At 47.9% G+C, this 69831-nt stretch overlaps 4 protein-coding genes across 4 annotated transcripts in view; 1 reads left to right on the plus strand and 3 right to left on the minus strand.

Moving 5' to 3' along the window:
• Positions 1 to 1028: 1028 nt before the first annotated feature.
• Positions 1029 to 15112, minus strand: SOST (sclerostin). The gene is made up of 3 exons (XM_005907664.2): positions 14959 to 15112; positions 5647 to 6710; positions 1029 to 3019 (listed from the first exon to the last, which is right to left on the minus strand). The coding sequence occupies exons 2-3, from the start codon at positions 5861 to 5863 to the stop codon at positions 2598 to 2600; spliced, it is 639 nt and encodes a 212-aa protein (XP_005907726.2). The 5' UTR covers positions 5864 to 6710; positions 14959 to 15112; the 3' UTR covers positions 1029 to 2597.
• A 3263-nt stretch (positions 15113 to 18375) lies between these two features.
• DUSP3 (dual specificity phosphatase 3) lies at positions 18376 to 28697 on the minus strand. Its single transcript, XM_070389891.1, has 3 exons — positions 28507 to 28697; positions 25117 to 25343; positions 18376 to 18956 (listed from the first exon to the last, which is right to left on the minus strand). Exons 1-3 carry the CDS (start codon positions 28629 to 28631, stop codon positions 18751 to 18753), a joined length of 558 nt encoding a protein of 185 aa, XP_070245992.1. The 5' UTR covers positions 28632 to 28697; the 3' UTR covers positions 18376 to 18750.
• A 1496-nt stretch (positions 28698 to 30193) lies between these two features.
• Positions 30194 to 32935, plus strand: CFAP97D1 (CFAP97 domain containing 1). The gene is made up of 5 exons (XM_005907667.3): positions 30194 to 30317; positions 30869 to 30939; positions 31198 to 31316; positions 32250 to 32373; positions 32879 to 32935. The coding sequence occupies exons 1-5, from the start codon at positions 30194 to 30196 to the stop codon at positions 32933 to 32935; spliced, it is 495 nt and encodes a 164-aa protein (XP_005907729.1).
• A 9285-nt stretch (positions 32936 to 42220) lies between these two features.
• Positions 42221 to 69831, minus strand: part of MPP3 (MAGUK p55 scaffold protein 3) — a 29353-nt gene continuing 1742 nt past the window's right edge. The window contains exons 5-20 of the mRNA XM_070389892.1: positions 69618 to 69695; positions 68334 to 68414; positions 67951 to 68088; positions 64064 to 64145; positions 62471 to 62556; positions 60622 to 60696; positions 57154 to 57350; positions 54850 to 54914; positions 53216 to 53236; positions 52607 to 52648; positions 51015 to 51179; positions 50839 to 50919; positions 49397 to 49490; positions 48875 to 48983; positions 47139 to 47261; positions 42221 to 45025 (exon numbers count right to left, since the gene is read on the minus strand). Of these exons, the coding sequence (XP_070245993.1) occupies positions 44849 to 45025; positions 47139 to 47261; positions 48875 to 48983; positions 49397 to 49490; positions 50839 to 50919; positions 51015 to 51179; positions 52607 to 52648; positions 53216 to 53236; positions 54850 to 54914; positions 57154 to 57350; positions 60622 to 60696; positions 62471 to 62556; positions 64064 to 64145; positions 67951 to 68088; positions 68334 to 68414; positions 69618 to 69695 (1614 nt within the window). The 3' untranslated portion in view covers positions 42221 to 44848. The remainder of the gene's footprint in view (positions 45026 to 47138; positions 47262 to 48874; positions 48984 to 49396; positions 49491 to 50838; positions 50920 to 51014; positions 51180 to 52606; positions 52649 to 53215; positions 53237 to 54849; positions 54915 to 57153; positions 57351 to 60621; positions 60697 to 62470; positions 62557 to 64063; positions 64146 to 67950; positions 68089 to 68333; positions 68415 to 69617; positions 69696 to 69831) is intronic.

The following is a 69831-nucleotide window of genomic DNA, read 5'->3' on the forward strand; positions in this document are numbered from 1 at the left end:
TTTTGAAAAAAGCCCAAGTCATGGTCCTTGCTTGTGAAGAGTTTACATTTTCATCACAGAGGCATTAGATTTACATTTGGGAAAAAGCTTGACTGAGCTCCTGTGAGCTGGTCCTGACACTTGACTTTGTGTCTATTCTGGTACTAAACATGGCTTGGCTGGGTGGGGCAGGTGACCCATGAAGGAATGCTAAATGGAAGACATAGATTCAGAAGTCAAAGGAGTAACAGGGACAAAGGGGCCGGACATCTGGGGAGAGGGGATCAGCGGGAGTTGGAATATTTCTGGAAGGTTCAGGGAAGAGGTGACAAGGAACATGAACCCCAAAGAAAGAGCAGGAGTTGTTGGGGGTGGTAAACGAGGGCAGTAAACTACAGGTTGGGACAGTCTGGGGCCACTTGGGAGTCATTAAGGGAGTTTGGGAGAGTGGGGGATGGGGATCAAGCAGTCTTCCATGTCAGACTGAGAAGCCTGAACTTGATCCTGGATAGGAGGAGCTATTGGAGGATTTAAAATATTTGTATTTATTTGGCTGCACTAGGTCTTAGTTGCGGCACGTGGGATCTTTGATCTTCATTGTGTCACTCGGGATCTTCCGTTATGGAATGCGAACTCTAAGTTGTAGCATGTGGGATCTAGTTCCCTGACCAGGCATTGAACCCAGTCACCTTGCACTGGGAGCCGAAGTCTTAACCACTGGACCACCGGGAAGTCCCGAGGAGTTTTTGAACAGAGGTATGACATGAGGAGAACAGTGTTTTTGGAAGACAGTGTGGGGGCCAGGCTGTGCAGAAGGGAGACTAGGCTGAGGTTAATACAATGGTCGAGGTGAAGAGATGAAGTCTAGGTTTGGAAAGGAAGGGATGAACATGACCTTTCAAAGGAAGGATGTAATTGCCACAAGGGCCACCATAACACTGTCAAAGGTGCCTCCCAGGTTTGAGCTCTAGTGACCAAGAGAAGAATGTTAACGTTGACAGAAATGACCACATGTGGTTGACAAAACAAGACCACATCCTCTCCGCAACAATTGGTTGTCTTTATTAACAATGCTTCTGGATTCTGAAAGAACAGACTGGTATTTCATAAAGCAATATTAACGTTGTCATTCTCTACAAGAAAAATTTTTGCATAAATAACTTAAGTGAGAAAATAAATATGTAACTTAACTCTTTAGAAAAAAAACAAAAACTGCTACTTTCATTCTTGTGGACAAATTCCACTTGAAAAGATTGCAAAAACAACCAGCTGGGCAGGCTTTCACATGGCATGTGCTTCCGTTTAAAAAAAAAAAAATTTTTTAAGCAATTAAAAACTGCATAGAAAGTAAGTGGCGCCTGGAAATGATTTTCCAAAAGATTTTTGGATGGCAGCTATTAAGCTTTGCGGTTTCTCAGCATATATACAGCACTTGTAAGTTTTTCCCCAATAATATTATTTTAATGTAAGCTATGCCATCACACGTAACAGCAGTAAGAAGCTCTTTTCCAAACAGAAATGTGTCCTTGAGTGGTAGGCAGGACGAGGGTCTTGAAAGGGACCCTCTGGTCTTTGAACCGGTGGTGGCTGCTCCCTTGGGCCCACAAGCCCAGTGTGCTGTGACCTTGGGCTTCTCTACAGAAGGTGACCTTAAAATTTGGCCATGATGGGTGCGGGTTGGGGGCGGGGGTGCGTGGTGCTCTTTGAGTACAGAGAGTAATCTCTGTGCCTCCTGCCACCCTTGGGACCTTCCTCTCTATTGCAAAGGATGGTGCTGTTTCTGTGTCCTTTTTTGATGGAAAGTGGAGGTAGCGAAACATCTGGGATCCCAGGCTGGGACACACCACAGCTTCTCCCACGAGTCTGTCAGCCATAAATAGACTCTTTTCCTTTTTTCATCTTTGGCTGTCAGATCAGAGGATTACAACTCCGAATTCTGGAAGCGACCCCATCAATGATTCAATCCAAACTCTCTCTCCTCTGCCCATTCAAAGGGCACCCGAGTCCATGGAATCATGTGACAGCAGATCGCTCCAGATGCTTATCCCACCCCCACTTCCATTTTACAAAGAGGAATTCGAAGTCCAGGAAGACAAGAGCGTAATATCCGAGATCACCTGGCACCCTGGGGGCAGGGGCAGGACTAGAAACCCCATCTAGGGACCCAGTCTTGTGTTCTGGGCACAACAAGGCACCAAGGCTTTTTTGCCTGGCAGAGAGGTGGGGGAGGGGGAATCCTATCGAACTCTCTTAAGCAGTTCCTGGGCTTCCCTCCACTGCTCCCTTAAAACTCCAGGGCAATGAAATGCTTCCTTTTCTGCCTCCTCTCAAGTGGGACCATCAAAAGTAGGCGGCCCCGGCGGGGCGGGGCTGCGTGGCTCAGTGTCTGTGACTCTCAGCGCCCTCCCCTGCCCCCGGGACCCCCTCGGCGCAGGCAGGAGGTGGGATGGTTGCTGACCCCGGGATCCACAAGGCCTGCAGCCAGGAAGGTCTCAGCACCCCGCCCCGGCCCCGGGTTGCAGTTATTAAAAATGAAACCCAACCGATCAAACCGCGTGCAGGGGGCGGAAACCTGGGGCGCCTGGGTTGGGGGCCGCCTGCGAGGCGGCGGGCCAGCTCTAATAGGCGTTCTCCAGCTCGGCCCGGCTGGCTTTGGTGCCCCGGGCGCGGGGCCGCAGCTTCCGGCCCGTTTGCGGCCGCGCGGCCTCGGGCCCGAAGTCCTTGAGCTCGGACTGGTTGTGGAAGCGAGTGAGGCGCTTGCACTTGCACGAGGCCACCAGGCGCACCTTGCGCGCGCGCGGCGCCGCGCCGCCAGGACACAACAGCTGCACCCGCTGCGCGCGGTAGCGGTCGGGGATGCAGCGGAAGTCGGGCCCGCTTGGGCGCCACCACTTGCCGCGGCCGATGGCGTTGGGCAGCAGGCGCGCCGGGCCGCACTGGCCCGAGCACACCAGTTCGGTGACCGGCTTGGCGCTGCGGCACGGCCCATCGGTCACGTAGCGGGTGAAGTGCAGCTCCCGGCAGCTGTACTCGGAGGCGTCTGCGGAGAGAAGCGCGCGTGAGGGCGGCCACCCGGCCCGGCTCCCCCCAAACCACCCCTGCCCGCCATTTCCAAACCTGCCTCTCCCCAGACGCTTTTGCCCCTGGAGGTCTATTATGGGAAGGGCCCAGATATTCTGGAGCTGGTGGAAAAATCACTGGTCCACCCTCTCGCCCTAAAACTTTGGAGCCAAGTGACTGCTTCAGTTCGAATATCAGTTCCATGACTGTGTGACCTTGGACAAGTTGCTTAACCTCTGTGTGCTTCCTATCTGTAAAATGGGTTGTCTTGAAGATTCAGTGAGCCAATCCTTTACATATATAATTCAGGGGACGCTGCCTGGAACATAGTAAGAGCTGGAAGTGTTGGTGCTATTACAGTTATTATTCCTGTCCAAGGAGGCCCTCTTCACCAGACTTAAGTCACATCTGTCCCACAGGGCCCCTGGCCTCAGCAGGGTAGTTATTAGCCACACCTTCTGAATGGCTCTGACTTCTCCCAAATTCCTTTTCTAGCAGGTTGGGAGGGGTGACAGGGTGCAGAGGGGATGGAGAAAGGAGTAGGGGTTAATTGATGGTAATAAATCAGAGCAGCTACTGAGGAGGAGAGGGATGGAAGGAAAGGTGGAGAGGAGACTGAAGCCCTTAGACTTGAAAGGAGCCGATGGCAGCACCTCCAACCCCCTCATTATCACTGAGGCCCAGAGAAGGAAAAGCTCTTTCCGGAAAGGCAGAGCTGGTCTCCTGACTGCGCCTCTGAGGCCCCTGCACCTCCAGGCTCTCGCAAAGTGGAAGTTGTGTGCCTGGGCACCGTGGGATGTTGGGCAGAGGGGTGAGGGGGGCCAAAGGGCTGCCTTTTACTACTTTTACTACTGTTTCTTCCCTGTCAGGGGGCTGAGATCTGACTGAAAACCTAAAGCTTCAGTTGCCACAAACATTTATTAAGTACCTGGTGTGTACCAGGCACTGCGCTGGGCACATCTCTTCTTCTGTGCTGTTCTGTGGACACCCAGTAGCGGCATAGACCTGCTCCCTGGGTGGGGGAAGACTGGGCTCTAAGGTCTGCCTTGATGCCTGAAGACACCTTGATCATGTCTCCTACTATGGACTTAGACTGGTAGGAGCTTTTTTAAACAGCTGGTCCTCATGTGAGCACCTGTCCATCTCCAAGGGTCTCATAGGGACAGTTTCAGTGTGACACAAAGGGATGAAAAATAGTCCTATGACCAAAACCAGAGAGGAGACAGAGAAGGCCAGCCCCCCACGCCCCTACCTTGGAGAACAAGCGCGGCAGCGGGGGATGTGGGGTTGCCTTCCTCCCCTGGCTGGCCTTTTGGTTTCTGGTCTGCTTTGGCACCCTTGCCCCTGCTCCTAGGCCCGCAGGGGTGGTGTGTGGGGGCGGCCTGTTTGCCCAGGGAGGGAGGCTTGGGGCTTTCCCAGAATAGTACCCCTAGGTCAGGTGCTTCCTCTGCACAGGGTGACTCTGGAGCACGTGGCTTCCTCTGCGCCTGTGGCTTTCATGGGAACCCAGAGAGGTGGACATCTTAGGTTCCTTAAAGCCCATCTCTTGAGTTTCCTTGATCTTCCCTGGGCAGGAGCAGGGGAGAGGCATGGCTCCTCTGGGATACCCTCTGCAGAGCCCCCATTCCCGGCTGGTTGGGAGGTGGGGAAGGATGGGATCCCAGGGCCGGGCCATGGACTCCTCTCCCACCTGGACTGTGGCCAGAGGGCCTTCCTCTGAAGCACCATTCCGGCCCCCGCCCCCAGCCATTCCTGCCAGCTGCAGAGCCAGCTGCACACGCTGCCCTGCAGGCTTCTCTGTGCAGACCCAGCAAGGGACCCAGGTGGGATCTCTGGCCTTCCACTAGGGTCAGGCTCCCTCCCAGGAAGGAGGCAAGGCTGGGTCTAGGGTGGGGACTCAGGACAGAGCGTGCCACCTGTGTCCACGCCCGGCCTCAAGGATGCTGCTTCCCCTCCAGGGCCCCCACCCAGGTAGCTGCATCGCCCATTCCTTCAAGGGGTAGATCATGGGTGGTAGGGCTGAAGGGGTGCCTCTCTGGCGTCCCTTTCTCACTGCTTTGCCAGGATGTGCTGTGACTTTTGGCCTCTGACATCCCCCACGCAGTCCCCTGCCAGGGCTGTCTTGTAATTGGATCAAACTGGCTTCAAATCTCAGCTGGCTTAACAAGCCACTTCATCTCTGAAGCCTCCTTGGGAGGAGGACCTTGGGAGTTCCCCGGGGTACGCTCCGGGCATAGTCCATGTAGAGTCTGCATCTAGCGGGTGCTCACAGACACGAAGCTCCATTGCCTTATCCCCTCCCCAGTGGTGTCAGCAGTTGGACCCTACTCCTCTCTTCGCAGGAGGGGATTCTTTGAAATCTCCTTTCTGAGCCCCTGAGCCTGTCCCAGTGCTGCACTCACCACCGCGGCCTCCTTCCTGCTCTGGGCTTTCACTCCCAGGACCCTGTCAGCCCCACGCCCTCGCACTTGAGTTCCAAGGATACAGCTGACATGCCATCTTTCCCTGGCCTCCTGGCAAAGTTGTCCGTCCACTGGTGCTGGTAACAGTCCCAAAGAGAACCTTCCCAGGACCCTTATGCTAAAAATACTCTCCTGCGTCACATACCTTTGGTCTCAAAGGGGTGGTGGGGAGGTCTCCCTCCGTTCTCCGCGCGGTTCATGGTCTTGTTGTTCAGCTCTGGCAGAGGCTCGGGGTACTCGCCCAGCTCAGGGATGATTTCTGTGGCATCATTCTTGAAGGCCTGCCACCCCTGGCCCTCCACCACGCGGAAGGCTGCATGCACCAGCAGGCAGATGAGACACAGGGCAAGAGAGAGCTGCATAGTGCCAGCTGGAGGAGGGCACTCGGCCTTCCTAGTAGCACAGGCTCCGGTCCCCAGCCTGGACACGTTTGCCTTTTTAAAGCCCCCTCTGCCTCATGCCAGCCAATGAGGACAGGCTGGGGCAGGGCTGGTCCCATGCTTCCCTCAGCCCAGGAGGAGGGAACGGGGTGTGCTCCAGGCAAGCCCTCCCCAAAGACTCCTCCTTGAGCTCAGAAATCTCCCAAATTGCTGCTGGTGCTCCCAGGTGACCAGCGGTGAGGGGGGCGTGTGAGGCAAGCCTGCTTTCAGCGCCTCCCACATGCAGGCGGCTGCAGTTTTCGGATATCAAAATGAGCTCCAGCTCCTCATCTCTACCTCCCTGGGCCCCTTGGGCTTTCTCAAAACAAACTCGGCACTAGCTTAACGAAGCAAACTACAGCTCTGAGTCCTCTGCAGGTCTTAGCCCTGCTGATCCCATCTCTCAGGCCAAGTTCATTTGTCACCCCGCCAAAATGAAATAGCCCCTAGCAGTGTCTATTTGGCCCCCACGGACCCAGGCAGAGGCAGAAGGCAGCTTTTTAAGAACTCTCATTGGTCTACATATGGCTCAGCATCAATTATCCTGACCAAGAAGGCCCCTCTTGTCATCCCTCTGGAAGGCAAGAGGGAAATCTGGAGGGTCACAGCAGGGGCTTCTACTTCCGAGGGGGCAGGGATTCTGGTTTCCAGGCCAGGGTGAGAGGTCAACAGGCTCTGGTGATGGAGACAAGGAGGAAACCTCGGCTCAGGCTCCTTGGGGATCTTGTGCTTGGTGACAGGCACTTCTTGGCAGGCTGATGTGCCAAAGGCAGTTATTTCCCGGGCCAGGCTGTGGGTAGAAGCGGAGAGCACAAAATCCCTTTTCTTAGCAAAAGTGGAAGCCAGCATTTTTAGTGCTGACATTTTTTTTCTTGTTTCCCAGACCATTACATTTTTCAAAACCAGCTTTGAGTCCTGTGTGGAAAACCTTATTGGTGCAGAGCATGGGATGGATGCATTCGGTGAAGCAGTGTCAAGTCCAGCTAGCCACAGAGAACTCAGAAGGAATTGCTACCTTTCCCTGGTGGCTCAGATAATAAAGAATCTGCCCGCAATGTGGGAGACCTGGGTTTGATCCCTGGGTTGGGAAGATCCCTTGGAGGAAGGTATGGCAACCCATTTCAGTATTCTTGGTCTCCCCTGGTGGCTCAGACAATAAAGAATCTGCCTGCAATGCTGGAGACCTGGGTTCGATCCCTGGGTTGGGAAGATCCCCTGGAAGAAGGTATGGCAACCCACTCCAGTATTCTTGCCTGGAGAGTCCCATGGACAGAGGAGCCTGGCAGGCTACAGTCCATAAGGTTGCAAAGAGTTGGACATGACTGAGCGACTGAGCGCACACACACACCCTGGAAAAGAAAGAGGGCCTGGGGAGGGGGAGGAAGATTCACACCTGAGGTGCAGGAAAAGAAAGGAGCACCCGCGGAAGCATTCGTGGCAGACGGATTGTTTGAGGAGGCACACTCGCTCCAGGCTTCGAAGGAGGCTGGGAAGTGGACTGTGGTATTTGGTATTTTCACTGGGCAATGAATCAGCACACCCCACCTGCAGAGCCTCTGCCACCTGCCTCGACTTGTAAGTCACTGTCCATCTGCGGCCGTCTGTCCCTCCTTTCCATCGTCCATCACTCGACACATAAATGCAGCTGCTCTGACAGTTTTACAAGCCAGACAGAAGCCCCTGCAGGAAGGGCCCCCTCTGATACCTGCTTCCTAAGTCAGTTTCCTTCAGGGCAGACGAAAACAGCTGTGGCCATTGTTGCGGGTGATCTATCTCTCCCAACAGAGCTGGCCGTGTTGTGAGAAGGGGGCCCTCCGAACCCTCTCCCCTTGTCTGTGACCTTCCAGCCTCCTTTTCCCTGACTCTGGAATGTGGACCGTTAACCCTATTGTGGCCAGACTTCTTGCTCTGGAGTTCTGAGAGGGCAGTTCTGATGTCTGGATTCCTTGAACTGGAGGGACTTGATGCTGGAGCCCCACCTGCTGTTGGGATCTGAAGCTCATTCCTAGGAAATGGAGACCGAGGGGACCATCCTTGTAACACTTCTGCCATCTGCTGGAGACGGAAGGAGGAGCCAGCGATCAGAGAATGGCTAGGCTCAGGATTTCATCATTTGAAACAGAAGTAATGTTTTAGAGAGAGTGAGAGGGAGAGAAAAGGAGAAGGAAGAGAAGAAGGATCCAGTGGACTTGAACCTGTAAATTAGCTCCATTCTTTTGAATTACTCTCTGCCAAGGTACAGCCATGCTTTTCACAGAATGGCTCAGCGAGAACCTGCTGTGATGCCATCTGCTTTTTCACTGAACACTGATTCAGTTTTATATTTATTCAGTCCACAGACCTGTCATCATTCAGAGCTAGACAGTACTCCCCAGAGTTAAACCCTCAGGGTTTTAGCTGACTTCTGTCATTGGTAATTTAGGTTATTTCTGATGTTCCTCTATCCTCAGCAGGGATGCTATAACACCCTTGGACAAAGTCATTTTTTGAGTTAAACTTTTTATTTTGGAGTCATGGTAAATTCACATGCACTTGTAAGAATATAGAGAAAATTTCCTGTTCCCTCTGCCCATTTTCTCTTGATGATAACATCTTGCAAAAGCCAGGATACTGACATTGATACAGTTTACCAGTCTTATTCAGATTTCCCCAGTTTTACTTGTATGTGTGTGTGTGTGTGTGTGTTAGTTCTATGCAACTTTATCATGTATTGGTTCAAGTAACAACCATCATGGTCAAGACAAAGAACAACTCTGACTGCAAAGATGCCTCTCATTGCTCTTTTATAATCATGCCCTTCTCCTTCACTTCTAACCCTATGGCACCACGAATCTATTCCCCATTTCTACAATTTTGTCATTTCAGGTATATAAATAGAATCAGTCAGGATGTAACCTTTTAGGACTGGATTTTTTCACTGAGCCTCATTCCCTGGAGATTCATCTGAGCTGTTGCATGTATCAACAATCTGGTCCTCTTTATTGCTGAGTAGTCCATCCTAAAGGAAATCAGTCCTGAATATTCATTGGAAGGACTGATGCTGATGCTGAAACTCCAATACTTTGGACACCTAATGAGAAGAACTGACTCACTGGAAAAGACCCTGATGCTGGGAAAGACTGAAGGCAGGAGGAGAAGGGGACAACAGAGGATAAGATGGTTGGATGGCATCACTGATTTGATGGACATGAGTTTGAGCAAGCTCTGGGAGTCAGTGATGGACAGGGAAGCCTGGTGTGCTGTAGTCCATGGGGTTGCAGAGTCAGACATGACTGAGCAACTGAACTGACTGATTCCATCAAGTATTTTTTTACCTGTAGGGTTATTTCTGAAGTGAATGCTGGGTCTGAGAGAGTAAACAGTCCCCAGTCTCAATGCTATGCTATGCTAAGTCACTTCAGTCGTGTCCGACTCTGTGCGACCCCATAGACGGCAGCCCACCAGGCTTCCCCATCCCTGGGATTCTCCAGGCAAGAACACTATAGTGACATACAAATGGGCATGTGTCTAGTTTGCTAGCGCTGCTGAAACAAATTACCAGAGACTGAGTGGCTTAAACAACAGAAATTTATTGTCTCATAGTTTCTGGAGGCCAAAGTCTGAGATCAAAGCATTAGCAAGGTTGGTTCCTTCCAAGGGCTTCAAAGAAGAGTCTGTTCTGTGCCTACCCCCTCATTGGCAGTCTTCGACATTTCTTGGTTTTGCAGAAGCTTTGCCCCAATCTCTGTCTTCATCTTCACATGCTATTCTCCCCGTGTGTGTGCGTATGTCTTAATTCCCCCTTTTTACAAGGGCATCAGTCATGTTGGATTATCACCCACCCTGATGACCTCATCTCAACTAATTATATCTGCAACAACCCTACTTCCAAATAAGGTCACATTCTGAGGTCTTTGGATTCAACATATGAATTTTGGATTCATAGTCAATCAACAATTCAATACATAACAGCATGTTTTTCCACAAGGCTGCCAACCCTGAGTGTGGGCTGTTAAATTTTTTTTAATTGAATTTATTTATTTGGCCACATCACGCAGCATGTGGGATCTTAGTTCCCCCTCCAGGGATTGAACCTGTGCCCCTTCAGTGGAAGGGCAGAGTCTTAACCATCAGACCATCAGGGAAGTCCCTTAAATTGAATTTAATAATTTAAATTCAATTATTAGTAGTTGAATTTCTAGCAAGGCTGTTTTTCTACATGATGATTTAGTGGTTTTTGTTTCTATCAAGCTGCCTATTCTTAAGTTCACTTGTCAAACATTTAATGAAGCAAGACCTCAGGCACAATGAACTGATACATACTCCCCACCCAGGAGCTCCAGTATCAGGGAAGGAATAAATTCTTCATCCACATAACCCCAATACCAAGTAGAAAGTGATTGGTGACACTAAGGAAAGGGCCAGATACATTCTTTTAAAAGGAAAAAGTGTTTGGGACCTTTAGAGAAAAGAACAACCTCTTCTTGCTGGGGTGGATCTGGGAAGATGTGGCATTTGGACCAGACTTTGCAGGACAGGCCACATTTGGAAAGTAAGTTATGCTCCTCTGACTCCTCAGGCTTGTAGAATGCTTAATCCGAAAGTGTTGGCAAACACAGTAGTTTCAGTCTCTACTTGGTTCCCAAGCCCCCTGTCTCTAATTCATGGAAACTGAGGACTCCTAGTGACTGCGTTTTTATTTATATTTTTAAAAATCTTTTTTCCTTATCTGTGTTTCTCTAGTCTTTTAAAAAATATTTATTTTGATATATTTGGTTGATCTGGGTCTTAGTTGTGGCACGTGGGACCTTTGATCTCTGTTCCTGGTCGTGGGCTCTTTAATTGCGGCACTCAAACTCTAAGTTGCGGCATGTGGGATCTAGTTCCTCGACCAGGGATCAAACCTGGGCCTGCTGCATTGGGAGCGTGGAGTCTTAGACATTGAGAAGTCTCTTGGCTGCATTTTTAAACAGATTTGCTGCCACAGATCAGTGGTAAAAATGGAGGATCTGGATTTGGAGGGCAATCTCTGTTTATAGACAGTGTCTGCCCTGAGGGAAGTCCAAATCACCCTGTCTTTATTCACAGTTGAGAAATCATTCTCTGCAGAGGGCAGGGTCTCAGGACAGGTGGAAATCTACTTGGTTCAGCAGCTCCTGAGGGATGGCACTAAAGAGCCTGGTTATTCACCCTCCTGCTTAGAACAGGCCAGTGGCTCCCCAGCCCCAACACGACTAAACCTCCACTTCCTTCTGCCTAGCAGACCAGGCTGTTTAAGGTGGGGCCCTGAGTCATCCCAGAACCTAACTGCCACCCTTTGCCTGCAGGAAGGCCCTTCTCTGTAAATCCTTGTTTCAAATGATAAATAAGGGACTTCCCTAATGGTCCAGAGGTTAAGAATCTGAGTGCCAGTGCAGGGGACTCAGTCCAATCCTTGGTCTGGGAAAATCCCATGGAATTAAGCCCGTGTGCCACAACTACTGAACCCATGTGCCACAGCTACTGAAGCCTGTGTGCCTAGAGCCCGTACACAAGAGAAGCCACTGCAATGAGAAACCCGCACACTGCAACTACAGAGTAGCTCCCACTCGCTGCAACTAGAGAAAGACCATGCGCAGCAATGAAGACCCAGCGCAGCCAAACAAAAGAAAGAAAGGTAAAGACGGAGCGGGGGACCATCATAATAGGTATAGGGACCACTGCAATGGAGTTGGGTAGTGGGGAAGACAGATTGGACTCAACTCTGAATATAACAAGGAAAGTGGGAATTTATAGCCAAACAGCAGGGTAGGGGGGTCAGTGAATGGAAAATTACCAAGAGGACACATCGGGGGTGAGGGAGGATTCTGGCGAAAGGAACCTAATGAGATTCTTGCTGAAGGCAGGCCGGGGTGGTCAGACATCACCTGGGGATGCTGGGGGGTGAGACACCTGATCAGGTATTGAAGGTGACCAGATATGGAGGATGGGGAATTCAGGCTAAACTGAGTTGGCAGGATTCTTGCTAAAATGAAATAATACAGAGATGACCGTAAAAGTCTAAAAGACAAGGAAGGCCTAGCTGAAGAAGAGTTCAGCGGGGCCTAATAAAGTTGACCAAAGAAGACTGTCACCCTTTGCGTTCAGAAACGTCTATCCCCTCAGAAGCGATTCCTTCCTGCCGGGGTCCAGCCCCGGTGGATCCAGGGAATTCGAAGCGGGGACGGCGTCCGCGAGGATCAGGAAACAACTGCTTAATTAAACGTTAATTAAGGATATAAAGAGTAATGGAATAAAGATAGCTCAGTGAGGAAATTCAGTGGAGAAAAGAGGCTGAAATAAGGATAGCTCAGTGAGGAAATTCAGTGGAGAAAAGAGGCTGAATAATTCAGCCAGAAGGTAAGAGAAAGAACGACATGGTGAGACCAAGTTTCAGTGAACAAGGCCCGCACTTTATTTTCCAAAGTAGTTTTTATACCTTAAGTTATGCATAGAGGATAATGGGGGAAGGGGTAGAGTCATGCAGCAAGCCAGGCTCTCTTCCTGCAAACTTATCATATGCAAAAGCTTAGGTGATTTGCATCATCTTCTGGCCCGGAGGCCTGTTAACATTTTAAGACCCTTTCTTCAGAAAACTTATTTTTCTCTAAAGGTGATTGGTCAGGAGCCACCCTCCAAAAGCATTAGATAAAGTTGCATTCCTACAGAGCAAAGGTGTGGTGGGCTATAACAAGAAAAAGAATTAACTCAAGGGTCCCAGGTTACAAACATTAAAGCTACTACTTACACCAATTATATTAATCAATACACTGCCAGGGACACAGCAGGTAAGGGATATGGAAACTTAGCAGCAAACATTGGCCCAACAAGTGAAAATCCCTTCACCAATACAATTTCTAATCAATCTTTTAACTACTCAAAAGAATCTGTGTTTAGACAGTTTAGAACATCTCCTGCCTCTCACAGTTGGGAGGCTCTGAACAATCACATGTGGCCGGGAAAACCTATTCAGGCAGGCTAGAGGATTTCCAAAGGAAATGTAGGTTGAAACACTGTCACACCCAGGAATTATTAACTGGAGCTGTAAGCTAACTCTTTTTTCAGAGAGGTAGTGGGGGACAGCCCCCAGTAAAGTCAGAGGTGTAGGTGAAGGCACAAAGCAGAAAGTAGGCAGACTCTGGTTTTGGGTGTAAATGCTCGAGAATTTCCACGGGGACTCGAGGCTCGATCCCGCCTTTGCGTATGCCAAGCCTCCTTCCTCATGACCTTTGTCATGGGTGGAGCTCCTCACGCTGGATCCCGGCAGTGATAGAATTCCAGTTGAGCTATTCCAGATCCTGAAAGATGATGCTGTGGAAAGTGCTGCACTCAATATGCAATATGCACTCAGTATGCAATATGCCGGCTCCCGGCACCTTCCCTTCTTTCTGCCCTCCTCCTCCTCCTCAGGGTGGCCCCCAGGCGCGATATGCAGTCCTCTGGTTCATGGGCCTTCAAACTAGATCCCCCAGAACCCCAGCTTCCACAGAGATGGTTCACGGCTTAAAAACCATGTACATTTTAATTAGTTAAAAATATAATAGGGAATTCTCTGGTGGTCCAGTGGTTAGGAATTGGTGCTTTCACTGCCAAGGGCTCAGGCTCAATCCCCGATTTGGGAACTAAGATCCCACAAGCCCCATGGCCAGCCTAAGTAAATAAATAAAAACATAATAAATACACACATTATAACAGTGTGGTATGCATCTGCTTTGAATGAATTGGAGATGACCCACTCATGGTATTGCCTGCAAATTAACTCATTTTGATGTAGACTTAAAAAATGCAGTCTTCGTGCATTTGGACCTCTTATAAATGGGATCATCAATTCAGGAAGCCATAGCTCAGAGACTGTCTTTTTTTAAAAGTTAGCCTGGACATTTCCACACTCATGAAATTACACAAGGGAGCACAGAACATCCTTCCTTAGTTCTGAGTAGCAGGCTGTGCCTGACACTGTTCCACCCCAATGGACAACAGAAATTAACCGGATACAAAGCAGATAAAACACTGTGATTATCACTCATGAGTCTCATTTTATATTTGGTGCTCATTACAGCAGACTGGACCTTTAAAACAACAGTATACAGAAATCGCAGTTTGTCCATACACAATGGCTGCTAGGTAGCTGATAAAATGAATGGGAATATAAGAAACAGAGGGTACAATATATTGTTTAGCAAAAAAAATCAAAGTGTAGAACATTTTCCATTTATGGATATCTACATACACACATGTACTTCCCTGGTGACTTAGTGGTGAAGAATCCACCTGCCAATGGAGGAGACTCGGGTTCAATCCCTGGGTTGGGAAGATTCCGTGGAGAAGGAAATGGCAACCCACTCCAGTATTCTTGCCTGGGAAATCCCATGGGCAGAAGAGCCTGGCAGGCTACAGACTATGGGGTTGCAAGAGTCAGACACAACTTAGTTGACTAAACAGTAACAACAAACACACACGTATCCAAACGTGTGCTTACACATGCACGTCACTTTTCTAAAAGGATATACTTAGAACTGGCTTCCTCTGAGGGAGAGGTATTGAAGGTTTGGGGTAAGGTTTACTAAACCTTTTTGCATTGTTTGAATTTATTACTGTTCCTATACAGTATTTCCTTTTTAATTAAAATGTTTAAGTTCCACTTTAAAAACATTACCCATTTTATATAGCAGTGCTTTTGTATCAAAATATGAAGATTAGGTTGCCAAAGAGGTTTGATAATACTGAGCTAGTCTAATTGCCTCCTGCTGTAGAAGGTGAGCTGGAGACCAGGAGGCTCTTTTTCCGCCCAGGATCTTTCTGTCTGGAGGAAAGTCACTCGGTTTTCTCTCAGTTTTTTATTCAGAGGGGGAAAAAAGCAATGCTTCTTATAAAAGAGTTAGTGCTAATAGAGGAACTTATAAAACATCTAGGGGCAGGGGATGGTTAGGGACTGCCCATTTGCAGGATCACTCAACTCCTAAAATGCCACGCAGTCATCTTCATGGGAGGCGACCCTGAGACTCACCCCATCCCCCCTTTCTTAGGAACATAAATCTTACCTGCCTCATTGACAGTGGTGGGCCATTCCAATCAAGAATATTCCAATCAGTTATACAATCATAAAGCTGGAATTTTAAAAAATTAAATAAAAAGATTATTCCTAAGCCAGGAATTTTCTGGTACTGGAGAGATGTTCAATAAATATTTACTACATGAATATAATTATCACAGAACCTATAACTAGATCAGGAGGGTGAATTTTTAAATGATGATCATTAGAAAAAGCAAACATAAAAGCTAAGCATGAAAGTATAAAAGAAAATCAACTATGATAAGAAGGACAAAAAAGACCATTTCTTCATAATATAAGACATTTATTTTGGTTACAGTTTTAGTGTTTTAACACTAATTTGTGATATGACAGACATTAAACTTATTTTTTTTAAAACCAGTTTAATACCTTTCCCTTTTCTGTCCAGAAAATTGATGCTTTCACAGTCAAATTACCCTAAAAGCTGACAGCAGGTAAGTTAAGCTTCCAACCAATCTATTCTCTCAACCGGAGATGGCCTCCCTTTCCAATCAGGATAAAATCTTGACTTGGAAGGACCATCGTTGTCAGCTCTTCAGTGATTCTTGATGCCGGTTTTATGACAGAAAATTTCCTACGAGAAAAGCTAACATCTTCATATTTTAAGATCAGTGCTTATTTCGATTAAAACATTAGCATCTTAACATTGTGACACAAAAGGCACCAACATTTGCCCAAGCATCCATCACCATGAGTGGAACACAGCGCCACCTGCTGGTCATCATATTGTTACACACCCTATAATTTCCAGGTGGCGGTCCAAGTCAATGGGGATTCTCCTAACAACGCAATGGTGTCAGAGCCAAAAGGGACCTTAGAGGTCTTCAAGTTTAGTCCCCTTGCTTGAAAGATGGTGATTTCTGCTCTCCAGCTAACCTGGAGTGGCAGGGAAACAGACAAGCCAGTGGAAGATGTACTGCTTCAGAACTGAGAAGAAAACCATTTGGTGCTCTCATTTGGTCTAGATGGGGCTCTCCCAGTCAAAGAAAGAGACCAGGTCAGAGGAGGGGATAGAGGCACCCTGAGTTCCTATTCCATCACTTTCCGGTGGCAGAGGGGGAAGCTGTCCAGATGAGCATGTGTTGGCTCTTACACAACAGAAGTTGATTTTGTTTTTACTCAAAGTAGGAGCCACATTTCGTGAAGGAAATATAGGGTTTCTGGGACTAAAGACTGAAGAAATCCCAAGTTATTAGCAGAAAAGTAGCCCCAAAGTGATGGCAGTAATTCTCCCCATGGCCTTTTCTCCAACATGTCCCCACACAAAGAGGCTTTTCAAGAGGTCCTGTCAGCAGACCTAAGTAGCTGAGGCTGTCTCGTGTGAGGACCACCGCCTGGGCATGCGAGAGGGACCCCAGCCCCAGCTCTCGAGCCTCTTCCGGAAGTGGAGCAGAAAGCTCTGACTTAGGGATGCTATGTGTTTCCGAGAAGAGCCACACATCCTAACCCAAACTGGGGACCCACACTTCTAATTTTTCCTGTAGCAGGCCCCCCTCCCCTCCCCCGGCACTATGGCTTGACCTGTTGTCCTCTGGCTACAAAGCTAATTGGCCTCGTGCACAGGAGCTGGGTCAACAGCATGCACAGAGCACTGAGACCTTCCCGAGGGCTCATTTCTTGAGGAGGAGTGTAGTAGGAGAGGAAGAATTCAGCTTCAGAGAGCAGTCAACCTGAAGTTTCACCTCAGCTCTGCCTTTGAGCTGGGAAGCCCTGAGCACCCCACCCCTAATCACTCTGAACCCCAGTTCCTTTTCTTAAAGGTACCAATACATGAATGAGCCCAACACCAAGTTAATAAGGTTATTGTGAGGATCAAGTTAGATGAAGTGGAAGAGTTATCTGGCCTCTGTGAGGGACACAGTGGGGGAAAAGGCCGTTTCACTTGGGTGGGTCTATGGGGGCAGCCTGGTATCTGAAAAAGACAGATTCTAGTCTGTTCAGGGCTGCTACGGTCACAGAGCAAAGGGGACATCCAGGCTGGGCGGTGCTGCTTCTGTCAAGATAGAGATCATTACCCTGGGTGTTAAGCCCCAAGGCATACCTGCCTCTCCTCCACCTAGCTGGAAGCTTCTGGTCAATTCTCGAAAAGGCACATTTCCCACCTCCACATGGTCAGAACCACTGCCTGAATTGAAACTTAAAACTGAATTTTAAATATTCAACAAAAGTCCCTGATATTTCATTTCAGGTAAGACTCCTTTGCAAATCCTTGCAAGGGATCCTACCACCAAGTCAGGCTTCTGGGAGCTTGATAGACCCACCAGAACAATGCCTTGCATATATTTGGTGCTCAAGAAAAGAAAAAAAAAAAGTTTAATTCCACAAACTTTTATCAAACATCTATGTGCTAAGTGCCAGGGGGCAGAGCTGAGGACCACCTCTCTGCCATTAGGGAACCTGAAGACGACGGCACTGCGTTGCTTGCCCTGATGACAATTATGCCGAGTGCTAACAAGACTGTGTTCAAAACAAAACTCCTCTATTCTGACAAATGTGTACACACGTGTGAGTGTGAGTGTTCATGGCTTCCAACATCATCCTAAAAAGTCCTTGCAAAGGCTGTTTCTTTTTGTTTCTTTGCTCTACCATCAATAAAGGCGCCATTTGAACCTTCCGTCATGTTTCCTTTCTGCCTGGCTGAATCATTTTTGCTCCCAAGGCTCCAGAACCTTTTCTGGCAGCAGAGAGCTGTAAGAACTACCTGTGAGTGGGCAGGGTGTGAGCCTGGGCCGTTCAACCCCCCGTTTGTCCAGCCACTGGCTATGTTGCTCTCTCACGCACACGCGGCACACGTGCTATAATTGGCCAATTTCCTCCTCCTGTTCTTGGAATAGCAACTGAGACAAAAAGCAGTGAGCACGAGTGGCTTGGGCCCGCCAACACTATAATTCAGGACAAAACCCTTGTAATTCTCCAAATGGTGGGGTTTTTAAATAGGCTGGACTTCAACACCCTGTTTTCTAAAAAAGAAAAATAAAACCCTGCCTAAGGAACTACTCTTCTAACGGACCAAGGGACTGAGAGCCGAGTATCCCTAAAAGGCGGATTCTGAACTCAAGCCTTCTAAGGAGTCACATTTTTCAAACTATTGATCTAGGAGAGTCCTTCAAGAAGGGGGATGTGTCTGCCCACACAAGGGCCTCTTTGTTTCAGTATCGTTAATCCTAAGGAAATCGTCAAATGCAGTTACTTGATGAGCATTTCCACCCACGGATAACTGACCCCAGCCAGCTTCAGACCTCATGACGTGTCTCTGTGAGCAGGGCGTGGACGGCTGTGAGGATTCAGGGGAGACAGACACAGTGGGGGGAGAGGGGCCCACATTTGCATAGTTCCTTTACAGAGCCCCATTCAGGAAAGGGCTCAGGGGTGGGGGCTCGGAATAGGGGGCGGGGGAGGTCAGGAGGGCCCCCGTGAGCATCTCAGGCCTTGCACTTACACAGACCTCTTGCCCTGGGTCGTCCAGGAGAAGCACACCTGTCACAGGCCTTCCCCCTCTGGGCCCCCACCTCAGGGTGAGGGCGTCATAAACTGCAGGTGCAGGACACGCCAGGGAGCAGGACGCCCTCCTCAGCAAACTTCTTTATATGCTCCCCAGGGTAAAAGCGGCCCAGGGCCGTGCTGGGACAGACGTGTGGGCAAGTGCCTGGTGATGCTGGGAGCAGGGTACACTGTGTTTCCTAAACATGGCAGCCTGTGACATCACAACCAGGGACCCCCACCCCCGTCTGACCTCTAGAGAAGAGGCAGTGGGGGCGCCCTAGAGTTTCAATTTTCCCTCCTTGACGAGTCTGTCATTGAGCTGGCAGAGCTGGGCCAGGAAACCGTCGTTGGGGCCGATCTCACGGTTCTGCCTGACGATGCTCAGGGCGGACTTGACATCCATTTTCTGACGCATCATGAGGTACGCGATGACGAGGGTCGGGGAGCGGCTGTAACCCTCACGGCAGTGGACCAGCACTCGGCCTGTGAGAGACGGGGACGTGATGAGCTGGGGCTGGCCCGCCACGCCTCAACTCCAGTCAAAACTCTTCCCAGGACATGCACATGCAACTTACACTGCCAGGCCATCCTGGGCCCACCAGAATGGCTAAGATGGCAAAGATAAATATAAAACACACAAAGCACTGTCAGGGATGGGGAGCATAGATAGGACTTTGATCTGTGGCTGGGGCAAGTGAAAAAGAAAAGTCATAGTTGCTCAGTCATATCTGACGCTTTGCTAGGACTTTGATCTGTGGCTGGGGCAAGTGAAAAAGAGTGACAGTTGCTCAGTCATGTCCAACTCTTTGTGACCCCATGGACTATTCAGTTCACGGAATTCTCCAGGCCAGAATACTGGAGTGGGTAGCCATTCCCTTCTCCAGGGGATCTTCCCAACCCAGGGATCGAACCCAGGTCTCCCACATTGCAGGCAGATTCTTTACCAGCTGAGCCACCAAGGAGGACCAAGAATACTGCAGCCTATCCCTTCTCCAACAGATCTTCTCGACCCAGGAATTGAACCAGGGTCTCCTGCATTGCAGGTGGATTCTTTACCAGCTGAGCTACTGTGGTTAGGGGAGGGGATGTACCAGCCCAAGAATATTGCAGTGGGTAGTCTATCCCTTCTCCAACAGATCTTCTCGACCCAGGAATTGAACCAGGGTCTCCTGCATTGCAGGTGGATTCTTTACCAGCTGAGCTACCATGTTTGGGGAGGGGATCATGGCTTCAGGAAACCATGTGGTGGGATCTACTCAAGCTGACCATGTGCATCCCCCAGGGCCTGGCAATTCCATCCCAGACCCACACCAGATAGGACTGCATACACATGTCTGCTAAAAGAATCCCACCAGGACATCATAGGCAGCACTAGTCACAACAGCCCCAAACTGGAAACTCCCAAAGGCTGGTCAACAGAAGAGTAGATAAATACTAAGTCTGAACAGTCTACAACTTCCCAGATACAAACTGGATGAAACACACAAACAGGATGTGTACGATCCCACAGAGTAGAAGTGTCAGGGGAATTTACTGGTGGTCCAATGGTTAGGACACAGGGCTTCTACTACAGGGGGCACAGGTTCAATCCCTGGTTAGGGGACTAGATCACATATGGTGCGAGGTGTGGCCAAGACAAAACTGAAAAAAAAAAAAAGGCCAGCAAAACTGAGCTATGCGTTTAGAAGTTTGGATAGTGGTGTGGAGGTGGGAGATGAGACACTGGGAGGAACATGTGGGGCTTCTGGGGTGCTGGTCAGGTTTAGTTTCTTGATCTGGGGGCTGATAGTGAAGGACAGGGAAGTTTGGCATGCTGTCCATGGGGTCGCAAAGGGTCAGACACAACTTAGCAACCGAACAACAAAACATGGGTGGTGTGCAGTGCATTGATCTACACACTGCGATCTGGTACTAACCTACATGAATTTTCTATTTCAAGCAAAAGCAAAATATGAAAACCACCCAAATGTCCATCAACAGGTAAATGGATAAACAAACTATGGGACGTCCATCCAACAGAACACTACTCAGCATTACAAAGGCATTCCTGCCACGTGCAACAGGATGGAAGAAACAAAAGAATTATGCTGAGTGAAAGAGGCCAGACCGAAAAAGCATACATACTGTGCAACTCCATTTACACGAAACTCTACAAAATGTACACTAATGTCTAGTGATAGAAAGCAGATCAGTGGTTACTTGGGAGTGGAGGACAGAGAGGAGTGGAAGGGAGAGGTCACAAAGGGAGGTGAAGGAAATCCGTGGGGTGATGGATAAACTCACCATCTTGGGTGTAGTTATGGCTTCACAGATGTATACATATGTCAAAACTTACCAAACTCTGTGTAGTTTAGGGAACGTCAATTAATGCCTCAACAAAACCATTTCAAAATAAAAGGACCATGAATGTCAAACACAAACACAGAGAATCAAACAATGTATGCACGTGTTGTTCAGCTGTGTTCCACTCTTTGCGACCCCAAGGACTGCAGCCTGCCAGGCTCCTCTGTCCATGGAATTCCCCAGGCAAGAATAGTAGAGTGAGTTGCCATGCCCTCCTCCAGGGGATCTTCCTGAACCAGGGATCAAATGTAGGAGACCCAATGTACACTGCAGACAGCTTCTTTACGGTATGAGCCACCAGGGAAATTACTAGATCTGCCCCCTCCCCCTGACTTTGACATCATCTCCTCGTTCCCCTTCTCCCTGCAGTCCAGCCAGCCAGCCCCTTGGCCTGCGAAAAGTGAGAGTATTAGTTGCTCAGGCCTGTCTGACTCTTTGTGACCCCACGGACTGGAGCCTGCCTGCAACACCTCTTTTCACAGGTATTTGCTCCAGTGTCCTAGGAAGGTCTTTCCTGCCCACCTTCTAAAGAGCCACAGTCCCACTCTCTATACCCCGTTATCCCCTTGCTCCCTGCTTTAGTCATCCCCATTTCCTGGGGGCCACACATCTTTTTCACTTATGTCTACTGTCATCTTCCCCCAAATGTAAGCTCCTCGAGGGCAGGGATGCCTGTCTGTTTTGCTCCCTGTTGTATCCCCAGCATTGGATGAAGGAAGGAAGGGATGGTCAGGAGAGGCCAGAGCATCATCAACAAGGTTCCCCCAATCTTTTATTAAAGTGGGAAGGCCTCTTGAGCAAGAAGCCTTGGCTTCTCTTATCCCTACTCTCTCCTCACACAGAGTGCTCAGTTCAGGTCTTCATCATCTCTCACCTCTGCCCCTTCACCTCCAAACTGAGCTTTCCCTCCACCCTCACCCTCCACCAACCTACACAACAGCTGGAGGGATCTTTTTCCAATATAAATGGGACCTGTCACCATTAGTTGGGTAGGCTACCACCAAAGCGTTACTTACCAGGCTAACCGCCCGCGGCCCCGACACCTTCCCAGGCTATTTCTCACCTCTGTGCCTTCACTCATACTGTTCCTCCTACCTGGAACACCCTCTCCCTCCTCAACCTGGCAAACTCCTATTCATCCTTAAGACCCCAGCTCAACTATTTCCTTTGTCAGCATAAGGATGGAGAATCCCAATCCTTGAAGTCATGGGAATCTGGGTTTAAATTTTAACTTGCTGGTTGTGATGGTTAAATGTGTCAACTTGGCTTGTCTATGACACCCAATTGCTTGGTCAAACACTAGTCTACAAGAGATTTTGTAGATGTAATGAACACCTCCCATCAGTTGACTTTAAGTAAAAGAGATCACCCTTGATAAGGTGGGTGGACCTCATCCAATCGGCTAAAGATCTTAAGAGCAAAAAACTGAGGTTTCCTGGAGAAGAAAGAATTCTGTCTGCAAAGCCCTGCCTCAGTTTCCAGTCTGCCCGACAGATTTCAGATTTGCCAGCCCCATGATCACATGAGCCAATCCCCTAAAATAAATAATATATGTGTATTTTATTGGTTCTGTTTTCCTGGAGAACCTGGACCAATACCCTGGTTATCACCCTATGACCCACCTAAGAATACTGTGCCTCACTTTCCTCATCTGAGCTAATAATACCCATGGCCCAAGATGGCTGAAGATTCAGGGAAGAGATATATAAAAGCCTCAGACTAGCACCTGGCAGACATGAACATTCAATAAATAAATATAAGCCAACACTACGAGTCTTCTGCTGGCACGTGGTGCATCCTCTTCTGTAGCAGTCCAGCTCTGTGTTTCTGTTGGTCACACACAGACCAACCCTCCTCTGCCAGAGTGTGAGTTCCTTAAGGGCAAGGACTATAGGGTATTGATTCTGGATACCCTACAATTCCCAGCATACATTAAGTGTTCAATAAATATTTGCTGATCAGCTGAGTGAATGATTCCCCACCAACACCTCTGCATGGGCATTACTGTGAAGGAAACTTGCTGACCCAGAGTCAAACAGTCTGTTCTATTCCCATGACCCTAGCCCCAAAACATAACCTTATTTTTCCCAATGCTCTCAGGGTAGAAGTGGGGAGTTCTCCACTTCCCTGCCCAGTCACTCTCTGGCCAATGGACCCAAAGTATTCAGAGTAGGGCTTTCCCTGTTCCCATCCTGGCAATGGGACCCTCTGCAGAGCAGCTGCCTCATTATCTAGAACCTGGAACATACTCAGCATGCACAGAACTCATAGAGCCAATAAGCAAGGGGAGAGGTCAAAGTCCATCCTTACAGGCCTCGCCCATACACTACCTCCTCCAGGAAGTCTCCCTTGATCTTCCCAGCTGGAAATGACTGCTTCCTTCTCTGAGGGTCCCTGGCCAATTCCCCCACCCCAAAGTGATGGGCCCCCAGCTCCCTTGAGCCCTGCACAGTGTTGGAGGCCAGTGTATTTCTGTTGGCTCACTTGACCAATCAATCCTATAAGTATTTCCACTGGGCATTAGAACCCATGGAATTTTTTCCTGTCACTGGTTCAGTATTCCAGTGTACCTGCTACATGCCCAATCTATGTCAGGTGCTAGGGAGACAGGCAATGGACACAGTGGATTCAGACCGCGGGCAGGCTTCATGGATGAATGGACACTACGTCTAGGGCTCAAGCATGAGGCAGGGTCTGCCAGAGGATGGGTCAGGAAGATGCAGAGAGATCCCTCCAGACAAATGACCCAACCCACATGGGCTAAGGCAGGAGGTCACCCAGTTGCATGGAAAGAGGAAACTGTCAGGGAGCTCTAAGTTCCCTGAATGAATGACCAATGGATATACAGGAAGAGCAAAATCCATCCCCTTCACTGGGTCCCTCATTCTTGTCTACAGCGGAGCTCAGTATAGCTGGAGAGGAGGCATGTGATGTGTACGAGGCTGGGGAGGACCACAGAGGGCCTGATGATAAAGACTGCAGATATCCCAGGCAATCAAACCTCCCTCCTGGGCCCCAACTGTGTGATAACCAGCGGCTAGTAAATTGTCCGCTGGAAATCATTGCTGTGGGGAGGCTGCTGGGACAAGCAGCATCAGGGCAGCAGAGACAGGCTAGAATCAGGGGGACAGGGCTGATCATGCCTCAGTGGGAGTCGCTCCCCCTCGCCAGGTTTGGGTGAGGAAGAAGAAAGGGGCTGGAGGAAGCGGCAGGAAGGTAAAGGCAGTTGCTGACAGAATCAAGCTAAAAGCAGAAAGGGCAAGCGGCCCAGCCTGCTCAGCTGCTGTCTGCCCTCTGGCCTTCTAGGATTTCTCTCTGGCATGCCTCACCTGACAGCCAGCATTCCAGCAGTTCTGCTTCGGTCCTGCCTTATATTTTGGACCTGCAGGAAGCATTTAAAAACTGGGCCAAAGTTTCCTGACTCCCAGCCTAAGCCAATCGGGGCTGCCCCCCTCCCCTAGCCAGGTAATGCATGTGACCCAGCTCTCACCAGTGAGGTGAGGGGGACTCCACTGGGTGGTTTCTATGGGCTGTTTTATTGGTTCTTAAGAAAAGAGAAGGGGCATCCCTGGTGGCCCAGTGGCTAGGACTCTGTGCTCCCAAAGCACAGGGTTCAGGTTCCATCCCTGGTCAGGGAACAAGATCCCACATGTTGCAACTAAAGACCCCACATAGAAGACTGAAGATCCTACATGCTGCAACTATGACCCGGCGAAGACAAATAAGGTAGTAAATATTTTTAAAAAAAAGAAGAAGAACAGAGAGAAACATGAGGAAGAGATGGTGGCCTCATCCATCACTGCACTTTATCCTGTTGGGAGGTGGTAACCAGATCTACCACAGGCGTCTTCGGACCATCAGGGGAGTCCCCAACACTGAGGGTGGCAGAAGAGTCCTGAAGCCACCAGAGAGCTACTGCATCAACCAGCCCTGGAGCTGGTCACCTCGGGATTTCTTATCACAGAAAATAATAAATTTTCACTATTGCAGCTATCTGAATAGGGGAGCAGGGCTGGCAATCAACCCTCAGCCAAAGTCAATGCAAACACAAGGGTGCCGAGGCCTTGTGTCACGTGTGGTCACTTAACAGGCAGCCAGGTGAGCAGAGAGAGACCCAAAGCTCTCAGCCTTTCACACAAGAGCCAGAAAACATCAGGTTTTCCAAGAAAAGGCCTGTCATGTGCTTGTTTTCTAAAAAAATCAAGTTCAACCTGCCTCCCAGTAAAGCAACTCTACTCCAATAAAAATTGATTTTAAAAAAAGCTGCCTCCCACCGTTTCCTGGGTGGCAGGTCCCTTACCGTTCTTCTGAGCCAGAGCCTGGTCGATGAAGTCTGCCGCCTTTTCAAAGTAGGCGCTGAGGTTGAACTCCTGTGTGTCATTGGCCTTGATGCCCAGGTAGGTGATCCCGGAGTCCTTGTAGAAGTTGGCATTGGTGTTGACGTGCATGAAGGACCTGCCCTCAGCCGCATTCAGGACATGGGTGATGCCCAGCTTCTGCAGCTTGGGGATGTCTTGAGCGACAGACCTGGACAGGAAACAGCAGCAGGGGAGGATCAACTGACTACCTGGCAGCCCTCAGGGGAGGAAGATGGAGAAGACCCTAAGCCTCTTGGCTCAGAAAGGAACCTTCCGTGCTCTGGCCCCTGCTGGCTTCTCCAGCCTCAGCTTATGACCCTCTGCCCTCACTCCAGCCAGCTCCAACTACCTGCCGCAAATAGCCTGGGTGCTTTCATGCCCACACTATTCCCGCTACCTGGAATGTCCTTCTCCACCTTCTTCATAAAGGTGCACCCTCTCATATCTCACCTCCCTTGGCAGCATTTCCTGATCTCCCCTTCATCCAGCATCGTGCTCTCGATCCTGTGGGTGGTGATATCACCAAGAAGCTAAAAATGGAGCCAGACTCCAGACAGCCCTGTCACTTACTAAGCTTGAACAAGTCACTTAACCTTTCCATGCCTCAGTTTCCCTATCTGTAAAATGAGGATGATAACAGTATCTACTCCTGGGGCTGTTGTTAGTGTTAAATGAGCTGTTCTATAGACAGAGCCTGACACCGTGATCAGGGCCACTATCCTAATGCTTGATTGTGCTTATTTGTTTAGATGTCCAGGCTATGAGCTCCTTGATGGAGGAACCATGTCTGCTTCATGTCCGTATGCCCTGCATGTGCTCTAGTACCTGGCACACACAGTAGGTACTGAAGGAGTATGTGGTGAATCAGTGAAGAATGAAATCAGCACAGCCCAGCAGCCTTCTTCCTTGGATTATAGAGTGCAGCAGCCCCCTTCCATCCTCTAGAGGGATCCTTCCTGCCATAGTCCACTAGCCACGTCTCTGAAGCTATCCTGGGTGAGTAAGCACTTGGGGAGCCAGTAGAGGTTACAAAACATTCGATCTGAATAGTCAAAGGGCTGCTTTATTTCATCTCACAACAACGTCCCAATTCAAATAGCAGTTTACACTTTACACAAGGCCTTCTCCTGCGTGATCTTGTTTGCCTGTCACATCAGCCCTGGGAGGAAGGAAGGACAGAGCTTCAACTCTGGCCCGACAGGACAGACGAAGGACATGCATATGCTCTCAAGGGCTGCTGCATGGCAGGGCTGGGAGGAGGCCTCTTTTCTCCCGACACAAGGCCTGCTCTATCTTCCCCCTCACTCTGCTTCTCATGCCCACATCAACCACAAATCTCACGAGGCAGAAAACGGGGCTCCTCCAGGTTTCACTCTGCCCTGTGAGCCCTGATCAGGGGCCCTGATTTTGTTAAAGCACTTCTGACTGCAAGGGGTAGGGGAGAAATAGGTACTCAAGTCAATCTTCCCTGTGGAGCACTCCCCATGCCCCTGTCTGTGTCAAGGTCAGATTTGCTTAAAGGCAAGGGACGTGTTTTCTACAGTGGCCATTGGCACGTGCCACCCTTGACTACCACCAGATGTTCACATCTTTGGTTTCCACCTTGGAAGTAGTGACAGCTGACTGAGCCAAACTGCCCAAGACAGCAGGGTTTCCAAGAGTGCCAAGGCCCCTTGCTGCCTGGGTGGATGGAAAGGGGTTTGTTCTCAGAACTCGGCAATTACTGAGGACTCTGGATGAGACTCTGGTACCCTTCGTTAGCTATCAGGACACTGCACACAACTGTAAAGTTGCTCATTAAAAAGGATCTAAAATAACTAACTTTGAAGAGTCACTGCCATTCACCTTCCTTCTCAAATACTAAGTCAACATTCAACAACTTTACCATCACTACTGTGAATGATGGCTTGTCTGGTGGCTCAGACGGTAAAGAATCTGCTTGCAGTGAGGGAGACCCAGGTTTGATCCCGGGGTTGGGAAGATCCCCTGGGGAAGGGCATGGCTACCGACTCCAGCATTCTCACCTGTGAAATGACACAGACAGAGGAGGCTGGCGGGCTGCAGTCCATAGGTGCACTGAGTCGGACACGACTGAGCAATTAACACACACACTGTGAATGACCTTTGTTCAGTGCCTGACACCAGTGATGCTCCATATGGTGAATGAGTGATAGATGGACGAGGTTGGCCCCCATGAAGCTGGGACCTGACTTCTAGACCCCCTAGTGCTGTGATGACCCCCATTTTTGCAGCAGTCCTTGGCAAAGTAAGCATCAGGTCCTAGTCCAAGACCTGGGATACAGACATGAACAAGATATTGACCCTAACCTCACAAGCCCTCACCTGCTCTGGGCCACCATTTATTCCTGTGAAAAAGGAGAAAACCGGGTTAGACTTGCGGTCTCTGGGCCCACGGAGGTTAGGGCCTCAGGGTCTCATGAAAATCCAACCCAACCTCCTGTGCCCTCCGGAGGCTACACAGGCATGGGAATCTAGTTTTTACTTTTGGCTGAGATTTCAACACCTCTCAGAATGGCTATCACTAGTTCTCTCCTGCTACTGAGAAATTCTTACTAGTAGTTTGACTATGAGAAAATGAGAAAATCGATTTGGTAAGAACTCCTAAGTGTTAAATAATAAATGCATTTCCTGGTGGCGAAAAGGTCGGCAGCCTTTGCTAAGTGATGGCCCAGGTCCTCAGGGGGTTTATCATTGGGTCGTTCTAGAATTCTAGATAAATCAAACCCTAAGTGGAAGGTAGGGGGAGGAGCGAGGAAACCTGTCCCCAGATCTCTGAACCCCCAAGTTTGGGAAATGTCAATTCTCCGATCTAAGCCTGCCTCGCCGGGAAAATTCCACGCCCGAATTGTGACGTCAGCCCGTTGCCATGGCAGCGAAGACAGACATTCCGCGGTGACCTCACTGCAGAACCAGGCAGCTGTCACATGACGCGCGGGCCGGAGACCGGTCGGGCGACAGAGGGCCACCTGTTAAGTGAACCTGGTCGCCCCGACACCGCCCAAGGCCGAGCACCTAGAGGGTGGAGGCCCCGGGCCGGACACCGGCTGCCCGAGCGGCCCCGGGTCTCCACCACCCAGGGAAGGGAAGGACAGAGCGGGGGCGGGGCGGGGTCCAGCCCCTCCGCCCCATGCACGAAGGGTGGGCGGTGACTCCAGCCCCCGCCCAGCCCCGGCCCCGGCTTCCGGAGGAGCGACCCCGCCCCGGCTCCCCCCACCCGCTCCCGCCGACGCCCCCACCCCAGCCCTCGGGTGGGCGGGGCGCCCCGGGGAGGGGTCGGAGGGGCGTCTCGGGGCCCGGGAGAGGCGACTCACGCGTTGCCCACGTAGATCCTGGGGGTGACCTCGTTGCAGGGCTGGCTCGGGAGGCTGTAGCAGCCGCTGCCATCCGAGAGCAGGTCGTTGAGATCCTGCACGGAGAGCTCGAACGGGCCCGACATGGCGGCGGCAGGGCCCTGCACGCCCGGGCAGCCGCGAGCGAGGGGAGAGCGGCCGGGTCAGCTGGGCGGGGGCTCCGGAGCCGGGACCCGCCCCGTCCCGCCCTGGAGGCGGGCCCGCAAGGCGCGGGAAGCGGCGAAGCGCGGGCGCCCAGGCGCGCTCAGCTCCGGCAAGTACGCGCGCCGCTTGGTGCCCGGGGGACGCGGGGAAAGACTTCGGGGCCTGAGTCCGGGGCGGAAATGCTGCCACCCTGGAGTTTCGGAGTCCTCTTCCCGCCCCCCGCTGAAGCATGGACGTGCAGTAACTACACTGGACTAAATGCAGGGCGTAATAAAAGTTTTTCTTGACCGGGGGTACACCCAAGTGTCGCTTAATTTTCTCAGGATTACAGGGACACCCGGGTTCCGATTGTGAGCTCTGACTGCCTGTTGCGGACCAGCAGCGTTGGCTTCACCCGGGAGCTGGTCAGAAATGTAAAATCTCCCCCGCCCCCCCACCCCGCCCAGCTCAGACCTGCTAAATGAGGATGTGCATTTTACAAGCCCTTCTGGGGATCCCTACGAAGGTTAAAGGCTGAGAAGCCCAGCTCTAGGGCTCATTTCTTCCAGCCTTCAGTGAGAGTCGGCATCCTGCCTAAAGCTTGGGCTCTATGCAAGCAAGCATGGCATTCTGGTCCTGGGCAGTGACTTAACCTCTCTGAGCCTGTTTGTTGAAAAAAATGGGGGTAATAAAAGCACCTAACTCCTAGGGCCTTTTGAAAGATTCAATATAACATTCCAGGAAAGCGCCCAGCTTTACATAGTGAGCACTAGGTAGGGGTTCTCCCTCTCCATCAGCAAACGTGTAGCGCACCCACTAGGCGCTACACCTCCTAGAGCAGCTGCCAGCCCACTACAAGCCACATGATGTCAGCAACTCATCATTTACTGAGGTCCGGTTACCAGCAAATGACCATTCTCCTCCACTGGCATGAAATGGCAGATCTCCCCACCCTCCAAAGAGCAACTGTGGTGCTGGGAATTCAGGAAACCCACATCCCGAGCCCAGTTCTGCCACTAATTTTCTCTAGAGCAGTTTGGTTGTTGCTCTGGACTTCAGTTTCCTCACCTGCAAAATGACATTGAATCAAATTATCATTAAGGGTCTTGTATTGATATCTCCAACAGCTGTAGTCTCACACCTTCAGGGAAACCATTGCAGTGGAGACTAAACTTACAGCCCAAGGTGTATAACCAAGGCTGGTTTTCTCCAACCTCCCACCCCCACCCCATGCCTTCCCACCCCTTCCAGACAACACACTTTTTCCTGCTGCCCTTGGTGGCACCTGCATTCCAGATAGGTGGGAAATCTTCTGAGCCTCAGTCCTCATCTTGACTGGGACATAGGTTAACTTTCAAAAGAGAAGCCCAGGGACAACCAGGCATGCTCCACTGCTCCTCTTTCTTCCCCGGGGACCTGTCCCTGATGTCATAACTGAGTAACTATGACAACCCATCATGGACAGCTAAGTACCTCACAGAGGAGCCTGGGTGCCTCATTTCAGAAGTGAGACTAGGAAGAGAAGATGAACAATTCCCTGGATTATCTGGCCTACCCTGTAATTGTCTCTAATCATAGACAGAGCACATCCTTCAGGAAGAAGCTGGACTTTGGCCACTATGCATTTCATAAGAATAGAATACAAATAGGTATGTGGGGCAATTTAAACTGGACACTATGACTAGAATTCTGAAAGGGCTCACCTTAAGAGATATTGATGGTAAACCAGAGCAGTACACAGCTTTGCAATGATATGGCCTTATCTGCTGAGTCTGGTCAAGAGGGTATTAGCATCAGTGACAAAATTTATCTTCCACCAGGGAGTTCCTTTGATGGAAACACTCATTTAAGCTCTTTAAAGCCAAAAAGCTAGACAGAGGATGAGACTGCAGCATCCAGTAGCCAGGCTAGTCATATTGGGAAAGGGTGGGAGAAAGGCTCTTTCATTAGCTTCAAGGAACATTTATGTCTGTAAATTTTATTTTTCTCAGCCCTCATCATGCTTTCATGTCTGCTCAAAACTCTTCAAATGATGTCAGTTTGGGAAAGTCAACTAAACCAGAATCCCTGAACTGAATTGGTTCAGAATTCAAACTTGCAATGTTTTAATCAGTGTCATTGTGTAGAATGTGAGCAGAGTCTCTAAGGCTACTAAGAGGATACCTGTGACGTAACATTGCTCTCCTTCCTTCCTCTCCAGTGAAGCCTACTGTTGATACCAAACCTCCAGCAGCGCACACACATCACATCTTAAAATTGAGCAAACTGCAGGTATTTGTTCTTGCCATCTGCAAATGTACCTTATCTATGTCCCAAAGAGGTCCAGTTTCCCAGAGCCTTCTAAATACCCACCACTTCCTCCTCCTCTCCATACACCACCCCTGGATTCCTCAGCCCTGCTCCCAGTCTCCACTGTAGCCCCCAGTTTGCCCCTTTCCCATAATCCCACAGGAGGGGGATGCTCACCATTGTGAGAGGGAGCATCATGTAGTGATGATGTCACCATGGTGGGGTGGGGTTTCTCACCAGGGTGAACAAAAGAGAATCGACAAAATTGAATACGAAAACAAGCAACTGTGTCAAAAAATCGCCAATGCCCACCGAGGCCCCGCCAAGGTGGATTGCTGGAACGAATATTTTTCCAAGAGGTAGTATTATTTCTCTTCATTTTCTGAAAGTCAAAACTGACTTCCCCCTTGCTGGGCTTTAGTACTAGAGGCACACTTAAGGAAAGTTATCCTGAGGGATAACCAAAGAGACCATGTTAAGGAGAAAGAAAACCACCCCAAACAAGAACCTTTCTCTAACGTTAAAGAGCTAACTTTTGTTCCCTAAGAGACTCTTTGGAGTCCTATTTAGAGTTCGTCACAGAAAAGCACTTTTGTAAAATGGTGATGATAACTGGGATTTTAATATAGCATTCTTAAAATTGTTTCTGCAAATATTTGCTGAGCAACTACTATGTGCTGAGCACCAGAAATACAGAGGTGAAATGAGATGTATATTTCCTAACCTCAAAACACAAGGTCAGAAAGGGGACATTTATGCAAATAATTATGCAGTCTGATCAGGGCTACAAAAGGAATGTATGCGAGGAAAATGAGTGTTTTCTGTGTGTCAGTGTGTAGGGGAGAGTGTCAAGATGTCTTTCCTGATCCTTGTGTATTTAAAACTGGGTTGAAAGCTGAGGGGAGTAAGGTGAACCAAAACTATTACCAGCTATTTATGATTTCTGGGTAGACAAGACCTTCATCACCTAAACCAGAGAGTCTTAATCCTGGTTTCATATAATAATGCCTGGGGAGCTATTGCAAAATGCTAATCCCCAAGCTCCATCCCAGACCAATAAACTAGAATCTTCTAGTAGGCTGCAGGGCTGAGAACCACTGGCCTTAACCTAAAAAAGCTTTGCATGTTTCCCAGAACGCGGTCTGGTTCAATAGGTTCTCAGGGCTCCGTGGAACAGCAGGCTCCCTGCACTCAGGCAGCCTGAATTTCTGACATCATAACTTCATCTTCCCCACTCCAATCTGGAAGGAGAATTTTATTCTTCACCTATTTTAGGATTTTTTTTTTTCCAGCTTAAACAGAGAAACAAGGAACCGGGAGCTAGTGAGAATCACTGTGGAAAACCAGGGCATTCTGAAGAGGCTTGGTGATCGCAAACCACACTATGACCGCAAGTCGTCGGAGTTAGATTGGCAGGCACGTGGGTACTCTGTGATAGCTTTATTCACTCACAGAATCTGGCTGTGTTCAGAGGAGTCAGTCTCAGGAGAGGACAAAATTGTTGGAGGACAAAATCATGAGGAATGTAACAATCTGTAAAAGAAAAACTGCCCAGAGCCTACAAAGCTAACAACAGGAGCAAACCCTTCACCAGCTAAGGACATCCCCTTGATAGCAAAGCCATTATGTGACAGCTTCAGAAAATATCTGGTAACATCTTCCCTCATCCCTTAATTCATTTAGATTGAATGAGCAAGCAAAGAAGATGAAGGGTATACAATTCAGTATGTGGTTGATTTGTTTCATGTAGGGACAATCCTGCAAGAGGCGGGGAAAAGCCATCTGCAGTGTTTTTATAAACTTCCACTCTCTGGCTTTGGTCTGTAAGCCTTTTCTAAGACCCATAGGATTTAGAACTTCAACTTTCACACCAGCACCTGGGCACTGACATAAATCTTTCTGATTTTTTTTTTCCTTCAAGAATTCAAGACGCTATATCAGAAATACAACCAGATATCTTCTCTCCCGAGATAAATAGGTATGTCTCTACATGGCTGCTTTTTATCAGAGAACATGGTGATCACAATTGATGGCAAAGCCCTAAAACCCATGTAGATGGAGAACGAGGGGCCCAACCAAGGGGTGAATTTTGCTCTTCTGTAATATTGATTGGCCATCCATTCGGGGACTAGAGTTCCGTTTTTGTTTCCTCTCTCCATATAAGTAGGAAATGACTGCCTTTTGTCACCAGCTTTGAGGCTTTATGTGAGTCTGAGGGGAAGTGATTTGTTTTAGTAAGACATAAACAGGAGGTCTCGTGGCTTTAATGTTATGTTGAAGTTATATTATGGGTCTCTGTCACTGTTCAAAAGTACTATTGTGTTGGCATTTTGTATTATTTCATATTATTAGTAATGACTAAGTTCCCCTGCCCTGCTGCTGCCCCTATGGAGAAGGATAAATGGACACGTGGGCTTTTCAAAGAATAATTCTGTATAATTGATGGCTCTCCATTTCTCTCCCTCTCCTCTCCTTGAATGCAAGGTTACTCACCATGGATAAGACAAGAGAAGGCCCTAGGATTTCTTAGCTGCTTAGGATTTCAAGGCACTCCTAAGTGGCTGAATGCTCAATCTTAGGATGCTACAATAAAGCTTGGAACATAAAATGAGTAAGTTACATGTAAAATACCCAAAGGCATTAAGTTCCATCCCCAAATGGAGACAGAATGGGACAGGCAGAAGGAAAGATCCAACAAGCACTTTTATTGGGGGCTATGAAAAGTCTTAATGAGAGAGAGAAAGTGACAGCTTTTTAAAGCATACACCATTAGCACCACCCCAAGCAGGAAGAATAGGTTGGGTGAGATAATTCAACCACAAGATCAGCTCTGTGGAAATGGAAAACAAAAAGCACATGAGGAAATTAAAGTTCAGACAACACAGAGGAAAAACACCATTAGCTTCTCTGTGAATACCCAGGATTGGAAAAGAATGCTTCAGTGAGATTTTCATGGACTCTGTTCATTTGTAGGGAGAAGCAAGATTGAAAATGTCAAAAATATCTCAAAACACATGACAAGACAATGTTGCATGGCTTCTGGGATTGGTCATGCTGGTTTTGAGCCTTTTTAAATGGTTTATTTGGAAGGAGAGGAGATCTTATATGTTCTTATCAGAAATAAATGTTTTATTTTAAAAAGATTTACAGGAAGTTACAAATAAATGTATGGTGAGGCCTCCTGCACCCTTCTCACCCAGCTTCCCCCAATGTTAACATCTTATCTAAATACAGTATGGTGTCTCTCCAGGAAAGTTGACATTGGTACAATCTATAGCACATACACAAATTTCACCACTTACATATGCACTCATTTGTTATGTGTGTGTATAACTCCATGCTGTTTTTATCATAAGTGTGGTTTTGTATTAATACAAACACTTTCAAGACAGTTAACTGTACCATTATGGAAAATACCTTACCACCGTTTTTGGCCACAGCCAGCCTCTGCCTCCCAGCCCTAAACCCCGGCAATTACTAATCTGTTTTCCATTTCTATAATTATGCTGTTTCATGAGTGTTACATAAATGGAGTCATGCAGTATGTAATCATTCTTTTCAGATTGTTTTTTCCACTCCATATAATTTCCTTGAGGTTCATCCAGGTTGCATGTGTTGATAGATCGTTCCTTTTTATTGCTGAGTGGTATTCCATGGGATGAACGTACCACAGTTTATTTAACCATTTACCCATTGCAGGATATTTGGGTAATTTCTGGTTTTTTGACCATTATGAATAAAGCTGCTATCCACTATTATGCACAAGTTTCTGCATGAAAATAAGTTTGATTTCCCTGGGATAAATGCCCAAGAGTGTACTTATGGGATTATGTGATAAGTCCATTTTAAGAGAAATTACAAAACCATTTTCAGAGTGGTTATACCATTTATATTCCCACCAGCAATGAGTAAGCCAGCTTTTTCATATCCTCATCAGCATTTGATGTTATCGCCATTTTTAGTTTTGGGCATTATAACATGTGCAGTAACATCTCATGTGGTTTTAACTTGCATTTTTCTAATAATTAATGAGGTTGAACATCTTTCATATGTTTATTTGCTCTCTGCATATGCTCTTTGGTGAAATATTGGTACATTTGCCATTTTCTAATTGGATTACTCTCTTTAATATTGAATTTTGAGATTTCTTTACACATTCTACACCCAAGTCCTTGGTGTTGGACATGTGATCTGCAAAATATTTTCACTGTAATTTGTCTTTTCATCTTTCACAGTGTAAAGCATTTAAGTTTCGCTGTCATTCAGTTCATCAATGATGAGCTTGTTCTGTATCTTGGCTCTGTCATGCCCATCTCCTGGCTGTGATACTGTGTGTAGTTTTGCCAAGGGCTACCACCTGGGGAAACTGAGTAAATGGTACACAGGATCTCTCTGTATTCTTTCTTTCACACATGTCAATGTATAATTACCTCAAAATAAAAAGTTTAAAGAAAAAAATCAGTGTGTGCACATACAAATTCAATTTTAAACGGATTCCAGTCCATCTCATTTTGAGGAGCCATTCTTCTAGACATCCTGGTGAGAAGCCTGGCAGTCATCCTTTCCTCCCTCTCTTTCATCCTTTCCGCTCCCCTGCCTATTTTAAATCTACCCATCCTCTCAGTCTTTGTATGTACTACTGCCCGTTTAGGCATTTGTGATTTACAACTGGTATTATTAATGGGAAAATATGCCCAGATCACTTTCTAGCTTCACACCTTCAATGATTTGCCATTCTTTCCAGAATAAGCCACACGTTTCAATGTGGCATACACAATATGGGCCCCTCACGAGCTTGTTCCTTCTGTCTCAGAACCCTCTATCAACAGAAATTTTTATTTCAAGCAATGTAAATTGACATCTTATTTTAGTGAAAAAAAAATGTATAATTTATTGAATGAAATAGCTAACAGTATTTGCCAGAAAACTGCAGGACTGAGCTTCAAGCGGCACATTCAAGGAACAATGCCCCAGGTCTTGGTGTAGAATTGGTCTGTGGTGCTGTAGCTCACACAGTTGCCCCTGTTCTACCTGGAATGGAACTGGATCTTCCTGACCTGCTAAGTTCTCATTGATCTGAAGTCTTTGTGTCACTAGCTCTAAACTCCAAGTCAGTGAAGGTGTATCTAATTGATGTAACTTAGATCATATGTACCCATTCCTTATCTGCAAGGGAGATTGGAAGGGTATTTGCATTTTTCCAATTCTGAACATGGGTTCTGCTTCTCATTCTCACCAGAATAGGGAATTTCCCCCTAGTTACAATAAGGTTCAGATACCAGAATTCCACAAAAATGACAAATGCCTGCACCCTTCAGTTCAGTTCAGTCGCTCAGTCGTGTCCAACTCTTTGCGACCCCATGAACCGCAGCACGCCAGGCCTCCCTGTCCGTCACCAACTCCCAGAGTTCACCCAAACCCATGTCTGTCGAGTCGGTGATACCATCCAACCATCTCATCCTCTGTCGTCCCCTTCTCCTCCTGCCCTCAATCCTTCCCAGCATTGGGGTCTTTCAAATGAGTCAGCTCTTCGCATCAGGTGGCCAAAGTATTGAAGTTTCAGCTTCAACATCAGTCCTTCCAATGAACACCCAGGACCAACCTCCTTTATGATGGACTGGTTGGACCTCCTTGCAGTCCAAGGGACTCTCAAGAGTCTTCTCCAACACCACAGTTCAAAAGCATCAATTATTTGGCACTCAGCTTTCTTTATAGTCCAACTCTCACATCCATACATGACCACTGGAAAAACCACAGCCTTGACAAGACTGTTGGCAAAGTAATGTCTCTGCTTTTGAATATGCTATCTAGGTTGGTCATAACTTTCCTTCCAAGGAGTAAGCGTCTTTTAATTTCATGGCTGCAATCACCATCTGCAGTGATTTTGGAGCCCAGAAAAACTGTTTCCCCATCTATTTTCCATGAAGTGATGGGACTGGATGCCATGATTAGCCTGCAACCTTACGTCTCATCATTCCTTGCCTTTTTCAGCTAATAGAAGACATGTTTTCTTCTCATTCCATTCATCTGTTTTCCCCTCTAGCCAGAAAATCCATAGTTCTATGTCTTTATCTGGATAACACCTATACATTATTTATACAAGAGAGTGGTCCATTCTCCAGGAAGTTTCCATGAACTTTTAAGGTTATATCAGGTATTCTTTCAAATGATTTGGAGATTTTCCTATTGTCTTTCTGTGACTGAATTTGAGTCCATTATGGTCAGAGGACATACCCTAGATTTCCAATTCTCTTAAATTTGTAAATATGGCCTACCTAGGTAAATATTTCACGGGCATTTGAAAAGACTGTATATTGTGCTGCCATTGAGGGGATTGTTTTATAAATGTCAATTAGATCCTCTTAGTTGATGGTGTTCAGTTCTTTTATGCCCTAGATAACTTTCTGTTCTAATCCTATCAGTTGCTGAGAGTAGAGTGTTGAATCCCCCAATTATATCCGTAGAGTTGTCTATTTCTTCTTTTAGCTCTGTCATTTTTTTTCCTTCTTTTTGGCTGCACTGGGTCTTCACTGCGGTGCATGTGGGCTTTTTTTGTTGTGGTGTGCAAGGGTTTTTCTTGTTTAGGTGTGCGGGTTTCTCTTGCCGCAGTATGTGGGCTAAGTTGCCCCACAACATGTGGGATCTTAGTTCTGTGACCAGGGATCAAACCCATGTCCCCTGCATTGGAAGGTGGATCACCAGGGAAGTCCTTAGCTATGTCAGTTTTTGCTTCATGTATTTTAAAGCTCTGGTGTTTGTTGCACACACATTTAGGATTGCTCTATCTACTTGATGGAGTGATCCTTTTACCATTATATAATGTTCTTCTTTGTTCCTAGTAATTTTCTTTCTCTGAAGTCTACTTTATCTGATAATAATATAGCCTTTTTAAATTATGCTTTTAAAAAAATTGTTTGCATATGTTTCCATCCTTTCCAACTACTTTTGTATACTTGTAGATGACATATCAGATCAGATCAGTCGCTCAGTCATGAAGTTAGGCGTTACTTTTTTTTGGCCGTGCCACACATCTTCAGTTCAGTTCAGTTCAGTTCAGTCGCTCAGTCGTGTCCGACTCTTTGCGACCCCATGAATCGCAGCACGCCAGGCCTCCCTGTCCATCACCAACTCCTGGAGTTCACTCAAACTCACATCCATCGAGTCAGTGATGCCATCCAGCCATCTCATCCTCTGGCGTCCCCTTCTCCTCCTGCCCCCAATCCCTCCCAGCATCAGAGTCTTTTCCAATGAGTCAACTCTTTGCATGAGGTGGCCAAAGTACGGGAGTTTCAGCTTTAGCATCATTCCTTCCAAAGAAATCCCAGGGCTGATCTCCTTCAGAATGGACTGGTTGGATCTCCTTGCAGTCCAAGGGACTCTCAAGAGTCTTCTCCAACACCACAGTTCAAAAGCATCAATTCTTCGGTGCTCAGCCTTCTTCACAGTCCAACTCTCACATCCATACATGACCACAGGGAAAACCATAGCCTTGACTAGAAGGACCTTTGTTGGCAAAGTAATGTCTCTGCTTTTGAATATGCTATCTAGGTTGGTCATAAGTTTCCTTCCAAGGAGTAAGCGTCTTTTATATCGTTGGATCATTTATTTATTTATTTTTGACTGCTCTGGGTCTTCATTGCTTTGTGCAGACTTTCTCTAGTTGTTTTCTCTAGAACAGGGGCTACTCTTTGTTGTGGTGCAAGGGCTTCTCATTGTGGTGTCTTATCTTGTTGTGGGTCCCAGGCTCTAGACGTGGAGCTTCAGTAGTTGAGGCTCCTGGACTCTGGATTTCTGGCTCAGTAGTTGTGGTGCATGGGTTTAGTTGCTCCACAGCATATGGAATCTTCCTGGACCAGGGATTGAACCTGTGTCGCCTGCATTGGCAGGTGGATTCTTATCCATTGCACCACCAGGGAAGTTCAGGTCATGTTTTCTTTTAATCCACTCTGCCAATATCTTCCTCACTTTTAGAATATAATTGTCTTATATATTTCCTCTATATACACTGAACACTGCATCAGATGGTGACATAACTTTTGTTATCTAGAAAATATGCATAAAGAAAGTCAAGAAGTGAAGAATAACCTATTTACTTCTAGCTTACATATTCAGTTGTTTTTTTCCTCTCTGAATGTCCCAGCCTTCTGCCATTTTGTTAATCATTTTTTAAGAGTTAGTCTCAAGAAACTATGTTAGTTTCCCTTTACTGGAGAATGTCTTTATTTCCTCTTCATTCCTGAGGGATAGTTTCATCACATTTAGGATTAAAGACTGAGAGTCTGCTGTCAGCACTTGATAAATGTCATGTCACTTTTTCAAGCCTGCACAGTTTCCTTTAAAGTAATATTAAAATAGAATTTGCGTTGGTGTTCCTTCCTGTTGTTTCTCCCGGTTCTTAAGTTTTTGGTTTTGGGGTTTTTCTTTAGTCTTTAGTTTTCAGGAAATTAATTATGATGTATCTTGGTATGGATTTCTTTGGGCTTATCCTATTTTGAGCTTATCAGCTTCTTGAATCTGTAGATTTATATCTTTCACTAAACTGGGGGTATTTTTGGCTATTATTTCTTTGAGTACTTTCTGGCACCACAGTTTCTCCTTATGGGATGCTGATGATACAAGTGTTAACTCTTTTGTCTGTAATGCTTTTTTCCAGTTATTTGTTCACATGGCATAAATTTTATTGATCTGTCCTCAATACCCTGATTTGATCTTCTGTCACTTCTACTCTACTACTGAGTCCATCTGAGTTTTCAATTTTTCAATAACTTTATGTTTATATCATTTCCATAGAGTTATTTTTTATAACTTCTATTTCTTTGTAAGATTATCTGTTTTTAAATTTTTTTCTAGAATTTGTTATTGATTGTTAAAGCATTTTTATTACAATTTTTAAAAATTCTTATTAGATAAATTTTAACATCTGAATCATATCATACTGGTATTGGTTGATTGGAGTTTTCTTGTTCTGTATTATGATGAGTAATATCTCATCACATTTCTCTCTCATATCCTGGATATTTGGGTGATTATCTTAGGGGTCTCTTAATCCTATTTAAATCTTCTATTATAGCAGATAGTAGTCCAGTTTAGGTGTTGGTATAAATTTCTGCTTCTTTTATGTGTCTTATTTTCAATGAAGTATGGTTTTCTGAGCCTTTGCAATACTATTCTCGTCTGCTTGTTCTTTGGGTACTGCCAGGACTCCCACTCAGTCCCTTCTGGTGTCTTCTGCAGTGTGGGAATGTGCTTCCCTGGGCTGCACAGTGTTGCTGGGTTACCTTCTGCAGAGGGGTGGGCAGGCATTGCTGGGCCTGGGTCTCCTTTTGTCTCTGGGTGGAAGGCAGGGAGACATAAGGCTTCACTCCTGCTATGAATGAACTGGGCCACCTGCTGGTATCCTGGTGTGGAGCTAGAGCTGGGGCTCCCTGGTAGGTCTCTTCCAGGCTTCTTTCCCCTTTCCTGTCCTTTGGCAGAAAAAGCAAACTTTTTTTCCTTTCTTCCTGCCTCACTCCCCCCTTCTTTCTCTTCCTTCCTTCCTCCATTTTTTCCATAATTTTTCCTTCCCTGTCTCTGCTATTGGTGGTTCTGGGTTGTAGGCCTTTCCATATCTCAGTTGGGTGTGGGAAATGAAAAGAAAGCCCAGGAAAGTCACTACATTGTTTGTTCCTCAAATCTTGAGTTTCCCCACTTAACCCATTTTCTTTCCATCTTTCAGAGTCCTTTTATCAATAAATTCCTAAGATTTTAAGTTGTATTTGGAGTTGTGGTGGTGGTATGTACACACGTGTGTGCTCTGTAGTATCCAACTCTTTGCAACCCCATGGAATGTAGCATGCCAGACTCCTCTGTCCATGGAATTTTCCAGTCAAGAATGCTGGAGTGGGTTGCCATTTCCTCCTTCAAGGGATCTTCCCAACCCAGGGATCAGACCCAAGTCTCTTGTGTCTCCTGCATTGGCAAGTGGGTTCTTTACCACTGTGCCACCTGGGAAGCCATTTAGAGTTGAAACTGAAAGTGAAAGTCACTCAGTCATGTCCAACTCTTTGCGACCCCATGGACCATACAGTCCATGGAATTCTCCAGGCTTAAATACTGGAGTGGGTAGACATTCCCTTCTCCAGGGGATCTTCCCAACCCAGAAATTGAAACCAGGTCTCCTGCATTGCAGGCAGATTCTTTACCAGCTGAGTCACAGGGAAGCCCAAGAATACTGGAGTGGGTAGCCTATCCCTTCTTCAGCAGATCTTCCCGACCCAGGAATCGAACCAGGGTCTCCTGCATTGCAGATGGATTCTTTACCAACTGAGCTACCAGGGAAGCCAGATTTAGAATTGAGAAGGAGGGAAAAAATGATTCTACATCATCTTGCTCTGAAACCATAAGCCTGACTTTTAAAGGAAGCAATGGTTGGAGACTGTATTCAGAGGACAGGAAAAAAAAATAGATTCATATTGACTCCACCAGATAGAAAAATGCTGCTTATTGTTTCTAAACTATATGATTCAAGAGGGCTTTGTGCATATGCTGGTCAGTAGTTAATAAAAAAGTCAACAAATGCTTTCTTTTTTTTTCACACGTGATCCTGTGACTGGTGGTATAAATGGTGTAACTCTGCATAAGTGGATGTAAAACTGTGATGAGTCACATGCCTTAAAGCATGTATGTATTCAATGGTAAAAGCACAATCGGCCAGTGTTTAACATAGCTAAGCATTGTCTGTGAAGGACAGATGGTTGTAATTTTTAAAAATCCACTTCCTGCAGGGAGTGCAGTGGATGACAGAGAAGGTTAAAATTGCTGCATCAAGGATGGCAAACAAGATTAATTCACTTGCCAGTTCTGCTCAATTGAGACCAGATACTATATCCTGAAATATCCAAAAGCAATATCTACATTCAGCAAGAGAGTGCTATGATCAATTAGTGATGTCTGCCGTGGGTGTAAGAGTGGGTGGTGGCAGCTTATTGGCCCTGCCCGTCTAACATCCTTGACCTAGAAAAAAGCCCTCCAGAGCTCACCATATTCTCTCTGGTTGGAGACACAAGCAGAAACCTTACCAGCCATTGAGGGCCCAAGTGGGAGAAAAGGGACATATTGGAAGGTATAAAATAGGTAGGTTTCTTGGTGTCAGGCCCAGAAAGACAAACACGCAGAAATTTTGCCCAGAGGCTCAGAACATATGTGCTATTGGCTAGAATGGGACTAGGAAATGAATTTATATATATTCCACCAATATATATTTGTAAACAGGTTTGTGGTTTTTTTAAAAAAACAACAGTTTTATTTTTACAAACAGCAAAAACACTTTACAAATGACCTGTCTCTGGGGCCCTATCCATTCTACTCTCACAGATTTTAGAGCAGCCAAGCAGTTGTCAACACAGTTTGCCTTTGGGGTGAGGAGGTTGCTTAGACAGGAAATAAAGCAGGCATCACATCTTAATGCCTTGCTTCACAATACACATGAAGAGAAAGATGAAGAGATGAAATAGTCATCTGAAAATCATTAAGAAAATATTAAAAATAAGAAAATGCTGAGTTGTTTGAAATTAAAAAAAAAAAAATCTGTTATTCAACCACTGTGCTCCTACAATGGGGGAAACACCACCCAGTTGGGCCTTGCTAAGAGTTGGTTAGGATCTCCACCAAGGGGCCACCCTAGAGGACTTTTCAAGAGTAATTTTGACTTACATGTTTTTTGCCTGAGGGCTGATTTTAATCCTTCTCTCCTGTATAATGGCGTAAAGAATCTGCCTGCGATGTGGGAGACTCGAGTTTGATCCTTGGGTCAGAAGATTCCCTGGAGAAGGGAATGGCTACCCACTTCAGTATTCTTGCCTGGAGAATTCCATGGACAGAGGAGCCTGGCGGGCTACAGTCCATGCGGTCACAAAGAGTCGGACATGACTAAGCGACTAACATGTTCACCTTTTTCTTTCTCCTGTACAATACACACAACTTGGTATGTGCCACTCAGCTTCAAAGAGCAGCTGCCTTCCCCACCGGTTCTATGTGGAATAGCTAAGGCTAATTTAACTTGGTAAGAATCCAGTGCTTTGTAAATACAAAGAGGCCCTCATCCTTTTGCTAGAAAGGTCTGAAGAATGTGATCCTGTTCCGTGGACCTACCAGGTTCATGAGCTATGTGGGCTGACCAAAAAGTTCGTTTGGGTTTTTCTGCAACATTGTAATGGAAAAACCTGAACCAACATTTTGGCCAACCCAATAGAAAATGGACAAGGTATCCTTGTGTAAGAAGGCAAAATGGAAATTTCTAAACAGGCAGCAGATCTTCTCCCTGGTGCTTTGCACTTTACCTCGCCTCCTTTTTTTCTCATGAGGAAGAGCTCTTTCAAGAGCTGTAAGCAGCCTCTTTCAAGTCTTAGAAGTTGCAGCCATACTGCATATTATTGTAAATTCTAGCTGAGAGCACATTCCTCACTTCTAAGTCAATGGCTTAATAGGCAGCCTCAGTTATGGGGCCACAAAAGAGAGGCAGTATAGTGGTTAATGACAATCACTGGTATTAGAGTTGGACTCTAATATTATGACTCTGCCATTTTTTTAAAGCTGTGTGAACTTGAACACATTATTTAAACTTTCTTAGTCTTGTTTTTCTCATTTGTATAATAGGGATGATAAGAATCCTACATCAAGGAATTCCCTGGCAGTCCAGTGGTTAGGACTCTCACTGACAACAGTACTGGTTCAATCCCTGGTTGGGGAACTAAGATCTCACAAGCCATGGTGTGTGGCCAAAAAGAAAAAGAACACTACATCACAGGCTTGGTGCATTTGTCAAAGTCATGTAGGTAAAGGCTTTAGCATAGATTCCTGGCACAGAATAAAGGTTTATATACATTGGCTATTAAAATGAAATACAATTCTCTGAAGCTAAGCTGTATCACAAATCTGTTGTGATATTAAACACTTTTGCTCAGAGACAACCCATCAGGCCCACACTCAGAGTCTACATACTTAGATTTTGACGGTCAGGACTGATTTATTGTGGTTTAGACATAGATTTGATGGGGGTGTGGGGTGCAGGTGTGGGGATCATCTGTTTTTCCATGACCTGGCATGTCAGGAGCTCCTATAATCTGAAGGAAGGGACAGGTGAGAACCAGGGCAACTGTCAGTAACAAGAGAGACAAGTGACAACAGAATAAATCAAAGCAAGCAAGGGTAAAGTTTTGGAGTCTGAGGATATATAGAAAAGGCACAAGCAGCCTTACATTCCACGAGTCCCTGAAAACACCACCGTATCATAGATAGTACAATAACTCATGGTGACAGGGAAGCATACCTTAGTCTGTCAAAAAAGTTTGTGAATGCTCACTATTCAAGACGGCAGAGAACCACATTTTCCATTGCCAGGCAAACACAAACTTTCAAAACCTTTAAAAAGATCAACATTTTAGTGCCTGAAGACAGGCAAACTTCAATTGCATGTTAAGTCCTCTTGGGTAAAACAACTCAACTCTGGACAAAGCCCGATAAATGAAGTGTCAGTCTGTTTATAAAGCTTAAATTACCTCTGCAAATTGGTACTGCATACATTCACCACCACCTCCCCCGCCAAAAGACAGTGGCTACTCAACTTTGGTACAGAGAATCAGGGTCAACTTGCCTGTGATACTTTAATGAATGACATGTGTTATATGGTGATATATACCGCCTTTTGACTCATGTTTTCTGCTCCAAAGGAGTGCAGTGAAAAGCAATGGACAAAAAACAATCACAAACAAGACTTCCCAGAGAGACTCTTCTTGAGGATGGAGTTTATGGAAAATTCTGCCCCTCTCACTTGAGATTCCTTGATGGTAGCATGGGGTAGGCCAGGCCAGGTGGTCTTCCAGGTCCCCTCCAACCTGGATGTTCTAGGATACAGTTACCTGACCCAACTAATAGGTACCCAGTGAATGTCCTTGCTCAGCCTCTCTAAGAGCGCTCTGAGCTGGCTGTATGCACTCTGGAGGTCCTCCTTTACCAGTACAGCATCCACCAGGTGCCCGTAATGCTGGTCTATGAAGGAGGCAGAGGCGGCCATCTCTTGCTGCTGTTCATCCTGCAAGGAAAAGGAGTAGTTACGGAACAAGTGGGTTGTTATCCTCCTGACAAGTAATGGACCTACAACCTTTGTCTTGGGCAGTGTTGCAACCTCTAATTTTTAGGCGATAAGTGGATGAATATGGCCCTTGAATAACCAACTGGGTACACAAGAACAGGGCGTAGTGATGCTAGCCTATCCAACGTCCAAGAAAAGTTCATGAATTATAGCCATAATCACTGTTCAGTCATTCAAAAGATATCTACTGAGGACGTGTTAGCTTTGGGTAGATGCTGAGTCTATATCTGCGTGTATATATATGTCACTATCACACTTCCTGTCTGAAGGTATTTCCAAAATAGTACAATTATGGTGCATGGCAATTTGGTTAAAATAATTACAGGGAAGAACCACAAATAGTATTCACTATACAAAAGCCAAGCAAGCATTTCTGGAATCAATAAGGGTAAAAAGGAAAAGAAGTAATTTGAATGCCCTCAGAGGATACCTTAATTCACCCTGTAGAACTCAGTTCTTCTTTTCATTTCCTCAAACCAGAACCAACCACTTGCATAGTAGACAAAGGAGAGTTATTTAAGAAAGTCTGGGACAACCCTGACCCAATGCCCCATTTCCTTAGGATACCTGACTTCTATCAGATTGCTTTCCTGACACCTAACACTAAGGCATAGACAGCCAATGAACCCTCCTTCCCCCAACCTATGCAAGTGTCTGCATCTTCATTCAGAAATACCTCTAGTAAGTAAAATTCCAAGCCAGTAGTTCACTGACAATGAACTTGGGTTTTGGAAGACAGGAAAGTGGCAGAATCCACTCAAGTAAAACTGCAAAGTGAAATTTATCACTGGCATTCACCCACCTCCCTTTCTATCTCCTTCCAATCCTCTGTTGCCTTCTCTCCTCTGCTTCTAGGGCTCAGTGTTTTTATTCTGTCATGGAAGGGGGGTGAGCTGTCTCCCCCTAAAAGGATATTCCAGAATATTCCCTCCTCCTCTTCTGTCACCAATCAAAACCAGATTCCTTCTTTAGTGACAGTGTCCATACTTCCAGAAAATATGTTCTAAAGCACTAGGAAACAGTTTTTGCCTGCTACCGCAAAGACAGTAGACATCTACAGGAAGGCTGAGATGATTTCTTCTCCTTACTTCTAACCCCCTAGGAGGGGAAAAAAAAAACTATTGAGTTGGCCCAAAAGTTCATTCAGATTTTTCCATAACATCTTGTGGAAAAACCCAAACGAACTTTTTTGCCAACTCAATAGATTAAATTGGGCCAAGCTTCCCAATTCTTTATGGTATCTTGCAGGGCTCTTCTCCTACTCAAAAGCACCCTGCAGCATCCCACTGCTGCCCTTGGATCTAACATCCTGCTTTTCCCACCGTCTTACACATACACGTCCTATAGACCTGTCCACCACTTCTGGAGTTTCCTCTCCCCCGGGCACCCTCACGGTTCATCCTGGAAGCAAGTATCTATTCGAGAAATTATAGAAGGGACTTTTTTTGGGGGAGGGGCCCTAAATCCCTCTATCTTCCTAATAAATATCTGTCTCTTGAAAGAACTCAAGTAAATCTGTAATGGAGTAAAACGTGTGACATTTTTTTTGCAGCCGTCAATCCCTTGAACCCTTTTCCTGACCTGTAAAGGTGGAACTCAACCACCTGCGGCTTCAGCAAGAGAGCCTCAGTCCTGAGCAGCATGTAGGGAAGACTCCCCCTGCTGCCCCTTGCCTCCATCTTGGATTAGCTTTCTGGACCTGAAGTTGGTGTTTCAATTAAAAATTATTCGGGTTTGACTTAGGAGTTCAACAAATTATTGTGGTTTGTCACACTCAGATCAGGTCCCTGAAAGAGGTTAGTCCCTTATTTTCTGAGAAGATGCTCATGTGAGGGGGTGGAGGGTGGGAAACCCTGGTTAAACCGCCCCTGTGTGAATCAGGTGGCGCTTCCAGCTGCCCAACTTAAACCTTCCAATCATCACATGACATCTGAGTCCGGGCAACAGGCAAAAATGGAAAGATGGTCTCATGCAGAAGGTACGTCTGCCCACATGCAGCTGTAACAGGCCCTTTTAGGCCTTAGGAGATGAAATGATCAACTTGAAAACTTACAAGTGGGGCTGCTGCGTCCTCACAAGCTGGAGACATGGGTGACGTCTTCCTTTTTTCCTGAACTGCAGGCTTTACAAATATAACATAGGGTTTAAACTCTGAGGTCCTCAGTTGTTGCAGAGCCTGAAAAAGAAAGTTCAGGAATGTTATATACTTCGAGAATATTTTATTGTGAAATGTATTTCTCGAATGCTCAATAATGATGTGCTTCATCACATCACCCCAATGGCAAGGGTCCTGACTATATGGTCATATGACAATTGACTTCAACCACGCAGACCACCTGCTCTTTTTCCCACTCTTCACTATGACACTGGGCTCAGCTGGGCCCTGGAGGCTCACTCGCTGAGAACAGAGGTTCCAAAGCCTCAGTTCCAAGAGCTGCCATCTCTCTTAGCTCTGCCCACCCTCCCCCAAGCTCTAATTAGCCTTCATACACCCTCTTTGCCTGCCTACTCCTGAAGGAAGAACCAGCAGGATTCAATGTGTGTATCTATTTAGTCAGATGTCATCAATTTGGACTAATGCAAAATCTGTGCTATCACACAGGCCTCCTCATGATATTCAAAGAAGAAAAAGTTTGTTAAGCAAATGAAGAGACTAAGAGATCCCTTGAAGTAAACTGTAAAGACTTTAAAAGGTTTTCCGTATGCAAATTGTCCTGTTAATTAGCTCACTTTATTTATGATGTGAGGGCCTCTATTTGGACACACTGGTATTAAACTGCTATATATACAGTTTGCATCCCCCCACCCAAATCATAAAATCACTTCTCAAAAAATTTTTGAAATTCAGACTATTTTAATTTCAACTACCAACTCCCAGGAAGTCCAAATTAGTGAGGATTTTCCTTTCTGGACATAAGGTGCTTTGGGGAATCTGTTTCAAGTCTAGCTCTGTAAAATAAAACCTACAGTTTATGTGATAAAATCAGAACTCTGTTTCCACACAGTGGGGGGAAATGCCCAGACTGAGTTCAAAGCTTAGAAGTTTTTCTCAAAGACAAGGTGAAAAAGATGGTTAAGCCCCTGCAGGATGTGGGAGACTGGAAATGTTTCTGAAACACTTTACAAGGTCAAATCTGCCCTTTTCCCCTTTCAAATTGCTCTCCTGACTGCCTTCCTCAGTGGTCCTCTAAGCCACTGACTTCAATTGTCCTAGTTGGGAAGGGGGTGGCCCAGCTTTCATTGGTGCATTTATATCTGACTGTCCAGAAGAGCCTGGCAGGCTACAATCCACGGGGTCACAAAGAGCCGGACATGACTTCACAACTAAACAACAACCCTGACTTGTCACATCTAATGGACAAGTTGGTGTCATCATCTGCTGCATGATTTACTGCATGCAGTCTATCCCAGGTCTGTGGGCCACCAAGAGGTTCCTTCCAATTAAGGGAGTTTCTGCATAGAGGTGCACATTTCGGGGTACAAAAGCTTTCATTAGTCAAAGGGATACCCAAGGAGATGTTTGGGGTTTTGTTTGCTTTAGTTGCACCACGCAGCATGCAGGATCTTAGCTCCCCAATTAGGGATCAAACCTGCACCCCCTGCAGTGGAAGCACGGAGTCTTAACCACTGGATCCAAGGGAAGTTCCAAGGAGACCCAAAGAGATGTTAGCATTCACTGCTCTGGAATAAAAAGCCCCTGCACTGAGGCTGAATGTTCTGTAAAATGTATAGCCCCCCAGTTTACAAGTTCCATTAATGGGAAATTCCTAACTGGCCCCAGGAACTCACATCTGGCTCCACGTCCACCAAACAAACTTTGTTTTTGGCCATCACAACCCGAATGGCTTCCAGGCTGGTTCCGTAGAGGTTTTCCTTATATTCACCATGCTCCAGGAACCTAGAACACCAACCACCACAGGGGAAAAAGAAACTTTCAGCTCCCGAGCTCACCTAAGTTCGCACCGAAGGTAAATGTGAAGTGAAAGTCGCCCAGTCGTGTCTGACTCTTTGCAATCCTATGGACTATACGGTCCATGGAATTCTCCAGGCCAGAATACTGGAGTGGGTAGCCTTTCCCTTCTCCAGTGGATCTTCCCAACCCAGGAATCAAACCAGGGTCTCCTGCACTGCAGGTGGATTCTTTATCAACTGAGCTATCAATGGCCCGCCAGGATTACCACCCCCACCTGTCCCCGCCCCACTTCCTCTGCCTTTTCCAGGAAGCCTTCCCAGGAGGTCAAGTGGAAGATTGGCCAGAGGAAGAGACACACAGCTACACGGAGGTCCCACTGGCCCATCAAGATGACATACTTGTTGTGATGCAAGTCAGCCTCAAATGTTTGCTTAGAGACAAAGTGATACTCTACTCCTTCCTTCTCATGGCTCTTCCGGGGCCTGGTGGTATCTGTGGAAGACAGAAGGACCACTGGGCAGAGATGTCATGTCACAGCGAGGCTGTGCTCTCGTTCCTTTCAGAGGTTCATCGCTGATTTGTGCACACCCACTTCCCTTCATCAAGGGTCCCTGTGTGCAGGTATGCCATTGATCTGCACAGCTCTGTGATGCAGGCAAAAGGAGGCCCCAGTTTTGCAGTGAGGAAACTAAGAGGTGCAGAGGTTAAGCCCTGTTCTGAGGTCCAAAGGCTGGCAGGGAGCAAAGCCAGGCTGAACACACTCTGTCTCAGGCCAAGTGTATGCCCCTAACCACTCAGCAAAACTGCCTTACTGATGCTGCAGGTTTTAAAGAATTGCTAAAGGAATTTCTAGTCCTCTAAGTTTTAATTTCCCGATTGTTCCTCTTCTTAAAAATATTTTAATTTATTTATTTGGCTGCACCAGGTCTTAGTTGTGGCACACAGGATCTTCTATCTTCACTTCAGCGTGCGAATTCTCAGTTGCAGCATGTGGGATCTAGTTCCCTGACCAGGGATCGAACCCAGCCCCATGCATCAGGAGCTCAAAGTCTTAGCCATTGGAGCATCAGAGAAGTCCCTCCTAATTGTTTTTCTTTTTGAGAGCCAAAGAGGCAAAAACTCAGATGACCCTGCTGTATGCTTTTAATTCTTTATTCAATTATTTCTCATTTTGAGAGGAAAAGAGACATGAAGACAGACAGTCCCCTTATGGACTGGATGTTTCTGCACAGCTGGCTCTTACACAGTTTTAAAGCATAGTGTTTTCCTCTGATTTCCATAATAGAATCAAGGTGCACACCTCTGGGGAAAATCAGATTCCCCATAGAACAAGGAACACACTCAAAGCAGTACACAGCTTTTTCTAGAGCATTCTGAAAGAAAAGAAGGGGTCTCAGAGGGCAGCCACCCAGGGGATGCTCTGCACTTTAATGTGTGACCTCTTTGTCCAACCTCTGGCAAAGCTGCTAGGGTCACTTGTGATCATGTCCTTGCGTTAATACTTTTATTCACTCACTGATTACATTCCAAACACCTTAGATGAGTATATGAGACCCTCTTGATCAACCCAGCCTCCCATTCAGCTTCATACACCACCAGCCACCCACACTAAGCTCCTCACTCCCTCACACTGCTACTCTGGGTCACACCTTCAAACCTTTGCATTTGTTCTCTTGATATAGAGAACTCATCCTTCTCTGCCTGGAAAACTCCTATTTACTCTTCAAAACCCAGCATTAAAGTTACTGCTGCTGGAGTCAAGGCCCCAAGAAATCTTCGTGTGCACACATATGTGCATGCATGAACATACACACAAACACACACACTCGGACCCTCTTACGTGGAATGGCAACACCAAAGTGCTGAGGGTTCTCTGCCACCACCTTCTGCTTCAGCTCGTGTAGTCGGGCTCCCAGAGACCCTGAGAAACAAGAGGAAGGCTGCCAGGTTCTAGCTGGGCTCCCTCCCTTCCCCGCCAGGGAGGAAACCAGCCCATTCTCTGGAGATGTCACCTACCGATCAGAACCACCAGGCGGGGCCGCTCGCCAGGCTGGTGCTGGTACCTGGTCACCTCCTCGTAAGTCGGCAGCTCCTGAGACTCGGCCACTGCAGACGTCTTTCCTTCCTGTGGGCTTCCCAGTCTCTCTCTACGGCCCAGCCGGAAGCTCCTCCGAAGACCAGCTTGGAGAGAAGGGCAGGGGGACACTGTGGTATTTGTCCCAGCATCTCCCTATAGACTTTCTCCACCTGGTAAGACCTGGAGGTGCGACTGAGACCCACTGGCCTCTCCCAACCACATCCTGCTGCAGGATGCACAAGTAATATGATGAAAAGGGGACCACTAGGCACCCAAAATTAGGGTTCAAGGCTACTATCTTACTTGGCATGTGACTGACCTCAGGCAAGTCATCACCCCTCTGAGCCTCAGTTCCCCTATCCATGAAAGGAGACACAAATCTACAAAAGCAATGGGTGCTCCTAGATTGGATCCTGGGTCAGGGGAAATGCTCTAAAGGACATAACTGGGACAATGGCGAAAATGTTGATATGAACAGCATAAATTAAAAAATATATATATATAAAAGAAATTCCCAGAATTGATAATAGCCCTGGATTATAAGAAAATGTCCTTGTCCTTAGAGAACACATACTGAGCTATTTAGGGGTGAAGGGACATGATGGCCACAACTAGCTTTCACATGACTCAGGGTGGAGGATTAAACGTGTATATGCGGGACTTCCTTGGTGGTACAGTGGTTAAGAATCCGCCTGCCAAGGTCGGGGACATGGGTTCAGTCCCTGGTCCGGGAAGATCCTATATGCCTCGGGGCAACTAAGCCCACGCACCACAACTACTGAAGCCCATGCACCTAGAGCCTATGCTCCACAACAGCATAAGCCACTGCATGAAAAGCCCTCGCACCACAACTCGAGAGTAGCCTCTGCTTGCCGCAACTAGAGAAAGCCTGTGTGTAGCAATGAAGACCCAGGGCAGCCAAAAATAAATACCCTTTAAAAAAAAAAGTCTTAAAATGTGTATATGCAGAAAAAGAGAATGATAGAGATAACACGGCAAAGTGTTGACGTCTGGTGAACCGAGATGTAGAGTATATGGAAGTTCTCTGCACAATTCTCACCGCTTTTCAGTAAGCTTGAAGTTACTCCTGAATGAAAGGTTAAAAACCCTTCGCCTGTCTCTAAAGGCCTTTGAAAAGATTTACCAAAATAAAAGAAGCAAAGTTACTTCGGAGACTGGTAAAAGGTGCCACTGCCGTATGGGGGTGGAAGAAACACTGAATAAACTACAATTGGAGTTATGGTAATAATAAAATTGGTATTAAGGTAGGGGTCCTTGTCCAGGGCACTGCTCCCAGTGGCTGGGTGAAAGCTGGGGGCAGGCTGGGGACCCCAAGACCAGGGCAGGCTCAGCTTGGCCTCTGGCTAACAGAGACTGAAGGGAAATGTGGGTCCCACAGACTCAGCTGCTCTTGAGGGGCTCCTGGGTCTCAGTCACCTCTCCCTGACCCAAGAGCCCGCGATGGGCTAAGTTATGCATGGGTGGGGGAAGGGTGTTAAGGCAGGGGCGGAGGAGAGCCCCCATTACTTACCCACATAGTATCCTTTGAAATACCCTTCACAGTCACAGGACTCTGGGAACCAAACAGAGAGAGGGAGGCCAGTGAGCCAGGCTGGACACATGCCCCAGCCCAGAGGCACCCAGCCGTGGGTGGCTAGGCAGGATCCTCTGGGATGGAGTCTCAGAGGGGCTTGGGACAAATGCCATGTTCCAGTCAGCCCTAGGTTTACAAATTCCTCTGTTTCACCCAGTGCTCCATGCTTAGACCACAAACAGCCCTTCTAGACCTGGTAGGGTTCGGGGTCAGCAGGCCCCATTCCAGCCTCTCTGAGTTAGGGCCCGTGAGGATAAGGAGAGGAGATACACTCGCCAAGCCCTGCCGTCCTATCTCCTGCCCGCTGCCCAGGCAGGTCACGTGACCAGCCCAGTCGGAGTCCGGGGAGGGCTGGGCCCGTGTCCCCACTAGCTCTGCATGCCTGAAGGAGCAGATTGGTCCAGCTGGCAGAGCCGGGAGAGAGGTGCCAGGAGGGGTGCCTGAGGGGCACCGCCCCCCCAGGAGGAGGGGGTGAAGGGGCTTGTTCAGACAGTCTACAGAAAAGGGACCTTGTCCATGCGCACAGGGGACAAATACCAGGCCTACCTTTGTCACAGGGCTCATCGTCTGCGGTTTGCACAAAAGACAGATGGAGCAGAGTTAGCAGAGGGGAACCGGGAGGCCCTGCCACCAAGAGGCAGCCACAGCCTTGGGTCCTCAGGAGCCCTCCATCTGTCCCCTCTTTCTCTCCTCCAGCAAGCCTGTGATCTGAGCTGCGGTGCATTATTAACCAAGACTTGCTCTAATTAGTCTTCCTGTGTGTTTCTCATTAGCGGCCCAAAGAAAGCCTGCTCATTACTGGCGTAAGTAAGCAGCCTCAGGGCCAACGTACTCAGCAGCCCCTCCTACTTGAGAGCAAGTCTGGAAAGGCAGCCACACAGCCCAGGGAGCAGCTCGCTGAAGGGTGTCTGCGGAGGACCGGGACCTGCTCCCGCTTTTCTGGGGTTTGAGACTCGCCTGGGTGAGCACAGATGCAGGTGATGGCAGAGCACGGAGCAGGGCAGCCGGCCAGCTGCGCTCCAGTCACCTGGTGTGGTTCTAACCCCCCAACTTGGTTCCGAGCCCCACTCTTGACCCCAGGCTAGAGAGGCCATCCCCTGACGTTTCTTCACCACCAAGGGTTCTAACCAGGGGGCTCTGGAACCCTGTTCCCAACCCCACTTCCTTGACCTCATGAGCCTCTGTTTAACTATCTTGGAAAAAAGGATGACCCTGACTCCACTATGAACCAGAGCTGTTGTGACAATTACAAGGCAAGAAGGTAAGTGAAAGTGTTTTGTAAAAGGTAAGGGCTGCACAGAGTAAAATTCCCAGGTAAAATTCAAGACACTAAGTTAAATGTGAATTTCAGATAAACAATAAATAATTCCTTAGTATAAGTATGTCCCAAATTACTTTCTTTCTTTTTCCAAGCTTTAAAGTTTTTATTTTGTTTTGGGGTCTAGCCGATTAACAATGTTGTGGTAGTTTCAGGTAAACAGCGAAGGGACTCAGCCATACATATACATGTAGCCATTCTCCCCCAAACTCCCCCACCACCGCATCCAGGCTGCCACACAACGTTAAGCAGAGTTCCATGTGCTATATAACAGGTCCTTGTTGGTTAACCATTTTAAATGTAGCCGTGTTTACATGAGAATGTCCCAAATATTGCATGGGATATACTTATATTAAAAACTGATTCACTGTTTATCTGAAATTTGAATTTAACTGGGAGTCCTTTTCTTTTATTTACCAAATCTGGCTGCTAACACAGAGGCGTGAGATCACTCACAGCCATCTCTAACCCCTTCCAGCATCAGTGGTTCTTATGTTGTCAAGGTCAGGGGGCCCCTTGGGGATCTAAGGAAAGCCATGGAGCCTCTCACAGACACAACACAACACCCACGATCTGCACACGATTTTGGAAGCGACATCATCATGCCCTGCAGTGTTATCTATGGGCCCCCAATATAGTAGCTCCTCTCCAGGGAATAGCTCCCCACCACTTACCCCCATTTCTCCTCCTGACCCCTCTCCCCAGCCCCTCCTCCCTCAGGAAGCCTCAGAGCTCAGACAGGAGTACCCGCTCCAGCCTAGCGCTTGCTTCTTCCCCACATGACGTCCCAGGGTCCTAGGGTCCTAACCCCAGCTCCTCCCTGAACTGCTTCCCTGAAGTGCCATCCTGCCAGACTACTCACAGGGGGGCTTCTTGAGGCTCTGGGGACTCGGCAGGGTGCCTGTGGCTCTCCGGTAGTTCAATCGCCTATGGGGACAAAAGGAGATGGGCAGGCCAATGAGCTGGACTAGAGAACCAGTCAGAGGGAACCTTCTGGAAAACTCAAGGAAACCAAGGCCTAGATCCCACAGTGGGGTGCAGCCTGGCACTCCAAGGGCCTCCTGGCTTCACACTGAGTTCCAGTGCAGAGGGACATTTGCACAGGTGCTCACAGGTTCGTGAGGAAAAAACTAAGTTTCTTGCTCTGAGAGATGCTTGCCCAGCCTAAGATGGTCATTCATACACAGAGGGGGCAGAGCCCAGTATCCATGGTCAGTGGTTGGTTGTTACTTTCCCAAAGCTGATTCTCAAGGAAAGGAAGCCCCTTCTCCATAGTCACCCAGCCTCCCCATCTCTGAGGAAGCCGGAAAAGAGCAGAATGACTCTTAGGAGAAGTCGAGGGTGAAAGTGACTCTAATTTAATGCCCTAACCACCCTCTCCCCAGCCCAGTGGAGAGCTCAGCCTGGCACTTTATTTATTTATTTATTTTTAGAGAAACATTGTGTTTAATGGTAAAGGTTAGCACACTCCAGCACTGGGCATGGCCTGGAGTCGAAGCAGCAGGGGTGGGTAGGTGACTTCCACGGAGCCTCACATGGCAAACAGGATGAGGAAGGCGACCATCAAACAGAAGAGCCCCATAGCCTCAGACACAGCCTGGCACTTTAGAAGCAGCTTCCAAGGCCTCATCTCTGAGCTGATACCCAGGGCTCCTGGAGGTATCTAGATTTCCACAATTAAATGCAGCTAGAGCACCTTCCCCCACAACCTGTGAAGCCAAAGATGCAGATGGGTCTGAGGCTGCCCTGAGGAAACAGACCAGCAGTCTTCAAACCCCAGCCCCTCAGAATCACCTGGAATATCTGTTAGAACGTAGAGCTCAGACTCTGGCCCTGGGGTCTCTGATTGAGCAGATGTGGGGCAGGGCCCAGGCAGGGACTGGCTTTTCTAACAAATTCCTAGGGAATGCTAATACGCCTGGGAACCACACCAGGAGAGCCACTGAAATGGATGAATCCTGAGGTTTGGAGATACAGCGTCAGTCCACACCCCTAAAGTGGAAGAGGGCTACAAATCTCAGGAGAGGCATTGCAGGCGTAAATGCCACACCCTCAGGGTTTACACTTCTGGAAATCCAGCCTAAGGAATCAATTTGAAATGTGAGGACCAGACTATATGCAAGATAATTATTACAGCCTTGTAGCAGTGAAACATTGAAGACAGCTTCAAAGTACAGCCACAGGGAAGAAGAGAAATCACTTGAGGTATGACCTTTCTTCCCTGAAGCCTTTCATGCTGGCCCTGACTAGGGCCAGTGCTCCTGCTAAGACCTGGTATCCTCCACCCTCACACCCATCACATTTATATGAAGTGTTCATCTGAACCACTTGTGACTTTTCAGCTAAACTGTCAGCTCCTGCAGGGCAGAAACCATAGTTGCTGCCTGTGAATAAATAGTACATCTCCTGATGAAATATTATATTACCATTAATTAATATTATATTGCAATTAATTGGGCTTCCCTGGTGGCTCAGATGGTAAAGAATCCACCTGCAATGTGGGAGACCTGGGTTTGATCTCTGGGTTGGGAAGATCCCCTGGAGAAGGGAATGGCAATTCCAGTATTCTTGCCTAGAGAATTCCATGGACAGAGGAGCCTGGCAGGCTACGTAGTCCACGGGGTCTCAAAGAGTCGGATATGACTGAGTGACTTTCACTTTGACACTCTTCACTATTAATTAATAGTATGGAATAAATACTATTATTCTATAGTAATGTTAGAAATGCTCATGTCAAAATGTTAAGTTACCAAAAAAAAGAAAAGGCAAGACCTCAAATTCTATACACACCACTCACATAACAGGCACAAGAAAGAAAGAAATTATGCTGTTTAGATAGTGGTGAGACTGGGTAATTTTCTTTTCCTTATCCTCCTCTCCTGTATTTTTACATTTTATTTTTCAACTTGCCCAAGTAGGCATTATAAAATATACATTAATTTAATATAGTACAGATTTATATACACTGACTAAAATCTCAAATAGCCATCACTACCGATGACGAGAGAAGAACCAACACAGGCACAATTGGTACTTTGCTTACAGAAGGACACTCCGTGGGCACCCCCGCCCCGGGGTTTGCTAGCAGAGATTTGGGGCTCTGCCATGTACTTACGCCTCCAGCCACTTTAGAACCACACCCCCTTACAACACGCCCCAGACCCACCTTTCCTGGAACTGCTTGGAAGGGATGAGGCCAGCTCGAAGGTTGGTGTCCCCCACTCGCTTGGCCTGCCACCACGTGGGATCATCCTGACTCACCACCTCCAGGACCTGCCTGCGCTGGAAGGGCAGTCCTGCCTCCTGGCAGGGAATGGCCCGGTCTTCCCGAGGGTTGTAGTGGAAGAGGGCCCTCATGAACACCTGCAGGGGAGGAGCTAGGTGAGACGGCCTGAAAGCACTGACGTGTCTATGCCACATGGAAAGCTGAAGAAGGCTGTTCACAATTAGGAAGAACAAGCAGTGTCCAGAATAGAAGGCTAATCAGAAACCCACCACACCTATTTTCTTACTGTTCTTCGATCATTTTTAAGGGAAATCCATCAAGAATCAAAAAAATGGGGACTTCCTTGGTGGTAAAGTGGTTAAGACTCCACTCTCCCAAATGCAAGGGGCCTGGGTTCGATCCCTGGTTGGGGAACTAGATTCTCCACGCTGCAGCTAAGAGTTCACCTGCCACAACTAAAGTTCCTGCATGAGGCTGCAGAGAGGAAGGAGGATCCCGATCGCTGCAGTTGGGACCCGGTGCAGTCAAATAAATAAATAAATGCTTTAAAAAACATCAACTTGCTAAGCTATTTAAAAAAGAAAGAATCAGAAAACGATTCACGGATTTCCCTTTCCAACCTAAACATCTTCTTATTAACCTTACAATAGCCTCTCAGCCTACATAAAGCAACCATTAGTCTTGGGAGCAAAAAAGCAAAGGCAAGCACAATTTCTAACTCAAATGTTATTTCTGATATGCTAACTGCCGCTAATGATGTCAGCAGCCATCTGTTAAATAAGTAGTCTAGATGTTTTGATAAGAACATAAATATCAATGAAACTACTGTTACCAATTCTTCATCATCACTTTTCAGTGGGTAATTGACAGTCATGTCTTTGACAGCTCAGCCCTGTCTCATCAGTCACATACTTGGCCAACCCCCAGCTCTCTTCTGTACCCAGAAGCCATCCCTCTAGAGAACAGGATGGGAACAGCATTTGGTCCCATTTCTTCATTCTCTTCTATAATTCAGTGGCATGGATTTATTTATTCCTACTTCCAAATCATTATGGCCCAATTGCTTCAACAACAAATAGGGGAAAAAAGGCCAGAGGTTTTCCTTAGACAAATCCAAATCCTTTAGGTGCCAAGAAAAAGAGATTCAGTTAGACGACAGTATGAATTTTCTGGCCGTATATTAATATTATGAGGACAGGGACCCTCATTTAGCCATACATGTCACCAGGCTCCCAGGCACTCAAAAGGCGGCCAGCCCTGACCAAGCGTCTAGCTAAAAGAAAAATATTCAGAAAGGATGGACTAAGAGATAGGCTACCCATTTTGTCCTCCAGGAAAACCAAATCCTCTTCCTGTATCAAGTTAGAACCTGAAGCTGCATATGGAGATCATACCAGCTTGTCCCAGGAAGAACAACCTTCCATCGGGTATTATGTGTGCCCTGGGATTCAACTGAAGGTGCAAATAAGAAATCGTCATATGAAGATGATTTCTTCATTTACGTAAAAAAAACCATCAAAGACATTGTCTGCTATTAATTGCCATTCATCAAAATATTTACTGACATCTACTCTATGCCAAGTGTTTTCATGCCTTATCTTTCCTGCTCCTGGTTCTGGGAGGTAGGGGTGGAAAATTAGTTTTCTTGAAAAAATCAGCATGCTTCCTTCCATCTTCCAAGAGAAGTATGTAATTCATTATGTTCTCCTTTTTGCCTTGGCTGCCAGAAAGTTCAGATCCAAGTTTACTGGGAAGTCAGAGTAATGCCTCTTCCATCCTCCCTACCACCACGTCAGCTCAGGGCTTAACAATCTCTCACCTGGGCTTTTACAACAGACTCCTACCAGGTGCCCAGAACCCCATCTCCACCCTCCTCCACTCACTGCCCTAGGGAGCTTTGTAAAACACAAATGTGATTTCCATCACTTCCCTCTCAGAACCAAACAAGCAAAGAATACCAAAAAACTAAATACCTTTAGGAGCTTCTCACTGCCTCTGAGGCTGTTACTTGGCCTGTGGGGTGCCTTCCCATATTCCCCGGGGGCCTCACCTTTTCAGTGCACCCCACCCTGACTGCCTAATGACTTCCTCCAGCCACTGGGATCTGCTCTCCCCTAATCCAGCAGAGAGGAACTGCTGGGAATTAACCCCTGGGGTACAGCCTGGTGAGAGCTGGTATCTAGATTCCCATCCTCCCCAGCTCTCCCAGCTGTTAGGAGGAATGGAGGAGGCATGGTCTACAGGGGACGCCGAATTCTGAAGCAGGATTAAGTTCTGGTTGTCTGCGGTGGTAACTTGCTGAGAAGACACCCTTTGTTGCACTGGCTACCTTCCCTTCCCCAACCCTGTTCTGCTGTTTCCTGGGGTCACTGGCAAATGCCAAAACTCTGAACAAAGCATTCAAGGCCATTCAGACAGAGCCTTAACCCACCTCACCAGCACACCCCCTTCCTCCTCCTGGAGCCCCACACAATGCACTTTCTCATGGACCTCATACTCCCCTGCCATGTCTGTGAGCCGCCGCTTATGCAGACCTTTCTGCCCGCCCTTCTCTTCTCCCTCTTCTTCTAGGCTCACTGCCAACCCTCCTATTATGTACCACCTTCCAAAGTGCCTAGGGACTTCCCTGGTGGTCCAGTGGTTAAGAATCCACCTGCCAATGCAGGGACACGGGTTCGATCCCCGGTCTGGGAAGCCCATGTGCCACAACTACTGAGCCCTAGAGCCCCATGCTCTGCAACAAGAGAAACCATTGTAATGGGAAGTTCGTGAACACAACTAGGGAGCAGCCCCTGCTCACTGCAACCAGAGAAAGCCCACATGCAGCAACGAGGACCCAGTGAAGGGAAAAAGAAAGTGCCTAGAACTCTGCTGCAGTCCATGGGTCACAAAGAGTCAAACACAACTGAGCGACTGAACTGAGAACTCTGCACAGAATTTTCCTGAAGCACTTATCACGTAACAAGGAGACACTGGGTCCCCAGCCTCCCCTACTGAACCAGGAAACCTCTAAGCTACTAATCATCCTGGTCTCCAGCATCTGGCAGGGCGCTTGGCACAGAGCAGGTGCCCACCAAAGGTAGGCTCCACTAGGTTAAACAAATGGCAGTTACTTAATTGGGCCTGAAGCCGGAACATTTGGTATCTTCTCCTCCTCTTCATGGCCTGGCTTTTCTACTTCAATTAGAAGACTCTTGTCTTTTATTAGTAAGCTACGTCAAATCCTGTTTAGAAGAGATGGGGTACAAATGAATCACTTGGTGACTGAATTGCAGGTCTCTACCGAGCACTTGCTCCGAGGACCAGATGGATGATCTCTTCCCAAGTGACTGTTTCAAAGACAGGGCTGGAGTCCCACCACCCCCACCACCCGCCTTGCCCACTCCCTTGCCTTCAGCTCCGCCATACCTTGCTGTCCTTTAGGCGGTCTTCCTCCTGGGTGGCTGGGATGATTTTCAGGGTGATGGATCCCTGGGATTGTGCCTGAAAGGAGACAGCACATGACCATATCATCTCCCAGGTCTCACCCTCCAGGACATCACATGTTACCTCCCAGATCTGGAAACTCACATGCAGAAGGAAAGTTGGACGTGCAGCCTCCCCTATGACCTGCCCTTCAGTGGTGGCACCCAGATGAATTAACTGAAGCATTTTTATGGGACAAAGGGATAGAACACTTTTCTCTTTTTTTTTCGGGCCACACCATGCAGCTTGCAATATCTTAGTTCCCTGACCAGGGATTGAACCTTGGCCCTGGAGAATTGAAGGCGTGGAGTCCTAACCACTGGAGCACTAGGAAAGTCCCCAGAAGATTTTAAATGAGAGCGTGAGAACAATGCAGACAACAGATACAGCTCTCTCTCTCCCTTCTGACCTCTAGTGCCCCCAAGCACTGCCCTTCTTTTCTCTTGGGTTATTTTCATATCATCGTTCAATTTCATTTTCCTCTTTCCTGCCTGATTTGGGGCTGGTTCCCAACCAGCACTTCCCTGTTGACCTGCATCTTCCCCAGTCTCAGGCCACTCCATCTTCCCCAATCTCGGGTCCCCCTCCCTTCTACCAGAGACAGATGCTGCACCCCACGTGGGGGCCCATGGGGAAGCACGTGTCGGCCCATTAAAGCACATCTCACCCAATGCTGTCCCTGATCCCGCCTCACTCTGGAAAATGGAGACTGGTGCCCAGAACCAGGGGAAAAGGAGAGGGGGCAGAAAGACTGAAGGGTCTGCCTGCAACCAGGGTCCCCTATAGTGGGGGCCTTAAAGAGTGAGCCTCCGAACTTGAGATCTCATCTCATTTCCGCCCCCCCCAAACCATTAAAAGTTAGCAAACAGTGTCGTGCTGGAAGAGGATGCCTGAGGATTATAGAGGTCAGAACTATGACAGGGGCTTTTTATAATTTCAGTTTTGACTTCCATTCCCAGAATGGACTGAGAAGGTTGTTTCCATCCCAGCACTGGCTACCCTAGAATCCCCTCGCAGTTGTGAAATGCAATGCCCTCTTCCAGATGTTTACATCCTAATGATAACTATGCCTTGGTTGAGAAACCATCCCTACCCCTATTGTACAGGGAAGGAAATCAAAACTTGATGATTTGATGACTTGTCCATCAAGGTTACACAAGACACCCCTGGTGGCTCATTTAGTAAAGAATCTGCCTGCCAATGCAGGAGACCTGGGTTTAATCCCTGGGTCAGGAAGATCCTCTGGAGAAGGAAATGGCAACTCACTCTAGTATTCTTGCCTGGGAAATCCCATGGACAGAGGAGCCTGGTGGGCTACAGTCCATGGGGTCACAAAAGAATCAGACACAACTTAGTGACTAAACCACCACCACCACCAAGGTTGCACAATTGTAACGTGATGGAGACAAGATTCTAACCCAGGACCAGCTGACCCCAAAGCCCTTGCTCTCCTGCACTACAGCCTTTTACTCCATATTCCTCAGCTCTTTGGAAGAGGGGACCCTTTCAAGAGGGTCTTCTAGAAGGATCCTCAGGAAACAAGGCTGGGGGTAGGGAGTATGGCTGTGCTGAAGACAGGGTCTGAGAGAGGCAGATGGTCTGGGCACTCCCTTCCTCCTGTCCCCGACACCCTCCACCCCCGCCCCAGTGCAGGGCACACTGTAAGGTCACCAGGCTTGCAGTCTCCCCATGAAAACAGGAAGACTGGGCTAGATCAGCCCTGGCTCCAGGAAGTGCCCTGCTCTGGGTCTCTGAAGAACCACCGCACCCCCGGCTCACGCACGGCACAGACCAGAATCTGGCTAATCTCGTCGGGCCGCTTGTGCAGGACTGTGATCCCGTTCACTTCCCGGAGCTCATCTCCAACGTGGACCAGGCCTAGGAGACACAGGGGCTGACCGTCAGCACAGCAAGGGGTCCAAGGTTCCCAGAGCGCGAAGTTTTAGGCACCTCTGGCACCTGCCTACAGAACCCAAGCAGGGGAGATTCAAGGCTTAAAGGTAGTGGATGGGACTGGGATGAACTTATCCCCAGGTGTGCTGGGTGGCTCACCTCGAATCACAGCCTCACAGCAGCCTGGCAAAACCCTCCAGTTTACAAACAGTCAGCTGAGATTCAGAAAAGTGATGCAGCTTGCCCAAGGCCACACTGCTAAGAAATAATGGAGCCAGTGCACAGATGCAGTTACTTGGCTATAGAAAGCCCATGTTCTTTCTGCCGTCACCTCTGCTTCTTTAAAAATATCATTAACTCTTCCCCTTCCTGGGTGTACAGACATAACTCCAAGGACATCCTTCTCCAATTTTACATGAAAACTGAAGGGCGCCAGAGAAGATGGAGTCAGGAGTGTTAGACACACCTGTCTGTTGGCTTCTGCTTTAATGATAAGCAACTCTGCATATGGGGCCCTATTTGCCACTCAACATGGACACCAGTCCAGAAGCAGCAGCATCACCCAGGACGCAGGAAGGGCTGCAGAAGTCTTGGGCCCACCCAAGACCTGCTGAGTCAGAATCTGCATTTTAACAAGACACTCGGGCCATTTCTGTGCTTGTTAATGGGAGGCACTGGTCTTAGGGCTCCCACCACAATGGTCCCCAGACTTTTGGGGGCAACACTCCCCTACACCAGGAGATCTGCCTCCCAACTTAGTTCCTCCACACACCAAAGATTCTTTTTCTTTTCATTTTTTATTTTATATTGGCGTATAGTTGATTAACAATGTTGTCAGTTTCAGGTGTACAGTAAAGTGATTCAGTTACATACATACATGTATCTATTCTTTTTCAAATTCTTTTCCCACGTAGGATATTACAGAGTACTGAGCAGAGTTTCCTGTGCTATATTCAGTAGGTCCTTGTTGGTTATCCATTTTAAATACAGCAGTGTTTACATGTCAATCCCAGACTTCCTATCCCCTCTCCTGCCCATCCTCTCAGGTAACCATAAGTTTGTTCTCTAAATCCGTGAGTCTGTTTCACAACAGTGATTCTTAACTTGTTTTCTACTCAAACAAATCAGGGACATGAACACCCTTCCCATGGTAACTGAGGCTGGCTAAGGCAGCTGGGGTGTCAGGAAAGGGTGTCTTGCTCCCTAGTTAGGATTTACCTACCAAGCTCAACTACCGCAATCCCCAGGCTAAGCCAATGCACAAACCCTCCTGATCACCCTCAAAGGACTCCATGCCTGACCTATTTTCAAACAAATAAATTTTCTACTGGGCTTAGGAAGGAGAAGAGAATTCCAGTCCGACTCCCACAAAGTAAAGCACATCCCGAACAGGTGAGCCAATGGGAGAAGGAAAGGAGACCCATGACCAAAGGAGGAAGGCTGGGGGGACCATGGCCATGACCGTGGCCAGGCCAGCATTGATGCCACTCACCGCTCCGGTCTGCTGCGCCCCCTCGCATGATCCTGGCCACCACGACAGCCCCTGAGTGCTCATCCCGCCGGATGGTGGCCCCCTGCATCAGAGACAGAGCAGGCAGGCCCCTAAGAAGCAGCCCCAAATCTCAGACTCTGACTCTCTGGACCAGAGAGAGCCTCCCCCTCCCACCCCTGTTCCTCCCTCTGCCACCCCAGGGGGGACAGCCCAGCAGGCACCTTGCCATGCTGAGGACAAAATAAAACCAACATCTCAAATTAGTATAGCACAGCACTTTAAACAAAGCACGACTGTAATGCTGTCACAGCCTCATGTGACAGGTAAGCGACAGGGGCACAGAGAAGGTAAGCACCTTCAAGGTCACCCAGCTTTCTGGGATGCCAAATGCAGTGTTTTCTCTATCACATCACAGCCCTTGCCTCTTGCAAAGACATTTAATCATGAGGAGAATACGTGCCAGCAAATTCTCAACCTGCCTTGAGCCAATCACAGGGTTACCAGGCCTTCTGTTGTTGCCAAGGGGAACCAACTATGCCCCAGGCGGAGCTTTGGGACCAGGACTTGGCCCCCAAAACACGGCAGACATGATGTCTAGGATGAGAAGGGCACTGACAAGCTCTCGTGCACCAGGCAGGCTGGGCTGTGGCAGGGCAGGGCAGCAGTCAGGAGTTGAATGGCCCTGGGTTTGAATCCACTCTGTCATTTACTAAGAACAATGGCCTTCTGTTAGCAAGGAAGCCCCTCATCTTCTCTGCGACTGTTTCCTCTGGGGTGTGGGAAAGCATTTGACTCTTGGGGTTGTTGCAAGGTTAACATTAGATATTACAGGCCAGGCACTTAGTACAAAGTAAGTGCTCAATATGGGCTTCCCTGGTAGCTCAGCTGGTAAAAAACCTGCCTGCAATGCAGGAGACCTTGGTTCAATTCCTGGATTGAGAAAATCCCCTGGAGAAGGGACAGGGTACCCATTCCAGTATACATGGGCTTCCCTCGTGGCTCAGACGGTAAAGAATCTGCCTGCAAGGCGGGAGACCTGGGTTCAATCCTGGGTCAAGAAGATGCCCTGAATGAGACCCACTCCAGTATTCTTGCCTGGAGAATCCCAATGGACAGAGATGCTTGGCAGGCTACAGTCCATGGGGTTGCAGAGTCAGGCACAACTGAGTGACTAAGCACAAGTGTTCAATACATGCTGCTGCTGCTGCTGCTAAGTCGCTTCAGTCGTGTCCGACTCTGTGCGACCCCATAGACGGCAGCCCACCAGGCTCCCCCGTCCCTGGGATTCTCCAGACAAGAACACTGGAGTGGGTTGCCATTTCCTTCTCCAATGCATGAAAGTGAAAAGTTAAAGTGAAGTCGCTCAGTCGTGTCTGACTCCTAGTGACCCCACGGACTACAGCCCACCAGGCTCCTCCGTCCATGGGATTCTCCAGGCAAGACATGCTAACCACTAATTATTGGCTGTAAGTGCAAACACACTGGCACGCTTTATCACTGACTTCATTTGAAGTCCATAAAATGAATGTTGCTGGAAAGAGAGACCAGCAGCTAAGAACCCTGTGGCTTCTTGCCCCTCAGACCATCAAACTTGCCAGCATCTCTGTCCACCCTCTCCTCCTTTTCCCCAAGTCAGAGGAGGGGACCCTCCTGGATAGGCTGGTCCCTCCATCTCCCTCCCTCCCTCTCCTGCATTCTCAATGCCCCCTCCCCAGTGGCTCCTTCTCCTGGTTCTAAAAATATTATCAAGCCTGTCCCATCATTAAAAATGTGGCAGCCCCATCCAGTGGATGCCAGTCTCCATTCCTTCGGAACAAGCTTCTCAAAGAGGCATCTGCTCTGACTCACTCCCTGCCCGCCTCAAGTGCACCAGCAAAAGGACCAGCGACCCGCGAGCTGCCATCTCAATCGCCACAATCAGTCTCCTCTCTCTGATCTTCTGATTTGCCCTTTCCCTGGAATGCTCTCTTAGCCTGGGCCCTGGTGACATCTCTTTCACAGTACTTCTCAGTGACCAACTGGTCTCCTTGGCTGAGTCTTCCTATATCTGTCTTTTAAATGTTGATTAAAGGGCCAGCACTTGGCCCGTGTCCTCTCCTTGTCTCTTTCCATACACGCTTCACCCAGGTGGTCTCAGCCTCTCAGATGGGATTGTAACCCCTTCTGGATGCTGGCAGCTACCAAGTCCGCATCTCTACAAGCCTTTATCTCCTGGACATCTCCACTTGCGGGCACCCATGCCTCTTGAATTCAATGGATCCTAAGTTTCTCTTTATTCCCCCTTTTGAATCATGGTCCCACTGCCCACCTGTCATCCCAGCTGGACACCTTCACTTTATATCCAAGATGCCTCCTCAGATTCCTGCCCAAGCTGGGGCAGTCACAAAGTGACATTAATTTTATTTCTGATGTATTTCTTGGATTCCTCTTCCCTCTTCCCACAAACCAAGGTCAAGCTCTGTCTCTGAACCATATGTATTTGGCCCCCACTCTCAAATAAGTCCTCTGTCTCCCCCTCCAGGTGACTTTCTACTTCATAGCCAAGATGATCTTTCAAACTGAAAATCTGACCATTTTATTTCTTACTTAAAACCCTTCAGTGGCTCCCCACTACCTTCAGAGTCCAGGCAAGCAACTGTGGGTGACAATCCAGTCTTTACGCTCTCCTAATGATCTGGCCTCACCTCTGTCACACTTGACCTCCAATTTGGCCAGTTTCCTGAATCTACCATGCCGTTCACCTTCCCATGGTTCTGCTCATGCAGTTCTACTGGTAGAATGCCCTTCTTCTCCCCCTTCCCTCTGGAAAAATTCTGTTCTTTTTAAAAAAAAATTTAGCATGGGCATCACCTCTTCCAGGACACCCCAGTTACTACCTTCTGTAAACTCTCAGAGGGTGATGACTAAGTCTATTAATTTTTTTTGGCTTTGCCATGGAGCATGTGGGCTCTTAGTTCCCCAACCAGGGATTGAACCCGCAGCCCCTGCACTGGAAGGACGGAGTCTTAATCACTGGGCCACCGGGGAACCCCATGGAAGTCTTAACTCTCTCTGAACTGCCCACACCTAACATGGTGCCTGGCACACAGGAGGGTTCACGGTGTGTTTCCCGAGTAGATGGATGACTGCCCCCATTTTGAAAGTAAAGAATCCAAAGCAGAGGAGAACTCTGGCCAGTGTGCAGAAGCGGTTCATCTGAGGTCACTTGGTGAAAGTTGACAGTGAAGAAGGCCAGCTGTGGTATTCTCTAGGGCACGCCCTCAATTCTCTGGACTGCTGCTACTTCCCTCCATCTAATAAACAAATCTGTCCCTTAGCTCGGTAAATCAATGCTGAACCGGGACCAATGATAACAATCTGTCAGCTACAAAGAAGAATGGCTGCTACCCTGGGTTTCCTCAGAATTCAAAATAGAGGTTGGCCAACTTTTTCTGGAAAGGATCAAGTATAAATGTTTTACGCTTTGCAGGCAACACGGATTCCATTGAGTCTGCTGTTGCCATGTAAAGGCGGGGCCCCTAGACTTGTAAATGAACTGGATGGCCAGGCACCAAAAAAACTTCATTTTCAAACACTGACTGGCTTGGGTTTGGCTGTTGCATCATAATTTGCCAACCTCTTGTTCAGAGCATGATGATCAGGGCTGCCCTGAACAGTTGTACAGGTTCTCAACTGCACAAAGGAGCTTGGCCACAGCAAAGGGAGGCTGAATCTACCCAGAGAAAGGAGTACTCTGCACACAGTGGTGTCACAGGGACTAGCGGCAGCCTTGACAAAGCTGCCATCACTTACTCCAAAGACTGCAGTGGGGGGGTCCCTTCCTGGGTTTCTCAGTGGGTGGGTGGGAAACAGGGAGAGCATGGAGAAGAGAGGTAAGGACCACATACCAAGGGTTCTTTGTTTTTCACCAGGCGGACAATCTTCACTGATTCTTCATCAAAATCCTCGTCGATATTATCGGGCAGAGGGGGAAGAACGGGGTCAAAATTCTTCTGAGCGACTGTGTCGTGTACCATGAGCATGGCCTATCATGAAAGCAAGACAACAGAAGGGCTAGCCTCCAAAGCACATGGGGGTGCAGGGGACCTAGCCAGGGGGCAGTGGTTCAGGGTCCCAGATCTCATGCCAGAGAGATGACCTCCCCAGACACTTAGGCTGAGGAACCCTAACTCAGAAATCTCCTTTCCTCAGTTTCACGGCCAAGCACTCCTCCTATCCCCATCCCGGGAGACACAGATGCGTGGGTAGGCAGGGACTGTGGCGTGACTACCCTGAGGTGGGGGGTGGACAGCAGCTGGAGCAGCTCCCTCTCATCACTGTGCACGGAGGCGGCCTGCAGCTCCTCCATCACCTGCAGGGGAAGGAGAGAGAAGGCCACAGATGGCTGCAGTTGCTGCGAGCCTCCTGGGAGTCACCCAAGGCGAAACCCTGCTCCCTGGGCCCCCCAGCCATGACTACAGCACCAGGGGGCATTGGACCCTCAGTCACTCCAGATCTGTGGCTCCCAGGGAAGTCATTCCAGGGATCAGAGAGCATGAGAAGCCTCTACAGGCTAATCCTAATGGGAGCTAATTTATGAAGGCTTTCCTGGGTGCTGTTTGCCTCACATGGATTAACTCTCACAACAAACTAGATGGAGCAGGTACTATTATTTGGCCATTTCACTGGTGAGAAGTAAATGAGAGAGATTAAATATTCTGCCCAAGGTCCCCAAGGTAGTGAATAGCACCACCAGGACTTGAACCTGGGCTTATCTAGCTCTGTTGTCTCTACCCTCACCATATTTTCCAGATGAGGAAATTGGGGCTCAGAGAGGTTGAATGACTTGTTTAGGGTCACAGAGCTAATATTAGAGGCAGTGCTGTGCCTAGGAGCCTGGCAACCTAACCTGCTCCTAATGGCATCTCACAGGCAAGAAAGGCAGGGAATCTGCCCCCATCCCTCGCTAGGCTATCTGCTGGGGTGACATGATTTTATTCAGAAACTGGCTTCAGTAATCAACTAGGACAGGTCCACAAGAAATAAGGAAGGATTCCTTTAAAAAACAAGAAGCCTAGGAATTCCTTGGCAGTTCAGTGGCTAGGACTCGGCATTTTCACTGCCTGGGGCCCAGCGATCAAAGCCCAGGGTTCAATCCCTGGTGAACCCCACAAACCACTAAGGAGCAGCCAAAACAACAAAAAACAAGAAGATGCAAGTCCCTGGACCCAGGACTTCACATCGGGCCTCACAAAGCACAGATATGCAGTGTGCATGTTTGACCTATTCTTGTCGCCAGCCCTCAACTGTTTGGGAACTGCTCTTATCACAGCTGGGAAAACTGACTTTCTCGGGAACACACAGTAAGTGGGTGTCACCATGTCGCCATGGCCCCTGGCCCTGTCCAAGGCTCACCAGTTTCTCCCTGCCTATCAGGAGGCCCAGGGAAGAGGTGAAGGGGAGGAGACGTTCTTCACCTTGGGGCTCCTGAGCCCTGATGGTCCCTTGCTAAGCAATGGCAAGCAGCTAGGGGTGGGAGAGGGGCTGAGGCCAGAAGGAGAAACTGGGGGCTTACATCCTCGGCGAGGGCCACAGCGCTGTGCAGGACGGGGGTTGGACTTTGCCTCTCGTAATAGCGAAGCTTCTCGTGAATCTGCAAACACAGCCGAACTCAGGCTGGGGTCTCCCAAGACAACTGTCCAGATGTACCCTGGATGTCACACAACCCACCCACAGCTGTGAGGATGCCTGGGGCTGCAGACCAGGTCATTCAGAGGGCAGCATAAGGC

Source organism: Bos mutus, chromosome 19 (genome assembly GCF_027580195.1).
Source record: "Bos mutus isolate GX-2022 chromosome 19, NWIPB_WYAK_1.1, whole genome shotgun sequence".
NCBI classification, from domain to species: domain Eukaryota; kingdom Metazoa; phylum Chordata; class Mammalia; order Artiodactyla; family Bovidae; genus Bos; species Bos mutus.

What these genes read in the sequence shown, in the direction of transcription:
- SOST (XM_005907664.2), bottom strand. Translation starts at nt 5,863, where the DNA reads ATGCAGCTCTCTCTTGCCCTGTGTCTCATCTGCCTGCTGGTGCATGCA. An exon ending in CCACCCCTTTGAGACCAAAG is followed by an intron (nt 3,020 to 5,646) that starts GTATGTGACGCA and finishes TTCTCTCCGCAG; the next exon opens with ACGCCTCCGAGTACAGCTGC.
- DUSP3 (XM_070389891.1), bottom strand. Translation starts at nt 28,631, where the DNA reads ATGTCGGGCCCGTTCGAGCTCTCCGTGCAGGATCTCAACGACCTGCTC. An exon ending in AGGATCTACGTGGGCAACGC is followed by an intron (nt 25,344 to 28,506) that starts GTGAGTCGCCTC and finishes TTTCCTGTCCAG; the next exon opens with GTCTGTCGCTCAAGACATCC. An exon ending in GGCTCTGGCTCAGAAGAACG is followed by an intron (nt 18,957 to 25,116) that starts GTAAGGGACCTG and finishes CGTCTCTCACAG; the next exon opens with GCCGAGTGCTGGTCCACTGC.
- CFAP97D1 (XM_005907667.3), top strand. Translation starts at nt 30,194, where the DNA reads ATGAACAATTCCCTGGATTATCTGGCCTACCCTGTAATTGTCTCTAAT. An exon ending in TAAAATTGAGCAAACTGCAG is followed by an intron (nt 30,940 to 31,197) that starts GTATTTGTTCTT and finishes GTTTCTCACCAG; the next exon opens with GGTGAACAAAAGAGAATCGA. An exon ending in CGTCGGAGTTAGATTGGCAG is followed by an intron (nt 32,374 to 32,878) that starts GCACGTGGGTAC and finishes TTTTCCTTCAAG; the next exon opens with AATTCAAGACGCTATATCAG.